The sequence below is a fragment of the Pongo abelii genome, chromosome 6 (assembly GCF_028885655.2).
Source record: "Pongo abelii isolate AG06213 chromosome 6, NHGRI_mPonAbe1-v2.0_pri, whole genome shotgun sequence".
Classification (NCBI taxonomy): domain Eukaryota; kingdom Metazoa; phylum Chordata; class Mammalia; order Primates; family Hominidae; genus Pongo; species Pongo abelii.
In genome coordinates, this window is record NC_071991.2 from 131,859,886 (window position 1) to 131,916,171 (window position 56,286).

The window sequence follows — 56,286 nt, forward strand, 5'->3', positions numbered from 1 at the left end:
GACTAAATGTGACACACCCAATTTATGCAGCTACAACCAAGCATTCAATAACACCTCAAACCAATAGACAGCACACATAATGGATAGGGAAATGCTAACAGAAACAGACATATCAATCAAAATAGTTCATTGCATAAGAAGCAATAAATCAGACCAAACAGCAATCATAATACCACAGATAGAACCATATATTGCAGGATCTAACATGACATGCTTGAATATAATACACTTCTACAAGTATGTCATTTGTTAATACTTGATATGAATTCTGAAGGAAATGAAGAAACCCAGGCTTGAAGGAAATGAAGATTATGATTATGAAGTAGGTCCAAGGGATGATACTACACCAGATACTGCCACCACATGAACCACTCCATATTACATATACCCACATTTCAAACCTCCACAGGAAAAAGTATGTTACTGGGATACACATGAGACTATGATAGAATAACGAGGATATGATAAACAGCTAATTTTACCAAATTTATCTCCACTAGATAAATATCATCTAAGAAAACCGCTACAGATATTTGCAGCAATTGGAATTATTTCAATTATTACTTCAATTATGTCCACAGAGATAAAAGACATAATAGGAGGATAAGACATATTGTAACTATTATCTAAGGAACTTTTGTTCACTTTCCATTTTTAGAGAGTTTTGCTTTCATCCACCCTGTTCATCTTATGATTACTATGCCAAAAGGCAAGATTATTTGACAGGACCACAATTCTTTAATAAGGCAAAAAAATTATTGCCAGCAGAATTAGATTGTAAACAAAGATTATACCCAATAATCTTAACTGATCCTATCACTTTACACACACTACCTGTGAAACACACTAAAACAACACAAGATTATGTAGATAAAGGTTGTCCTGAATGCCAGTATATTGCTTTCAAGGGTACCAGTTAAACATCACAACTGATGAACTTACAATGTATAGAATCAACGCTACCCAACAAGATATATATTTTGAGGTACAACCAGCATTAATATACTTTAAACTTAACTTGACATACACTAAAGCTACGTTTCATTATCCCACAGGTGAAAAATCTTAGCCTCATCCATTCTTCAATATAAATTACTAATCAACATGGCTACAGATGCCAAGACCAACAGGCTTTACAAATCAACATGGCTACAGATGCCAAGACCAACAGACACAGCCCAATTCAGGCAGCTTTGGCATAACACAACACATACTAAATTTACACTAGATAGAAAACTTCTCTATGATTATCAAAACTACCTTTAGGCAAAGAGCTTATAGAAAATGTAGACAGATATGTTATCATAACTGGAGAGTCTACTTTGTCATGGGATGCAACAGAAGCCAAAATAGGCTCATTTTGGACACAATTGTGAAAAGTATACTGGCTCCCCATCATCACAGTAGATATAGCAACATACAAAATACCTGCTAAATTTACTGACTGTTGGAAGTTAACATCTTCTAGAAATGCTGGATGGTCCTGGACATCATTGGAAACAAGTGTTTTTGATAAATTATGACAAACAAAGTGGGAACAATTAATATTCACATGTACTCACAGACCAGATAACTACAATTTGCTATTATCTAAGTCACCTTTAGTACTTGGACCATTTATATCCACATACAAAACAACAGAGATTATTAGCACATTCTCTACAGGAAATGAACCAAGAAATATGATTATATTAAACAAATTTACCAGCAAAACCAAATATGTAAAAAACAAGTTATTTTTCCAATGTGTCCATTGGAAATTCAGGATGATTTAAACAACAATATATAATTTAAATCAATTGGTGGGAAACGCTAGGAACCAAAATAAATATGAACAAAGTCATAAAAATAAACCCAGATATGTCAAATTACTTTTTCTCCACGATCTAGCCATCTAATGGATCATGGAATAAAGTTACATGGTCAGTCCAACATCCTATTTACCAAACCATAACCAGACTAGACTCCCACTTACCTATATTTGTAGCTAAAGACACTTCTTTTGCAAAATGCTCTGTTAAACCCTGTAACTCTGGACTATGCATAATTGACAGAGGATCCTGGAATGACACACATTGCTTATGAACACACCATTGGAAACCACAGTGGACCAAAGGCATAACAAACTCTCCACCTAAATTATCAAAACCAAATTTATTGAAACACATTCTAATTAACTTATTAAAATTAATTTACAAACCAACACCTAGCAGAGTAAAATATTTTTCAAAATAGAACAATTTAAAATCACATACGTCCAACCACAATGTATACAATTTGAGGGACAAGAATATGACAAAAAGGGACAAGGATATGACAAAAACTCATTTTACCAAATTTATCTCCACTAGATAAATATCACCTAAGAAAAGCGCTAAGAATATTTGTAGCAATGGGAATTATTTCAATTATTGATTGAGATTATTATGTCTATTATTTCCACAGAGATAAAAGACATAATCTACAAGTAACTGCCTTAGAAAATCTACAAATAATTGCCCTAGTCATTTCAGGAATACAAGAAGCAGAAATTCAGAAAGTTAAAACAGACCTATCTGATCTTTAACATAAACTTAATTTCTACATAGAATAGCAATACCAAGCACAAATAACTTAGCATTTAAACAAGATTTAGATGGCTAACACCGAAGATGCACCTTTTCCCAAATGATTAAAAAGATCTGTAGACATACCTGTTGTGAAGCTCATGGTCAAATTGAAATTCAATGGATATATTAAAAACTGGATTCTGGAACTGGCCTAAATATATTTGGGAGCATTCACAGAACTGTGTCATCTTCATTGTAACCATCGCCTTTGCTTACTATTTACTTAAAACTGCCTTTGTAAAACAAAATTTGTAAACAAGTTGCCAAGAGGAAATTAATTCCCATGGCAACTTGTCATTTTTGATTTTTGTAACCCTCCCTCAAACATTGTTTGCATTGTGTTTACTAAAATCACGGGGTGGATTGTGTAGAGCCTCCTTGACACAACTAACCCCATCTTAGAAGAATAGTCCATTTTATATTTCATAGGGCACTTTGCCAACAAGGATAAGATGTGGGGGTTATTTCTTCGTTCAATTCTCTCAATGTTTTCTTAGTAGCTAGCAATAATTTCTAAAATTCTTGCCTAATTGAGCTATGCTAAGGGAATCCAAAGAAAGGGTGTTTTTGTTCCAACTTGAGCTGGAATTGTAAACTCTACTCAGGAAAATCTGGCCATGGTGATGATAGAGACACTAAAAGTTGGCCTTCATGAGATCAACATTTTTAGCTCCCCACATGAGTGAGAACATGCAATAGAAATATAAAGCCTTGAGTAGAAAACATTTGTGGGAAAAAATTTGAAGTAATTGAAATGAAGTGCAGGGTTACTTAGAAATCAGATATTGATAGTAGGAAATATCAGATGACTAGGTATGAAAAGAACGTGAGAGATATGTAGAAACTGGCAAAGTAGGAAATTGTTGGCAACAAATGAGGAAAAGCAAAATGAGTTTAGTAATTAAATTGTTTTGGAAAATGATTAGATGGCTTCCACTTTTGCTAAACCAATATTGTAATTGTTATCTAATTACAGGCTGTGGACTATGCTATAAACTGGGTTTGTTTTGAGGATAATCTAAGTAATCTAAAAATAAAAGTACTAAAAAGTAGAGAAAAGGATTTGTTTAGTTACCTGGTCTTTGTAAAGGTCTAAACACTAAACAACTAGACAGATCTAAACTAAATTTGAACTTACACAGTTGTGAAACAATGTCAACCACGTAAGTTCAAATTTAGTTAAAATAATTGAGTTTAGGTTGCAGTGCTCTTCTTTTTCAATTGTAATTAACTTTGCACTTATTCCAACATGTCAGTAACATAATTATGATAAAACTTATGTAGAACCGAGAAAAAAGTAAAAATTACTTGGAGATTGAAAATCTCCCCTTTGCTTCTAGATTTATGAATCAATAAATTACTTTTTGGGCAACCTCAAATGTAAACTTCCTCATAGATATATCAACTTTGACATGACCCATTATAATCTTTTCAAGATAGTTTATTTGCAGATAAATAATATGATGCTGTCAAGAGTATCAAACTTCTAGCTGGGTGTGGTGGCTCACACCTGTAATCCCAGCACTTTGAGAGTGTTAGAAGCCAGGAATTTGAGACCAGCCTTAGCAATAGAGCAAGACTCTATCTCTATTGAAAAAACAAACAAAAAAGAGTATTGAACTTCTAGTTGAAGATTAATGAATCTTGATTATGGCAAAAAAAGAGAAAGTAGAATGATACTTTTAGATTCTGATGAATTCACATGTCTATGCTTTGTACCCAAGTAGAGTCCTCTTAGCCGTGCCCTGAAAGGAGAGAGCGTGGCTTATTCATGCAATATTATTAGGTTGATAAATTGGGTTGATGCTATCAGACTACAAAGGGTTGAAGTGTACCTGGGATCTAGAGATGCTCTCAGAGGGATTCAGGAGACTAAAACCATTTTTGTAATGTTACTAAAAGTGTTTTTCTTTTTTATTCTCATTCTCTCACAAGTGTATAGTGGAGTTTCCAGAGGCCACATGGTGTGTGATATTCCAATAGAGTGAATAAAGAAGGTATGAAAATCCAGCTGTCTTCTATTAAGTCACACATTAATGAGTTTTATAAAAATGAAAAGTAATGCCGTTCTTCTCACTAAATTTTTGTTTTAGAAAATATAGTTGTATTTTCATAAAATGTTATTTGTATAACATGTAGCTTGTTATTTTAAAAAATTATTAACACATAAATATTGTTTAAATTTCTGAGTTTTAGTTTTTCATATGGTAAATATTGATATATAACCCATATTAAAGAAAAGCTCTTTGGGGTCTTCAATAATTTTTTTTTTGAGGTAGAGTCTCGCTCTGTCACCCAGGCTGGAGTGAAGTGGTGCAATCTTGGTTCACTGCAACCTCTGCCTCCCAGGTTCAAGCGATTCTCCTGCCTCAGCCTCCCCAGTAGCTGGGACTACAGGAATGTGCCACCAAGCCCAAGTAATTTTTGTATTTTTAGTAGAGACAGGTTTCACCATGTTAGCCAGGATGGTCTTGATCTCTTAACCTTGTGAGATCCACCCACCTTGGCCTCCCAAAGTGCTGAGATTACAGGCATGAGCCACCGCACCCGGCCTCAATAATTTTTAAGAGTATAAAGCAGTCATGAGACCCAGAAGTTTGACCACTGCCGTAAAGTTCCACTGATATTCCTCATTCAATGAGGAATCATCCACAGCATCTCTAATAGTTGGTCACTCAACCTAGGAACAAATAATTCCATTCTGTTTTTTGCTACTTTCAGATCTACAGTAATAATTAACCTTGTATTCTTTGATGCTAACTTTTGTGTTTTTACATGTAAATAGATGAATATGATTATTTATATACAATATGTGAATATAATAGGACTCTTCAGGTAGTAGTTAATCTCAATATTCTTAAACCAATATTATTAGTACTACTTTAAACATTTTTTTAAAAACTTTTATTTTAGCTTTGGGGGTACATGTGAAGGTTTGTTACATAGGTAAACACGTGCCATGGGGGTTTGTTGTACATATTATTGCATCACCCAGGTTTAAGCCCAGTACCCAGTAGTTATCTTTTCTGCTCCTCTCCCTCCTCCTACCCTCTCTGCTCAAGTAGATCCCAGTGTTTGTTGTTTCCTTCTTTGTGTTCATAAGTTCTTATCACTTAGCTCCTGATATGGTTTGGCTGTGTCCCCACCCAAATCTCACCTTGAATTCCCATGTGCTGTGGGAGGGCCCCAGTGGGAGGTAATTGAATCATGGAGTCAGGTCTTTCCTGTGCTATTTTCGTGATAGTAAATACGTCTCATGAAATCTGATGGTTTTAAAAAGGGGAGTCCCTGCACAAGCTCTTTTCTCTTGTCTGCTGCCTTGTAAGACGTGCCTTTCACCTTCTGCCATGATTGTGAAGCCTCCCCAGCCATGTGGAACTGTAAGTCCATTAAAACTCTTTCTTTTGTAAATTGCGCAGTCTTGGATACGTCTTTGTCAGTAGTGTGAAAATTGACTAATACAGTTCCCAGATACTTTCATTCTTAATGAGTGCATGGATTTGGGAGGCAGCTTGTCAATTTGTCAGTCAATCTTAATCATCATGTCTTTATTCCATTCCACATAGAACTCCTGGAACCACCCTCTTTCTGGTCTTAATGCTGTCATAAAAGTTTCATGACAGTCCTTCAAATTCTGAAGACAATATCATATCTCACCCAGTTGTTTATTCTGCAAACAAATAATTTCCTGTTGTTTTGACTGTTCTCCATCTGACATGATTTTTAATCTTCTCATTTGTCTGGATTTTCATGGTCCCGGCACACACAGCAAGAAAATAATTTCTTTGGGAAGGATCTTACTGGAGCCAAGGGCAGTAAGAGTATCAGCTTTCTCAGTTTGTCATTCTATTTTTCATACTATTGTTTCTTACTTAATTACTGGTAGCAAAAACCTTATTTCTTTTTATAGAGTTTCTCCAAGAATCAAGTCTCTGCCATTCTGTTTGTACAGTATTCGTCAAAACCCAACTGTCATTCAGACCTTGGGTTTATCCCCAAATTTCAGCCTATCACATTTTAAGTCTTCCCTCAAATCAAAAGTGGTAAAACTTTCTTCTATCTTCTCCCGTTCTTGGAATAAAGAATGTGAATATGACATTTTAAAGCAAGTAAGTCAGTAAAAATTTAATGTTATATTAAAAAGAGAAAGATGAAATAGTAATAATAATAATGGCCTACTTACTCAGTGCTTATAGAAAGGATAAAAGATAGACTGAAGAGCAATCTCACTTCTTTTAAGGAAAAACCAAAACAATTTTTATTGTTTTTTAGGTGAACCGCCTGAAATGATTGCACGTGAAAAACAATCTCTTACTGGATTTTATCTCCAAAGAAAATGTTATGCAAATCACTGTCCCCAATTCCCCCATTCCTATCTAATTTTAAGCACTGAGTATACCAAGTATTTACAGTTACTTTGGCCCCCAGATTAATTTATCTCATAGAAATTGTTAAATTAACCTTTGAGTCTCATCAACTTTGTTGTGGGTCAAGTGGAAGTTATTTATTGCGCTCACTCACCAAAGGCAAACGGCAAACTCTTCAAAGTGTCTCAAAGTGAAGACAGGAGGATACAGCCATGCCCATTCCATTCAGGTGATTTAACAACTTCATTTTTGAAAGTGAAAATCCAAAACCTATGTACACACACACACACACACACACACACACAGGTTCCTATATATAGGTTAACAAATATAGGTGAGTATATATATGTGTGTGTATATATATATATAGAGAGAGAGAGAGAGAGAGAGAGAAACATTGAATACAACTATGTTTAAAACACAGCTAGTGTTCTATACTATTCACTTTTGAGTGAATTACTCTGAAGAATAGTCACTTAAAGATTTAAAGAGCCGGGCACGGTGGCTCACACCTACAATCCCAGCACTCTGGAAGGCCGAGGCGGGTGGATCACCTGAAATCAGCAGTTTAAGACCAGCCTGGCCAACATAGTGAAACCCCATCTCTACTTAAAATATAAAAATTAGCCGGGCATAGTGGCACGTGCCTGTAATCCCAGCTACTCGGGAGACTGAGGCAGGAGAATCGCTTGAATCAAGGAGGTGGAGGCTACAGTGAGCCGAGATGGCGCCATTGCACTCCACCCTGGGTAACAAGAGCGAAACTCCTTCTCAAAAAAAAAAAAAAAAGATTTAAAGATGTTGTCAAATTTGAGTAAGCTAAAACCACATTAAAGTCCATAATGTTATTAATTGTTATTAATAACATGTTATAAAATGTCATTAATGAAAGTATTGAGAATTGCTGTTCTTAATTTCAGTGGGGTCCTTTTTTTGAGATTGATACTGTCCCTGTATTCCCTGAACGTCCTAACACATGTGTATATGTGTTATATACACATACATATATATGCATTATAGATGCATACTTATACATCCATAAGAGCATGTGTCTTAGTCAATTTCCTTTGCTTTAAAGGAATACCTGAGGCTGGATAATTTTTTTTTAAAGAGGTTTATTTGGTTCTTGGTCTGCAGGCTGTACCAGAAACATGGTGTCAGCATCTGCTTTGAGGATTTCTACTCATGGTGGAAGGGGAGAGGGAGCAGGCATCACATGGCAAGAAAGGAGGGAAAAGAGAGGGGAGGGAGGTGCCAGACCCTTCTTAGGGATCAGACCTCAAGGGAACTAATAGAGTGAGATTTCACTCACCACCACAAGGGTCCACCCCCATGACGCAAACACCTTCCACCAGGTCCCACCTCCAACATTGGGGATCAAATTTCAACATGAGATTTGGAGGGGAAAATGTCCAAACTATATTAGGATTTTTTAAAACTTCATTTTAGGTTCAGGGGTACCTGTGCAGGTTTGTTAAATAAATAAACTTGTGTCATATGGGTTTGTTGTAGAGATTATTTCATCACCCAGGTATTACCTGGGGAGAGGATGAGAGCTTTTGTCATATTTTCTGAGAGGTGATGGCAAGGGAAGGATATATGAAAGGCTGAAAGCTTGATAAGGGAAGCAGTGGACTGAGAAAAACGGCAAGTGATACTGCTTCAAAATTGAGACTTTGCTCTTAGTGCCCTTTTCAAATCTATTTTGCAGCATCTAAAGATCTTTTGTTTTAGAATTGGGAAATGTTAAGTCATTCAGCTCAGCCTTTCACAAGAAACCATCATGATCTCAGTCATTCAGCCTCTGAATATCTCTGGTGATAAGGATGTTACTACCTCATGTAGCTAGAATATTCTTTATTATGTGAAACCCAAATCTACCTTAACTAAGACTCATTGTCTTAAAGGGAGAGCATCAGGATAAATAGGGGCTTAATACCTAGGTGATGGGTTGAGAGGTGTAGCAAACCACCATGGCACACGTTTACCTGTGTAACAAACCTGCACGTCTTGCACATGTATCCCAGAACTTAAAAGAAAATAAAATTAAATATAGAAAGAAGAAAAAAAAAGAAAAAGCCTATCAGTTTTTTTGGGGGGGGGAGAAATTGACAAACAGATTCTAATATTTATATGGAAGGACCTAGAATGGCCAAAAAACTTTGAGAAAGAACATTATTGGAGGACTAACACTAAAAATTTTAAGACTTACTATAAAGCTACAGTAGTTAAGGCAGTGTTGTATAGTTTTTAGAAGATAAAAAAAGAGAATGCCTTCCCGATCTCATGTTAAAGAAAGCATCTTAGAGAAGATATAAAGAGCACTAAAGGAAAAGATTGATAAATCTGAACCCATCAAAATCCAACATATTTTTCATATGAACATACTATAAAGAGCTTACAAATTTGAGCCCCAGAATGTTTTAGATATTTGCAATACATATATAATTAACAAAGGACTGTTACCAGAATATATAAAAGACTCCTACAATCATTAAGGAAACAATAAGCAAATAAAAAAATCAGGAAACACTTGAGCAGATATTTAATAAAACTGGAGATCCCAATGGCCAATAAACATATGAAAAAGTATTAAACTTTATTAGTCATCAGTGAAAGGCAAATTAAAATCACAACCAGATACCATTACAAACCGTCTAGATTGGGAAGAGTTACAGATGGTATTTATTGTTTGTGAGCAACATAACTTTTCATATGTACCTGGGGAAAGCACATTGGTAATCACTTTGAAAAATAATTTGTTATCTAGAAAAGTTGAAGATATGAATGTTTGTAGTTCAGCAATTTCTGTCCTAGGGAAACTTACACATGTGTATCCTAGTGCCTATGTGTACAAAGATATACACAGTAGCATGGGTAGTAACAGCGAAAGCCTAGAAACCACTCAGATGCCTATCAGCAAGAGATTGGATAAGTACATTGCAGTATATTTATACAATGGACTATCAAGATGAAAATAAAATTACAATTAAAAGAATGAATGAAATTACAATTAAATGAATGAAAGAAACCTCACCTTCCATGATGAAATGAGGCAAATTATTTATGCTATAAATAATATAATGTAAATGTTAATATTAATATATAAATAATACATAAGTAAATAATATATTCTAAATATATAATAATATATTTAATATATTTATATCTATCCTTTATATATTATATTAGGGTTCTCTAGAGGGACAGGATTAATAGGATAGGTGCAGATATGAAAGGAAGTTTATTAAGGAATATTGACTCAACATGATCCCATGATGAAGTTTCACAATAGGCCTCCTGCAAGCTGAGGAGCAAGGAAGCCAGTCCAAGTCCCAAAACCTCTGAAGTAGAGAAGCTGACAGTGCAGCCTCCAGTCTGTGGTGAAAGGTCTGAGTCCAAAAGCTGAAGAGCTTGAGTCTGATGTTTGAGGGCAGGAAGCATCCAGCACAGTAGAAAGATGTAGGACAGAAGACTAAGCCAGTCTAGTCTTTCCACATTCTTCTGTCTGCTTTATATTCTGGCTGTGCTGGATGCTGATTAGATGGTGTCCACCCAGATTGAGGGTGGGTTGTGCTTCTCCTAGTCCAGCTGACTCAAATGTTAGTCTCCTTTGGCAACACCCTCACAGACACACCCGGGAACAATATTTTGCATCCTTCAATCCAATCAAGTTGACACTCAGTATTAACCATCACATATATTTGTATCTTTTATATATCTTCTTTTTATATATATTTATATATATTTATATCTTCTTATATATATCTTTTTATATATTTTTTCTATAAATATTCTCTATATATTTCTATATATATTTTTTCTATATATATTTCTATATATATTTCTCTATATACCTTCTATATATATATATAAGATATAAATATATATTTAATTTTACTTTTTGTAGAACCCCCTGAGGGTACCTCACAGCCCTTGCTGACTGTGTCAATGTCCACGGGCAACTTACTCCCAAAGCCATTAGTCCTCAGGGAGCACAGTGAAGCTGAGTTCCATACTAAAGTGGAGTGAAAGTTCTCTACCCACTTTATTTTGTACTTTGTTACATAGATACCAAAGCACCACTATTTGAGCCCCAAGTCTTACAAAATCTCTCACCAAAACAACTCCAATTTTTACTTCTAACCCCTTCCTCCAAAAGGGCTCAAAACAGTCCAACATGACTGAGGGTGAAGAGGGAGGCAGGTGGTGTGGTGAGGACAAGAGACAATGCCATCTTCTATGAACCTCATCTCCAACTGCCAATGAAAAACAACTGTCCTGACCCCAAACAAAACCAGCAAACCTTGCTCTCCTCTTTCTTTGTTCAACAACAACAACAACAACAACAGCAATGAAAAATATTCATTCTTAGAACAGTTAGAATTTGCTTAATAATTTTAGAATTTGAGTTCCATATTTGCCTTGGTAAATTAGCATACACATTTTCTCCCTGGCTGGACTTCCAGATGCAGGCTCCTTGAACAAAATATATCTTTCTTGCTTCCTTTATTTTTATCCAAATATTCTCTGAGACTTATAGATTTCTTGTTCAGGTGTACTTTTTTCTTTCTTTAGCATCTAGTGTTTCCATGAAATGTGTTTCTTTATAAGAACTCAAACCCTTAATTAATCAAATTCCAATTGACTTGTATGAAACTGTCCTCATTTTCTCCATGCAATACTATTTGGGTACCTGAGGTCCATAAGTAGGGTGACCAACTCATCCTGGTTTTTCTGGGACTTTCCTGATTTTAAAAGCAAAAGTCCTGTGATTTGGGAACCCCTCAGGCTCAGGCTAGCAGGGATGGTTGGTCACTCTAGTCAGGGTTTTTCCTAATAGGTAATCCTATCCTGTTTACCCAAGAATTTTAAGTTCACCCCTTCTTTGCTGCTTCTGTCATTTTTGTTTTATTCATTGTATCGAATTTTTACTGGTTTTTCCATAAAGTTCCCTGTGTTTTTTTTTTTTTTAATTATAAGGTTCACAGTCCATAATGTTTGGAGGAAACTTACATAATATCTGGTCAAACTCATTGATCTACAGATGATCAAACTGAGACTCAGAGAGAAATAATCTGCTAAATTCACACATCTTAAATCCAGAAGTGGTTATACATCACAATAATAGTATCTATAATAATAATAGTGACAAGGCCGGGCACGGTGGCTCATGCCTGTAATCCCAGCACTTTGGGAGGCCAAGGTGGGTGGATCACGAGGTCAGGAGTTCAAGACAAGCCTGGCAAACATGGTAAAACCCTGTCTCTACTAAAAACACAAAAATTAGCTAGGCGTGGTGGTGCGGGCCTGTAATCCCAGCTACTCGGGAGGCTGAGGCAGGAGAATTGCTTGAACCTGGGAGGCAGAGTTTGCAGTGAGCTGAGATTGTGCCATTGCACTCCAGCCTGGGCAATAGAGTGAGACTCCATCTTAAATAAACAAATAAAATAATAGTGACTAATACTTCTGTGTCCCGAAGTCTTCCTGTTTCCTGGGTACAACTTGGTCTTTAAGGCCAAGTAAAAATTTCCTCAAACTCAGATCTCATCTATGCCAAGTAACTTGGCTTCTTTCCCATCTTTAGGATCCTTGGGGTTCTCACAGTTCTGCTGGGTCCCTCTGGCACCGGGCCCCAGGCTCTGCTGATTTGGGATACCTGACCTGCTTTAACCTTCTGCATGTGCTCTTTTCTACACAATGTTGTTGGAGCCCCACTGCATGGGACCTTGGCAGCTGAGGCCCTAATTTCGCTTCCAGTATCCCTCCTTCCAAAGTTGTCATCACCATGGTGATGATAACTGGACTAAGGTCCTCTTCCTACCATTGTTAACATTAAAAAAAAAAAAAGGATCATACGCTATCTGGACTTGCACTCCTAGTTTCTTAAAACTATTTTTCTGGCTAGGCGCAGTGGCTCGCACCTTTAATCCCAGCACTTTGGGAGGCTGAGGTGGGTGGATCACTTGAGGTCAGGAGTTTGAGAGCAGCCTGGCTAACTTGGTGAGACCTCATCTCTACTAAAAATACAAAAATTAGCTGGGTGGGGTGCCACATGTCTGTAATCCCAGCTACTAGGGAGTCTGAGGCAGGAGAATCACTTGAAACCAGGAGGCAGAGATTGCAGTGAGCCGAGATTGTGCCACTGCACTACAGCCTAGGCGAAAGAGCCAGACTCCGTCTCAAAAAAAAAAGAAGCCCAACAAACCAACAAACAAACAAAAACACTATTTTTCTTTAACTCATCCTTCAGTGACATACAGGCACAAATCTTCCATACCTTGGAACTAGTTTCACTGGTCTAGGGTGGAGAACCCTGTGAGAGGCCCCACAGAGCACCTTCCCTGGCAAGGCTCTGTGGCTCACACTTGCAATCCCAGCACTTTGGGAGGCTGAGGGGGGCGGATCACCTGAGGTCAGGATTTTGAGATCAGCCTGGTCAACATGGCAAGACCCTGTCCCTACTAAAAATACAAAAATTAGCCGGGCATGGTGGCACACACCTGTAATTCCAGCTACTCTGGAGGCTGAGGCAGGAGAACCACTTGAACCTGGGAGGCTGAGGTTGCAGTGAGCCCAGATCATGCCATCGCACTCCAGCCTGGGCAACAGAGCAAGACTGTCCAAAAAAAAAAAAAAAAAAAAAAAAAAAGCACCTTCCCTGAATCATACTTCAGGTACATATGCAAGCACACAACTCGTTGCTACCTTTAAGAGAATTCTCTGCCCATCCCACGTACTGCACAAGAAATGAGCAGTCATCTTTCCTTCTCTTTCTATACCTGGGTCAGAAGTCTTTGTTACGGAACTATTGCTTCCAAAATGTCCCATCATGGCTTTGTCCAGGAAATGGATCAAATCCTGTCCGGGAAATGGATCAAATCCATGCGAAGAGGTTCCCAAGGCCCCTAGAATTTACCTGGGTCTCCAGATGTGCACATCACACCTTCTCAGGATCCTCACTATGTTTAATTATCTATAATAATAATATCTAAAAATATCAGTAATAATCCTTAAGACCCTACCTTAGTTGCACTGATACAATTTTCATGATATTAGTATAAAGATAGAGCAATTTCTACCCCAAGCTGTGCTCATATGATTTATGTGGTATTAACATAAAGATGCGGGCTAGGCGCAGTAGCTCATGCCTGTAATCCCAGCACATTGGGAGGCTGAGGTGGGTGGATCACTTGAGGTCAGGAGTTTGAGACCAGCCTGGCCAACATGGGGAAGCCCCGTCTCTACTAAAAATAAAAAAATTAGCCAGGCGTGGTGGCGCACGTCTGTAGTCCCAGCTACACGGGAGGCTGAGGCACGAGAATAGCTTGAATCCAGGAGATGGAGGTTGCAGTGAGCTGAGATTGTGCCATTGCACTCCAGCCTGGGCAACATAGCAAGCCTCTGTTGCAAGAGAAAAAGAAAAAAGAAAAAAGATGGAGGCTATAATCATGGAAATATGCTACAGTGATGATTTTCTTACTCCCCTGAGAGAGAGGGAATGAGCTCCTTCTTTATTCTGCAATAAACACATGATTGTTATGATCTCTGTACTGTTGCTTTTCTGTTAATTTTTAGATAATAAGAAAGTCTATGTTTAGCTCTCTCAAAGTGGGCCTAACCTGACTGCACAGCAGCCTCCTGGGGAGCTGCAATGACCACCCTGGTAGACTGCAGAGGGAAGCTGGAGAGGATGGAGGGATAATGCTATGGTCTCACTGTTGGTGACCCCAAAAATTCATATGTTAGAACCTAATCCCCAATGTGATAGTATTAAGAGGTGGAGCCTTTTGAGAAGTGATTAAGTTATGAGGACTCCACCTTCATGAATGGGATTAGTGCCCTTTTAAAAGAGATTCAAGTGAGCTCCCTTGCCCCTGTCTGCCATCTGAAGACACAGCAAGAAGGCACCATCTTTGACATGGAAAGCAAGCCCTCACTAGATGCTGAATCTGCTGGTGTCTTGATCTTGGACTTTCCAGCCTCCAGAATTGTAAGAATACATTTCTGTTCTTTATAAATTACCTAGTCTGAAGTATTTTATTATAGCAGCCCTCATAGACGAAAACAGATTCATGTTTCTTATCACCCCTGGCTTTGTCCCAAGCTTTTAACCTTTATTCTATACCTAAACAATTCTCAGTGAATAAATCACAACAACTTTTGGGACAGTGTCTCCCTGGGCCAGCCTGAGCCTGGCCAATCCATCTTCCCTCTGGAAGTTACAGCCGAGCATTTCTAGGGGCATTCTGAGACTTCTCTCATAGTCTTGCTCAGCGTCTGGTGTTCTAGCAATGGGAAGCATTGGGCCTGGCTGCATGTAAATGTTCCTCCTAGGAGGGCATTTATTTTCAGTAACAAAGACATCCCCAATGACAAGGTTCTACTTCAGTAAGTCTTGGGGCCATCCAAGGAGGTCTGGCTCCAAGTCAGCTCCTGCCCAAAGGACCACACTGTCTTCATTTTGAAGAACTGATGAACCACTCTGGTGCATCACTTGGAGACAGGCACTGGCAGAGGAAGAGGAAGATGTTCTTAAATATCATGTGCTATGCTCACCTGTGAACAAGTCTTTGAACATGCTTTGCTAGGTCTGACCCATAAGATGAATGCTATAGAAGTCAGAAGTGATTAGGAGAGCCATCAAGATGCCATACTGAAATTTAGACACAGGCTGTGTCCATAAAGAAGCACAGGTTTTATTAAAAAGGACAAGTTGTATCTACCTCAAGTATTTTTGCTTTTGAAGAATGACCACTTATATGGCTTGCCAACATCTTCCTGGTTTCCTTCTGTAAGGCCTTTAAAGGTCATCTGGAAAAGTACCTGTGGTCTCTCTCATTTTCACCCATTCTTGCCATAGGAACTGTATCTGTTCATTTACTAATTAATTCTTTACTCATCAAATAATACTATCTTCACCGAAACTGGTGAGAGAATGTAACTGCGCTTGGTTCCTGCTCTTAGGAAGCTTCCAGACTCAAGGAAGAGGATAAACACTTATATAATGTATAATGGTACAGGTGGTCTGAGTAAAATGCCAAGAAAGCAGAAAGGATTTAGTGATTAACTCCTGGATTCTACCTGCAGAGTTTGAGAAGAACTGTGTTAGTCTGTTCTCACACTGCTATGAAGAAATACCTGAGACTGGGTAATTTATAAAGGAAAGAGATTTAATGACTCACAGTTCTGCATTGCTGGGGAGGCCTCAGGAAACTTACAATCATGATGGAAGATTGAAGGCAAAGGAGAAGCAAGCACCTTCTTCACAGGGCAGCAAGAAGGAGTGAGTGAAAGCAGGGAAAGTGCCAGATGCTTATAAAACCATTAGTTCTCCAGAGAACTCACTCATGATCAAGAGAGCAGCATGGGGGAAACCACCCCCCATGATCCGATTACCTCCACCTGGTCCCGCCTTTGACATGTGGGGATTATGGGTATTACAATTCAAGATGAGATTTTGAGTGGGGACACAGCCCATCCATATCAAGAACTTCACAGGGGAAGGTAGACCTGGATAGATGAGAGGACCTTGTCAGGCAGGGAAGGCAAAAACAGTTACAGAGAACTCACCAATGGCAGGACCAACCCTGTTCATGGTCCAGGCAGTCTCTAACCTCAAACCAACAGCAATGGTGTGAGCACACATGTGACATGTGGTGGACAATAACAATGGCTGCCTCCTCTTCCTCACACCTCTTGCTGTTAGGCATTTTCTATCCTTAGCAGGCCAAAGTGACCCTTCCTGGGGAACATAGGAAGCAGACGATTTTGGGCTCATTCATTCCACAGGGAACTGCACTTATTATATAATTACATGTCCCTGGCCCTCTGGGGGAAACAAGGAAGCATTAGGGACTGTCCTCATGCAAGAAGAACTTATAGTCTTATCAGGAACAGCACAATACCAAGGCAAAGTTGAAAGTGTGAGTCACAGAAACAAAGGCCACAGCTTCCGTTCACTATGGGTATGTGAGGCCTTCCATATTTTATGAGATACAATACTGAACCTCATAAGCCCAAAAAATAGCTCTCTAAACTTTTCTCTAATTTTCTCTAGGAAATTAAGCTCAACTTATTTATAAAAATGTGCTCACACTGACTAAAGCTTGTTAGACTCTGAAATTCAATGATCATAGTTATGATGCTGATGGCAATGTGTACTAGTGATGAGCAACCAACCATCCCTGATGCCATATCAATAATTCAATGTCAATACCATCAGTTGTTTTCTATTTCTATATATACCCAAGAACATACCATCACCATCACAGCTATAGTTTTGATGACACTATACATTTCAACTTATTTTTTATGTGAAATATTGATTAAGTGTCTATCCTAGGTCCAGCACTTTTTCAGGTGAGAAAATTCAAAAGAAAATGACAGGAAGAGGAAAATACCCTTGGGATGGGACATACTTAGTATCATCTCCCCATATACTCTACCTCAGAATGCAGACGTCTCTGTAATTGGAATAACAGAACCTCTTCCCCCTCTCTACCAATTAATTCACCTTCTCTACCAATTCACTCTCAAGATTTCAGTTCAAGTTCCAAGCTTTGAAATGCAAATGTCCTAGGGAGGTAGCTGTTGGGTCTGGCTCATCAGGGACTCATGGATCATTTAGTTCCAAATGAATAAGTTTTCAATGGGCTTAATTAAAGAAGGGAGCAGAGAACCCCCCTCATGGGGACTGGGTCTGGGCTTGGGAGACCTGAAACAGCAAGGTGGGTATTAGAGCGAGGAAGGATTGGGGGAAGCTGTAGGTTGAGGCAGGCCCTGTGAATATAATGAGTATATATATATATTGGAGATTGAGCCTCGCTCTGTCACCCAGGCTGGAGTGCAGTGGTGCAATCTCAGCTCCCTGCAACCTCCGCCTCCGGGGTTCAAGTGATTCTCCTGCCACAGCCTCCCGAGTAGCTGGGATTACAGGCATGTGCCACCATGCCCAGCTAATTTTTTAGTAGAGACGGGGTTTCCCCATATTGGCCAGGCTGGTCTCTACCTCCTGACCTCAGGTGATCTACCCGCCTCGGCCTCCCAAAGTGCCGGGATTGTAGGCGTGAGCCACCTCACCTGGCCATGAGTTTATATTATAATTGCTTCTTAGCACAGAGGAAACAAGAGAGTGCCAGTATGCGTGAACAAGGATGCAGAAAGAAAGGGAGAGGGCTAGAGTGAGAGCAACAGAGAGACAGAGGAGCTAGAGAATGTACTTATTTTAGAGATACCTCCAGGGCTAGATCTAGGGCAGGCCCTGGTATCAGTTCCTCCCCTTCTCCTCCTGCTTGTGGGTCCCTAAGGAAATTCACAAGAAATTCACCCAGTGAATTTCTTCCTGTCCTATGCTGTTTTCTTTCACCTGTAGAAAAGGGAGCAGGAAAGTAAGGTAGAGAATAAAGGCAGGGCCAGGGGGAATGAGGGAAAAAAAAGCCCGGGGAGGTGTCAGCAGGCCTTGGCCTCTGTTATCTGTTTCCTGAGAGCACAGAATGTCTCATTCCTATGGGTGCTCATTCCGTTCTCTGTGGCCTTTATAAAGGCTGTGCAGTTTTTCAGGTCAGTGCCGTAGATTCCTACATCATTATCACAAGCTCCCACAGTGATGGCTGTTCTTCCCCAAGGGCGTCTCACATGGCCCTGGGCCCAGAGCTACCTCCAAAGACCCATCTGCGGGGCCTGGGAAACCTTCTCTTCTCTTACCAAAGCAACTCTGAGACTACTACTTAAAATGTCTTATTCTGCAGAAAGACAAATATCCCTCAAATATTCTGCAGAAAGACAACTATCCCTCAGAGGCTTTGAGCACCAAGGAAGAGCCTGGCTTCTCAGCCTTGGAACACGAGTGCACAGATTCTCAGCTGACCTTGGTGTGTATTTGTCACAGGTGACACATAAGGCTTTCTTTCAGACCCAGGACATAGGCACACAGCTTCTCGGTCAGCCTCTCAAGTTTCTCAAGCCCTGATTGTGGGTGTGGGGACTTTGTGCCAGCCAGGGTTATGTTCATGGAGAGGTAGTGTTGAAGCCCTGTTTTTCAGACCCTGGACATCTGCATGTAGCTGCTCCACTGGCCTAGGGGCATGTCAGGTGCTTGGTTGGGTTGAGGACCTGTTCTCCTTGGGGGAGAACACATAGTCATTTGGCTGGCACAAGAGCAGGTTCATCCTAGGTGAGACTGCTAGGTTATTCTTCCAGCTGTATTGCAGATAGCATGGGTTTGTTTCACTGTTGTGCAGTACAAGAGTCATAGCCAATCCTGGGACCAGCCTCTGTGCAGTTGGGTGCCATGTGGGTTTGGTGGAATGAAGATAGAGCCCCAGTGCCAGAGAGGCACAATGACTATGGCCCCAGAGCAGGGCACACTCCAGCAGTAGGTCTGTTCTCAGGATGGCCCCATGGCTCAGTGGCGTAAGGGGGAGTGCACACCTTATGCTCCTCACCTGGAGTGACACAGCTGAGTGAATTCTCAGCAGCTTTCCAAACTGGACTCAGGGCTTATGAGGATGTGGGATTCTCCTGTAGTAAGGACTGGAGGTGTTTGCAGTGGCAAGGGGTGACAGGGGGTTCTTCTGTTTACCTTTTTCCCCTAAGAAGTAGTCCTCTTATCTCTGGGCCAGTCTGATCCAGGTGGGTGAGATGGGGCTGTGGAGGCCAGGTGCCTCCATCCTGTCCTCCTGTGCCTCCGACCACCTCAGAAGCATTTCCACTCCCCCGCTTCACTCCGTCTCTCTCCTTTTGGCACTCCAGTCAAATTTTAGCTGTCTATTTATTGCCTTGGTCCTTTCTTGTAGGGAAGATAAGGGTCAGGCGTCTCTAGTCAGCCATCTTGCTAATGTCACTCTTCTATTTAATCAAAGTTGTATGTGAAACAGGAGCCTTCAGAAATAAAACCTCCAAAACCTAGGGAAAACTGTTTTTATGCCTAGGTTTGATGAAGAATGAAGAGCTGTGTAGAAATGTGATTGCACAAAAGGATGGGCTCTAATGGCAGTATACTAAGAGCGGGTGGGAAGCCCAGCAAAGCCAGTCTGTTCAGATTCTTCTTGGCCACTCTGTTGAGCATTCCTTCCTCCTGGCCATATGGCAGGACCCCTATGGATTGAGAGTCTTATGGCCTACTATCAGATAAGGCAGGTAAGCTCCTACACAGAAAGGTGGGAGAAAGGTTAGAGTAATATTTTTAGGTTTTATGACTCACCTTGGGGAGAGGAAATTCTGGTTTCCATGATTCACTTCAGGGGAGAATGAGGGGCAAGAGGCAGGAGGGTAGGAGAAGATTTTGCTTCTGAGCCTGCTTTCAGGGCCTTCCAATTTCCTTTTTTTCAAAGTGTTAAACTTGAGATACAGTTTTCTGAGCCCCAACAATATTTTTGCGGCGTATCACTCCCAATGTTCCCTTGCTCAGCTGTCATGTGAAGGCAAATATAGCCAGGTGGTTAAAAACACACTATGAGGTCCCTAATCACCTGAAGAAGAAATCTCAGGTCTGCCCACCTAAGGGCACACGAAGTGCTTCACTCTTCTGAAGGCTGAAATCAGCAGGAATCTTCCCCTGTGGGGAGTGAGGTTGGCACAGGGAACAGGGCAGGTTTCTAGGCAGCATGTGTAGGTAGAGAAGGGGTGCTGACATCGCGGCTTCTCAAACATCAACATGAACAGGTATCACATGGGAATCTTGTGAAAATGTAGAGTCTGACTCAGAGGGTCTGGGGTGGGATCTGAAATTCTGCTTTTCTGTCAAGCTCCTAGGTGATGCCAATGCTGCCAGTCCTCTAAACATACTTTGAGAAGCCAAAGAGGGACATGGAATGGGAAATGGTGAGGATTCAAAGACAAAGTTTTCCTGCATTGGGAAATGGCCTTGGTCCACCTCTGGACCTGGGCTTGAGTTCCAGATTGTGTTCTAGATGGACTTTAATTTTTTATGCCTATGTAGACTTTGTTAAACCTTGTTCCCTTTCTCCAGAAAGCATTTTCTCAGGGCAAGTTTTGTGACTTTCCTGGAAAGCCCAGGACATAGGTATGTGCTACCCTCTGCTGGTTATAGTCTGACATGCACACAATCTGCAGCGACCCTGGGCTTGATATTGGATGGGGTTTCCCGATCACACCTGAAATTGTCAAGGCAGTTCCAGGCCAGGAAAGGGATTAGACTGACTCCTTCAATCTTGTAGGTTTGCTCTGTAACAAACCTTTATTTTGGTTTTTGTTCTTGTTGTTTTGTTTTGTTTTTTTGTTTTGAGATGGAGTATCACTCTGTTGCCCAGGCTGGAGGGCAGTGGCGAGATCTTGGCTCACTGCAACCTCTGCCTCCCCAGTTCAAGCAATTTTCCCTGCCTCAGCTTCCTGAGTAGCTGGAATTACAGGCACCCGCCATGACACCTGGCTAATTTTTGTATTTTTAGTAGAGACGGGGTTTCACCATGTTGGCCAGGCTGGTCTCGAACTCCTGACCTCCAGTGATCCGCCTGCCTTGGCTTCCCAGAAGTGCTGGCATTACAGGAGTGAGCCACCTACCCGGCCTTGTAACAAATCTTTAGATACACACATTTTCTGAGCTTTACCACAGTGGCGAGAACTTGCTTCTATTGCAAGCAATGGGTCTAGGGTGGATGGATCTAACGCAAAGATCTAACACATCTTCAAACGATGTGTTAGAACTGTTAGGGCACTTGCAATCATCTAGTATTGGGTGTTTTGAAATACTTCGAAGGTTTTTTTTGCCAAAGAGAAAAGAAATAATATGTAGGCTGAAAAAGCATTTCACATTATTCTAGTATGCCACCCCTTTTCTCTGCTGAGAACCACCACAGTATCATTTTTACATATGAAGAAACTGAGGCTCAAAGTGGCTAATGAATAGGTCACATTGATAGCAGAAAAGCTGGCACTAGGACCTAAGTCCTGGCACATGCTGCCTCCCTGGGATTCCCAGGTCATGTCCAGTGCTGCCTCACTCTGTGTGAGATGGTGATGACATTCCTTCAAGACCAGGATGGGTGACTCTCCAGAGCTTTACCACCCTCTCTTGCCCAGTAAGTCAGCTTGGCAAAAGTAGCTTCTTTGGTCAGAAGGAGAAGAAAGAGGTGACAGCAGGGAAGACTACAGCAATTATGTTTGATAGAAGTTCTGTAGGAGTAGACCCAACCGTGGCTCTTTCCAGCCCTAGTTTGACAAGGATGATGTTGGTAGTGACCCCCGAGAGACCCTAGAACTGTGAATTTAAGCCCCAGGAGTCTTCTTTTAGAGATCACTATGGAAGATAGGGATAAATGAGATGGTGGGTAGTGCCACCTCCATCCCCTTTGTAAATAATAAAACAATATCCTTCCAGTTTCCGTCTTAAAACAGAGATGGACTCCAGCTGTGATCTGAATACAGCAGGTTTCTTTACATAACCCAGTTAGTAGAGATTCATCAACAGACCACTAGGGGGAGTGTGGACTGATTATGGGGAAAAGCGCCAAGAAGAAAGCAAAAAACAACGTGGCTACAAGTAGCCACCAGGAAAAGAGGGTGGAGAGTGATAGATAGATAGATTAGATAGATAGACAGACAGATGACAGATAGATAGATAGATAGATAGATAGATAGATAGATAGACAGACAGACAGATAGATAGACAGATGACAGATAGATAGATAGATAGATAGACAGACAGACAGACAGATAGATAGATAGATTTGTGGGGAAAAATCTAAGTGGACAATTCTGCTGTCTGTTCTTTACTGCCTGCCCTCCTCTGAAACAATTTTAAATCTTCAAAACCTTCCCTTCAAGTTCAGCTGAGGATCACTTTGCATATTTAAAGACATCAGACACATCGTGAAAATAGACAAGTGCCACCTAGTTGTCCTACTGTCAATTCCACCACCTCCCTCTGTCCTCTGCTGTTCTATACTCAAATGAAGGTTTCTTCCTGTTACAGAAGGAGGCATGACCATGGTCCTACCCAGGACTTTCTAAGGGATGGGAGAGCAAGAAGAGTTTCGGTGCATCTATTCTCAGATGCTCACGGAGTCTGAGCTGGTGCCTCTTATACCCTGCTGGTCATATAGACATATTCTTGCCATATAATCAGCCCCAGTGCCAGACTTCACTGTGTGTGTGTGTGTGTGTGTGTGTGTGTCAGGGGCGGGGGGGGAGGGGGGGATGTGTCTTGTCCATGCCAGGTGCAAGTCATGCATCTCATCTGGGAGTTACATTTCTGATTTCAGTTAGACAGTTCAGGTGATTTCCAGGCCTGCCAGAATGAACCCCCACCACAATCCACCCTAGACCCATGGTCAGCCTTTTTACGACAAAACAATTACTCTTAGTTTGACAGCAATGTCAAACTCTGCCTCTCTCCTCCACTTTATAAGGACCCATGTGATTACATCGGGCCCACCAGAATAATCCAGGATAATCCCCTCGTCTCAAAGTCAGCAGAGTGGCAGGCTTAATTCCATCTGCAACCTTAATTCTCCTTTGCCATGTAACCTAATATATTCACAGGTACCAGGGATTAGGGCATGAACATCTTTATGGGGGGCATTATTTTGCCTACCACACCCTGTGCTATTTCTCATAAGAGTATAAACTTGAGGCTATATCTCTGTTACGTCTGGAGTGCACAGGATTCAAAATGTTTGGAGTACACAGTCAAACTCCTTTCCTCTGGGTATATGGCTTTAACAAATATTTCTTCCCAAGGAAAGAGGCTCTACAACGGGGCCCATCTATTCCCCATGGGAAACACTGTAATCCTTTTCCAAATTTGTCCAATCACCATGAGTCACACTATAAAAAGAATGGTTGGCACTGAGTCATGGTGCTTAAGCCGTGGAAGAACATGTTGGTAGGCTGCTTTCTCTAATTAAACATTTTCATTGACTGGGTGGCTTATAAGTCTTCCGTGAGTATGTAACTTGAAATTCTGTTGTGAGATGCCCTGGTCATTGTGTCGGGGATATCTCAGACTCCATTTGAATTAAGACATCTAATAACCCAGCTGTGCTGGCATGCAGGCTCATTCCCATTTCCGGGTTTGGGCATGACATCTTAGTAGCTGCTATAATTGTCAGTCCTGTACTGTCATGCCAGGTAACTTGTCATCTTTGTCCCTCATCCCGAAATAGGATGCTTCTAGTTTTTCTATTTATGTTAGAAGGTCTTTTTCTTCAACATGTCTTTCCTTATTAAAAATGAATTCTGCCTAGTCAATGATTTCTAGCCCAGTTTCCAATCCTCCTAAAGCTCTCTTACTTTGGGTGGGCTGATGCTGTTTGAGCCACCAGACACATTGTTGCCATTGAGTACTCATTGCTTTAGAGCAATTTGAAAATAAAGTGGAGATCCAAAAATGTTGAATTCTTCAGGGTAAGGATGTATAAGTAGTAGTGATCCCTAGGTAAATTTTGGTTTGTGTATATTGTAATGCTTCTCAGCAGACAGAGTTAAAATGGAGCTTCTTTGAGCCTTGCACTCCTATTGGAGTGCTTTTCTTTTCTTTTCTCTTCTTTTCTTCCCCCAAGTTGGAGTCTTGCACTGTTGCCTCGGCTGGAGTGCAGTGGTGTGATCTCGGCTCACTGCAACCTTTCCACCTCCCAGCTTCAAGCGATTCTCCCGCCTCAGCCTCCCGTGTAGCTGGGATTACAGGCACCCATCACCATGCCTGGCTAATTTTTTGTATTTTTAGTAGAGACGGGGTTTCACTATGTTGGTCAGGCTGGTCTCAGAACCATACATGTCTAATTGCTGGCTTTTCATTCTCAGGAATGCAGGATCACCAAGTTGTATATCATTAATTTCTCTGTCGGTGATCCAATTATTTTAATTGTGCCTTCACCTCTTCATGGATTTTCTTTTTCTACTCACAATGGCTTTTTTAAAGACATAATTTTATAACAGATGGAGCATTCAGTGGATAATTTATATCCCAATACCTTTCTTAAACCTTCACTAATCACAATTAATGGTCATGCAGTGTTCATTCCAAAGATTATTGATCAGTGTTCTCTGGATTTGACAGGGGAAATATTTGGCTGCTTTCTCACTTAAGTCCTAAGTCTCATTAGTTTGACCTTGATACAGCTCACGTCTTGGTTTTTTAAAAGAGGAGGATTTCTCAGCAGACAGAGTTCTCCCTCCCAAGGGGAATCTGGATCAAAACTTATGAGGTAATATTATTCTCTTGCTCCAGCTTCTGCAGGGCACCGAATTGCAGGTAGATATCACAATCATTTGTTGACTTTTTTCTCCCAACGACAATCTTACCTTTCTTTCATTTATCATTATTTTCATCTAAACCTTTTCCTACAAATGAGGTCCCTCTCTTCAGCCACTGGACAATTCCTATTGTTGGTAGCAGTCTGCGACATGCCAGGGCTTCCCTTTACGGTCATTTGCAATCATTGAGGGTCAGACTAAATAAGTACAGAGACAGAGGACCATCTTGTCCACTAGGCAACAAAATAATTGCAATAGCCCCACTTTAGTGAGGTGTAGAAAAAGAATAATCCTTTTTGGTAATTGACCCAAGAATAATTGTATCAATCCCTATGGAATTCTTGCAATTAGGTTCTATTTTATAGGTATAGTATCTTGTTTTGGAATGTTACCAGCCTATGGGACCCTTTGTTGTATGAATAGCTCTGGTTCAGGGACTAGCAGGTTTGCCATTCAACAAGGAAATTGTGGTGAAGAAAGGAAGAGTTGGCTTCAAGTTTCTGTATTGTCTCCTATTTCCTAATCTGCTACAAAAGTGTAGCAATTTATCTAATGGAAACTTACCTTTAAATATTCTCATGTCAACTTGCAAAACATATCGCTGAAGATAGTAGACCAGCTTTTCAATCCTTTTGAAAGCAGATGCTTTAGTTGTTCATTTGAACTTTCTATAAACCTATTAACTTGATAGTGATAAGAAATATAATAAATTCATTGAATGTGATGCTTCTTGGGCCCTTGTTGTGCTGTGTGGGTAGTGAAACGTTTGCTTTAATTTGATGAAATATAACTAGGTGAGCAAAACTGGTGTAGAATGCTTTTTGTTGTTGTTGTTAGTGTTCTTTTTTTAAATTGTAGCTCCTAAGGGAAAAGAGGCTACTTGCTGGTGAATAACATGTACCCCTCCTGTGGTTTGCCTGATAGCATGTTCCTGTATGCATCATTTCCATTTTACGATGGAACTTCTTTGAGCCTTGTACTCCTGTTGGAGTGCTTTACTTTTCTTTTCTTCTTTTTTTTCCCCCAAGTTGGAGTCTTGCACTGTTGCCTCGGCTGGAGTGCAATGGCGTGATCTTGGCTCACTGCAACCTTTCCACCTCCCAGCTTCAAGCGATTCTTCTGCCTCAGCCTCCCATGTAGCTGGGATTACAGGCGTCCACCACCACGCCTGGCTAATTTTTTGTATTTTTAGTAGAGATAGGGTTTCACTATGTTGGTCAGGCTGGTCTCAAACTCCTGATCTCGTGATCGGCCCGCCTCAGCCTCCCAAAGTGCTGGGATTACAGGCGTGAGCCACCACACACAGCTGGCCGGAGTGCTTTTCTGACATCACCCATGGCATGATGGGTATTTCCAGTCTTTATGTTCTTCAGTTATTTGGGTTATCTCAATACCCAATAACAAACAAGTAACTGTTTTCCAGAAGGAGTACAGCAGAGAGCAGCATTTGGTAATGCTCTAGTCCCCCAATCCAAAGTCGGTGAGCAGCAGTCATGGACTTCTGCTGGAGAGTTCACACAGCTTGAATATGGGGAGCCAATAGTCATATCATTTTAACATGATGATTGTGTGTTCCCAGTGGAACCACTGCCTCCTGCAGTCATAAGAAGGCTGTTGTTTGGGTTTCCAATCAAATGCATCCTTTTCTGCAGTGATTTTATGTATTGGGACCAGCAGTATTCATAACTCAGGGGTATGATTTCTCCAAAAGCCAAATAGGCCCACTGGGATTGAGCCTCTTAGTCTGAGGGTTAGGAGTAATTTTTTTTGTGGTCTGTGGTATGTTATGGGTCATTCCAGCACATATTACCTCACCAAGACTTCCACAGTCTGTGTGTGGCCCCTCAATTTTAGCAATCATCTCCAATTACAGATATGCTTTGTAAGATTAATTACTTTATTCCTAGCTTGATCTTCAGTCTCAGAAATAATCATATCATCAATATTATCTATTATTAGTACATTGTCCAGTTGTATTAGGTTTGGAACCCACCTTAACAGTTAGTGAAAATACATGGGAGAGGCTGGGTGTGGTAGCTCACACCTGTAATCTCAGCACTCTGGGAGGCTGAGGTGGGTTGATCACCTGAGGTCAGGAGTTCGAGACCAGCCTGACCAATGTAGTGAAACCCCATCTCTACTAAAAATACAAAAACTTAGCCAGGCATGGTGATGTGTGCCTGTAGTCCCAGCCACTAGGGAGGCTGAGACATGAGAATCGCTTGAACCCAGGAGGCAGAGGTTGCAGTGAGTTGAGATCGTGCCACTGCACTCCAGCTTGGGCGACAGGGCAAGACTCTGTCTCAAAAAAAAAAAAAAAAAAAAAAGAAAGAAAGAAAATACATGGCAGAGTTGAAATATTTTTGAGTTAGTACAGCAAATGCATGAGGGCGATCATTCTACATCAGAGAAAATTGTTGGCTCACCTTGGTGACTGATATGGAGAGAGGTGAATTAGCCAGATTAATTAGAGATCAATTACCAGTTGCCTTTACTTTGTTGTATCAGTAGAAGAGTCTGGACCAGGTCGGGCACCGGTAAGGCTGTTGGGGACACAGTTTTGCTTTTCCTCTATTCTATTGTGAAGTGAACTGCCATGCCATGAACTGTCAGCCTTCCTTACTGACCACGCCAGGCTATTGTACATGGTGTTTGTGTACACTAACACATGTGCATCTAATATTTCCCTAGTTAGGGCTGTCACTTCTTGTTGATTGTTGATATTGTTTCAAATTTACTATTTGAGTTGGCTTAGGCAACTCTCAAGGCTCCCAGTTTCCATGTCCAATTAATACTGAACATAAACAAATCTACAAATTATTTTTTTAATCTTACCCAGTAAGGGGAGGAATTTCCTTTCAGAGATTATATCCATACCAGTTATATTTTCAGATAACAGAAATACCACTATTCCATGGATTTTATCATATATTCTGATATTAATCAGAGTTTAATTTGCATTCTTTCCACAGTCACATTCCCATGTCTCCCTAAATGAATTCTATCACCCCAAACAGCTCGTTACCAGGGCTAGACAGTAATATACAGTGTGCCCTTACATCCAATAGAAGTAAAAGAAGTTGAACAATAAGAACACATAGACACAGGGAGGGGAACATCACACACCGGGGCCTGTTGGGGGCTGGGGGACTAGGGGAGGGATAGCATTAGGAGAAATACCTAATGTAGATGACAGGTTGATGGGTGCAGCAAACCACCATGGCACTTATATACCTATGTAACAAACCTGCACGTTTTGCACATGTATCCCAGAACTTAAAGTATATATATATATATGAATATATATAATATGAATATATATAATATGAATATATATGAATATATATAATATGAATATATATATGAATATATATAATATGAATGTATATATGAATATATATAATATGAATATATATGAATATATATAATATGAATATATATGAATATATATAATATGAATATATATGAATATATATAATATGAATATATATGAATATATAATATGAATATATATGAATATATATAATATGAATATATATGAATATATATAATATGAATATATATGAATATATATAATATGAATATATATGAATATATATAATATGAATATATATGAATATATATAATATGAATATATATGAATATATATAATATGAATATATATATGAATATATATAATATGAATACATATGAATATATATAATATGAATACATATGAATATATATAATATGAATATATATATGAATATATATAATATGAATATATAATATGAATATATATATGAATATATATATGAATATATAATATGAATATATATGAATATATATATGAATATATATCATATGAATATATATATGAATATATATAATATGAATATATATGAATATATATAATATATATGAATATATATAATATGAATATATATGAATATATATAATATGAATATATATGAATATATATAATATGAATATATATAATATGAATATATATATGAATATATATAATATGAATATATAATATGAATATATATGAATATATATAATATGAATATATATGAATATATATAATATGAATATATATGAATATATAATATGAATATATATATGAATATATAATATGAATATATATATGAATATATAATATGAATATATATATGAATATATATAATATGAATATATATATGAATATATATAATATGAATATATATGAATATATATAATATGAATATATATGAATATATAATATGAATATATATATGAATATATATAACATGAATATATATATGAATATATATAACATGAATATATATATGAATATATATAACATGAATATATATGAATATATATAACATGAATATATATATGAATATATATAACATGAATATATATGAATATATATAACATGAATATATATATGAATATATATAACATGAATATATATATGAATATATATAACATGAATATATATATGAATATATATAACATGAATATATATGAATATATATAATATGAATATATATATGAATATATATAATATGAATATATATGAATATATATTCATAAATTATTCATAATATATTCCTAATTATATTCATAAATATATATGAATATATATATGAATTTATATATTATATATATATAAAGGAAGAATTTCTTCTCCACCCCAGGCTGCTTTCACATTTGTAAAAGGCCTTGGGTTCCACAGCTAGATGGGATTCAAATGCTAAGCAAGGCTTGCGTGATCCAAAATGGCAAGGCTTACAAATCTACAGGTGACTATAGGAAAAGAAAACAATAGAGAAATAGCCTAGAAGTGAGACTATTTGTAATAGTCAAAGGCTGTCTCCAGCAAAGGGTCTGGAGGAGCTGGTCTGGGATCCAAATTTTCTTCCTTTCTCCAAGTGTTGCACCAGGACATTCTTGAATCAGAACCACTAATATATGTACAGAATCCATTGGAACTAAAGGGTCAAAAGTGGAATCTAATCTTTCTGGCTACATCAGAATTTTCTTGCTACACAACCAGAAAGAAGGAGAGAGCCCTGTAAGAGTTTACACTGAGGTGCACATCACCAATTTTAATGTTATCAACAGCAATACTGATACAAACTGCCAGGCAACTCCTCAGACCCAAAGTCACAAAGAAACACTGTTAATCATTATGGTTCACATCTTATGCCAGGGAGATGCCTTTATTATTTTAATAAAATGTGTCAGGCTAATCCAGGCCTGCTGAAGTTAACTCTTACAGCACAGGTCGATATAAATTAATTTTTAAAAAAATCTCCATTTATGTTACATAGAGATACAGTTCCAGTGGAATTTTATATTAGATGTTTAATGGTTTATCAAAAATTTAAGTATTAATGCTTAAAAATTATTTTTGTATAAATACTAATTTTAACGATAACTTGATTCAGAAGAAAATGTTTCTAATCCCTAGAACCTTATGATCGCAGGAAATAAAGCATAAACATTTTAATGAATGTAAGGCATGGCAAGATACATTTTCTGAGGCTTTTATGTGTATGAATATTATTATATTCTCCTATTTAAATGGCAGTTTGGCTAGACAGAAAATACTGAGTTTAAAGTTCTTTTTCTTCAATACTTAAGAAAAATATTTCTCCATTGCCTTTTTGCATTCAGTATTCTGACAGGGGTAAAAAGCAGACTACTCTGAAAATAACCTGATTTGTATATTTGAATTTGAAACTATGCATATTTGGCTTTGGAACATAATTCTAAAACAAAACATTTGAAAAAGAACCCCTGGAATTTAAAACCAAAATAGAATTGTGAAAAAAAATTTATCTTAGGCCCCCGAAATCACTAGGCTAAAGGGAAATGTCAAGCTGGGAACTGCTAAGACAAACCTGCCTCCCATTCTATTCAAAGTCACCCCTCTGGGCCCAGCGCAGTGGCTCACATCTGTGATCCCAGCACTTTGGGAGGCTGAGGTGGGTGGATTACCTGAGTTCAGGAGTTCAAGACCAGCCTGAGCAACAGGGTGAAACCCCGTCTCTCTTAAATACAAAAACTTAGCCAGGCATGGTGGCACATGCCTGTAATCCCAGCTACTTGGGATGCTGAGGCAGGAGAATCGCTTGAACCCAGGAGGCGGAGGTTGCAGTAAGCTGAGATTGCACCATTGCACTCCAGCTTGAGGAACAAGAGCGAAACTTCATCTCAAACAAACAAACAAAGTCACCCCTCTGCTCACTGAGATAAATGCATATGTGATTGCCTCTTTTGGAGAGGCTAATCAGAAACTCAAAAGAATGCAGCCACTTGTCTCTTTATCTATGATCTGGAAGCCCCCTCCCCGCTTCGAGTTGTCCCGCCTTTCTGGATGGAACCAATGTTCATCTTACACATGGTCATTGATGTCTCATGTCTCCCTAAAATGTATAAAACCAGGCTGTGCTCTGACTATCTTGGGCACACGTCATCATGACCTCCTGAGGCTGTGTCACGGGTGCATGTCCTCAACCTTGGCAAAATAAACTTTCTAAATTAACTGAGACCTGTCTCAAATTTTCGGGGATCACAGAATAAATAAGCCTAATGGCTCTTAAACTGTTTTCAATACTTTAAAATTGTTTTTAGTAATTATAATGTGTAGGCTGTGTCATAGTTTTAGTACTATTGCATGTACATTGTGAAATCAAGCAAATTAGCAATTATGTTTGTATCTTTGGGAAGTGAGATATTCGGTGTGAAAGAATGAAGAAACATAAAACAGGTGAGACTAAGCCTTGACATTCTTAACTTGAATCAGAAATGTCCATTTGAAGTCTTGTTTTTTTTTGTTTTTGTTTTTGTTTTTGTTTTGAGATGGAGTTTCACTCTTGTTGCCCAGGCGGGAGTGCAATGGTGCGATCTCTGCTCACCACAACTTCCGCCTCCCGGGTTCAAGTGATTCTCCTGCCTCAGCCTCCTAAGTAGCCGGGATTACAGGCATGCACCACCGCGCCTGGCTGTTTCTTGTATTACTAAAAATACATGGTAGGTTTTTTAAAAGGTATTTCTTACCTCTTTCTACTGAAAAAGCCTGAAAGCAAGATTCAATTCAATTGCAAAGAATGATTCTATTTCCCAAATTGTGGTTTCTAAATATCAATTTCCACTAAAAGGAAATCTCCTTGGATAAATGTAGGTCTGGAACAGGAAAGCAATGAAGTTACCAAAGACTATAAAGATTACATGAAAAGAATGCAGAAGCCAATTTGAAGTGCTCTTAGTGGCAAAGAGGATAATTTGGGCATCAATAAGAATAGCAATAGATTATAACATTTATTTAAATTATAACATATATTTAAATTCATGAATTCAAATAACACTAAATGACAACTAATCAGTCACCTTGGAGGGTGCTTGGAAACCTCATTTTAAAAACTAAAATAAAAGAATGAATCAATCATTATTCAGTGTTCTTATTCAAACTATACCTCAGGGTAGCTAAATAATTGATTAGGAGAAATTTCTCCTTAAAGAAGTATGCCAGCTAATACATGAAGAAAGAATGATGTAATTAGTATTGCACTGTTTTGTAAAGTAATGAAATAATGGATTTAAGTAATGATCATCAGTGACTACTATAAATAATACAAATAAATAAATACAAATAAAGAGGCAGCCAGTCATTCCACCAGAATAGGATACAACGTATAGGAAGTAGCCAAAAAACAAAACAAAACAAAAGTTGGATCTGAATTTTATCAAGCCTCTAGGTCTTATTAAGTGTTGCCAAGATACTTGGGGGATAGAGTGATACGATAAATACATTTCTGGGAATGCAATAATCAGCAGAATCCAGAGGGCGGGAAACTATAGAGAAAAAGTGATGTTTTTTTTTTGTTTGTTTGTTTTTTGGCTTTTTTTTTTGAGACAATGTCTTACTCTGTCATCCAGGCTCCCGGGCTCAAGCAATCATCTGGCCTCAGCCTCCTGAGTGGCTGAGACTATGGGCATGTGTCACCATGCCCGGCTAATTGTTTCTTGTATTTTTCATAGAGAGGGTCTCATTATGTTGCTTCTGGCCTCAAGTGGTCCTCCTGCCTCAGCCTCCCAAAGAGCTGGGATTACAGGTGGTGTGAGCCACCACACCCAGATAACAAATAGAGCACAAGGAGAGAAGGTGGGGACGTGTAGTTTTGCATATTTTCAAAATATTTCATAATAAAAAGATTTTTGAAAAATTAAAAAACAAAACTTTGGTGCTCTCAAATAAAGATAAAAAATGTTAACATGCACAGTGGATTCAGATTTTGTGATCAAAATTAAGAATTCAATGTTAGGTACAAAGCCTAAGATGGTGCTCATGCAAGTGAGGGCAACTGAAGGTCAAGTTTTGTTACCTTCATGGTAAAGCCAACTCCGTGATCACAGCTTTGCAGCTCCTGACCCTCTGGTACATGCATATCACTCTAGCTTTAACTCTGCTGGGCACCCTGTAAGTCTACTCTCTGAGCGTCCCCACACTGGCTTCCTCCCGTTCTTCCAGTGTATCTTAGTCGCTTCCTCCCCTTGGCTCACACTGTTCTGCCCAGAAACTTCTCTGCACTCCCACAATTCTTGGAGTTGTTCTTTTCCTCCCTGTTTCAGATATATTAGTTGCTGCTTCCTCTGTTTCTTAGAGAAATAGATGAGAATGAAAAGCGGCACTACTCGTTCATTTTCCTTCTAAAAATAATTTTCTCTCAATTTTGTATGTATTTAATTTTAACAAAGTAAAACTTCTTATGCACATATATTCATCAGATTTAAAAAATGAGAGTTTCTTAAAGGTACAAAACCAGGAATAGATTGGTAAATTCATGAAGCTAGAAAGTAGCTAATCAAAACTCTTATGAAAACTTCTGGGATTGATTAAGAATAGCCATAATTCTGTGTAACAAATCCCCTCAAGAGGTGGAATCTATTTCCCTACACCTTGGCCCTGTCCTGGCCTTGAGACTTGCTTTGATCAATAGAAGGCGACAGAAGTCACACTGTACACATTCCAAGAGTAGGCCTCCTACAATGCTGCTACCTATTAACAAGTCCATATTAGCCTCATGGAAAACGAAAAACATGTGAAGAGGGGTCCCTGCCTTCCCTGACATCCCAGTCCACCCCAGTGAAGCCCACAGAGGTGAGAAAACCCAGCTGAACACCACGTGGTTCTGAGATCAGCTTATCAGCTGATTCCTGCCCAAATTGCCAACCCACAAAATCATGAGCAAATAAATGGTTGCTGTTATAACCAGTTGGTTTGTTACACGAAAACAGCTAATCGATATACCTTCTTAATCTCAATTATCTAAAAAAGATATCCCTCACCGATTCATAGTTAAGTGTTTCTAGAAGGAATATTATTATGAATAATACACATTTCTTTATTCCGTGCATCACATGAAAATGGTCAGAGTCAAAATGGTGTCACTAATGTTAAAAAACAAACAAAAGACTCGGACAAATACAGGTGGGAAGACCATGAAAAGAGGGTTCTAATGGTTGTACACCTGAAAACCAAAAGTACCACGAAAGACAGCAAAAACCACAACCTTGAGCAAAGGCCACTGCAACTGAACACAAAACATACGCTGCAAGGACCTCTGAACAGCTGCATGTCCAACTCACACTAACACCACTTTCATGACTGATCTTTGGAGCCAAGGCTAATTATTTCAAAGCCATTAGATACTCCTCATTTTTTCCTTGAAAAATTTTGTCTTCCTTTATTTCCCCAAATATACACATAGTTTACTGTGGCATGCATATTCCCATTGCAGTGGTCTATTCCCAGAGAAATATTTTTCTTGTAGGGACCTCTCTCTGTTATTTATGTTGACAGTCACTAACGATTTACTATTTTAACTATACTAGCACTGCATGTCATCCAGTATACACTGGGAAAATAAGGTGCCGCAAGTGCATATCCAGGAGACTTTGTGGCCACCAGATTATGAGGCATGCATGTATTTATTTATTTATTTTTGGGACAGAGTCTGTCTCTGTCGCCCAGGCTGGAGTGCAGTGGCACGATCTTGGCTCACTGCACTCTCCACCTCCCAGGTTCAAGTGATTCTCAGGCCTCCCAAGCAGCTGGGACTATAGGTACGTGCCAGCATGCCTGGCTAATTTTTGGATTTTTAGCAGACACAGGGTTTCACCATGTTGGCCAGGCTGGTCTCAAACCCCTGAGCTCAAGTGATCTACCTGCCTCGGCCTCCCAAAGTGCTGGCATTACAGGCGTGAGCCACCATGCCTGGACCATGCATGTATTATTAAAGTTGAAGTAGATAATTTAACAAACATCAATGAAGTAAAAGATTTTTCACTCATAGGTGCAAAATATCATGCCAATCGCCTTCCATGAGCTGTCATAAGCCACAGCCTAGAGATTCAATTCCATTTCAAGATTCAACCAAAGCCAACTCATAAACAATAACATGTAAAAGACAGAAAAACCCACTACCTGCAGGCTGAAACAGATGCTGTGACGTGGCCCTGGCCTGTCATGGCGTGTCACAGCATGGCACAGGCCTGTATCATGTTCCCTAGATTGCTGACTACCAACTAGCTACAGCTGACTCCAATCAGGTCAGGATTTGATCATCTCCGCACTGAACCTGCAATTGCAACTTTTAACATTGAAACACTGCTTCTCACCTCTCCTCCCTAGACTCCCATTTCACTGAAGAAACCATCACAGGGAAAGAAAGCCCTTGTTTTTTCTTCCTTCTTTGCTTTGCTTTTTCTTCCTTCTTTGCTTTGCTTTCTTTCTCTCCTTCCTTCCTTCCTCCCTCCCTCTCTCCCTCCTTCCTTCCTTCCTTCCTGCCTTCCTTCCTGCCTTCCCTTTTTCTTTCTTTCTTTCTTTTTTTTTGAGACAGGGTCTCACCGTCTGTCGCCCAGGCTGGAGTGCAGTGGCACAATCTCGGCTCACTGCAACCTCCGCCTCCCAGGTTCAAGTGATTCTCCTGTCTCAGCCTCCCAAGTAGCTGGGATTGCAGACATGTGCCCCCACGCCCGGCTAATTTTTGTATTTTTAGTAGAGACAGGGTTTCACTATGTTGGCCAGGCTTCTTTCCCTCCTTCCCCCAACTCTTCTTTCTTTCCTTTCTCTCTCCCTCCCTACTTTCCAACTTTTGGCTGTGTTGAATTTGTTGACTCATCCTGAACAAGCAGAAACTCCAATGATCCTGTCACCTAAGAAAGAACTTTGCACAAGATTGCCATGTTTAATAATTCATTCACAGAATCCCCAATCTCACAAAAGCCTGGAATGGATTTCCTGTTTGGTTAAGGCGGGGAAGCTACTGTGGCCAGGCTCCAACTCCTCCCACTGTAGATAGCACCAGCCTTCTTAAGCAGCATGTGGCCAGGCACAGTAGCTCACGCCTGTAATCCCAGCACTTTGGAAGGCCGAGGTGGGCGGATCACCTGAGGTCAGGAGTTTGAGACCAGCCTGTCTCTACTAACAATATAAAAATTAGCCGGGAGTCACGGTGGGTGCCTGTAATCCCAGCTACTCGGGAGGCTGAGGCAGGAGAATTGCTTGAACCCAGGAGACAGAGGTTGCAGTGAGCTGAGATCGCACCACTGCATTCTAGCCTCGGCGACAGAGCAAGACTGTCTCAAAAACAGCAACAGAAAGCAGGACGTGAGACTTCTACCTGCTCACTCAGAATCATTTCTGCACCAACCATGGTCACCTTTGTGGAGCTCAGTACCAAAGCCAAGATGCCCATTGTGGGCCTGGGCACTTGGAAGGTAAATATGCAAATCTTTGCACACCCTCTCTGGAGGGGCGTTTGGGTGTTTTCTCTTTCTGCATTCAGCCAGGAAAGCCTGGAGGTCGGGCAGGGGTTTGGAGAGGTGAGATTCAGCCCTGGAGCTGGGACTCAGGTTGCTTTCTTTTTTCAGAGCTGATTCAGGCTGCAAAGCTCCAAGGCTGGCTTTCCCAGCAGTGATGAGAGCTTCTCTAGCAAGTATCAAATTTCAAGCAGCTGTGGGACTTAAAATTGTTTTCCAGGGCAGTTTCTCTCTCTGGCTCTAGGACACTTAATTGGGCTCAACGTTTCCACAGAGTCTTGGCTGTGGATTTGTTGTGGGCTGGGTGGTTGAGGAGAGGATGCAGAGCCTGAAGTCCTTGGCACCCCTTTGCAGATCACGGTGTGGGACTTGGGCTAGCAACATCCCTATGACCTGGAAACTCGTTAGAAATGCAAACTGGCCGGATGTGGTGGCTCATGCCTGTAATCCCAGCACTTTGGGAAATCCAGACAGGAGGATTGCTTGAGCCCAGGAGTTGGAGACCAGCCTGGGCAACATGGCAAGAACCCAGTTCTACAAAACTAAATAAATTTTCTGGGCATGGTGGCACGCACCTGTAGTCCCAGCCACTTGGGAGGCTGAGGTGGAGATTGAGTGTTGAGCCTGAGAGGTCAAGGCTGCAGTGAGCAGTGATTGTGCCACTGCACTCCAGTCTGGGCAACAGAGTGAGATCCAAGAAAGAAAGAAAGAAAGAGAGAAAGAGACACAGAGAAAGAGAGAGAGACAGAGAGAAACAAAATGCAGAGTCTCAGGCTCCACCCCAGGCTACCTAATGGGCATCTGCACTTTCACAAGATCCCTACGTGGTTCCTGTACACACTGAAATCTGAAACATGCTGGGGCTGCAGAGAGCCTGGGCTGAGAGTCGTGATCGCCACCCGGCTGTGTTAATGACAGCTGGCAAAAGGTGGTAAGGCACATCCAGGACTCAGTGAGGCAGGTTCCCGAGCCTCTCTTAGGCTAAGTTTCAGGTTGTTCCATCACCATCTCCCTCTGCCTTCTTTGCCATTTTCATCCATGATAGCACTACCCTAACTAGTGACGAGAAGCAATCTTTGGAGTTCTTCTCTCCTGTCCCTCATGGCTAATATCCCTGCTGAGACTTCTGCCTCTGGCTCTCTTTCCTTCTGTGCACCCTAATTTTTCTCCTCTTCCGTCCTGAGCTAGAGGTTAGGACCCTCTGCTGCAGCACTGGGTCATTCTCAGGATACATTCTGGGTGTATCTGGATGAACAAAGGACTTCCAGCTTGATTCATGCACAGCGTCTCTTGCTTGAATAGCAAGATTTGCCGAAAATCAGACCCTCAATCCTATATAAATGGAATAAATAATCACTTCCAGATCGCCAGGGAATCTACTCACCCTGGGTAAGTTTACCAGACAGTTTCAGAATTTTGGAATTGAATGAAAGAATTATGAAGGGAGCTGTCTTCAACACGTGGGGATGATAGGCTAAAGGATTATGACCTTAGCAGTGGAGGTGAAGAAGGGTGTAGCTTAGCAGTTGGGGGCACAGGGCTGCTTCTGGGTGCCTCGCAGCAGCCTGTTTCTTGTCCAGATGGTAGGGTAGCTGTGCATCTCTGTTTTGTGTACTTTTCAATGTTTGCTATCTCACAATTGAAGAGGTTTAAAAGACTATTTTGTGAGAGATCAAGTTTTAAGTGCTTTTTGCCCCCATCATTGGCGTGGCTAGGTTAGAACAAAATGTGATAACTCTGTTTCCCTTCTTTTCTTCTTTGTCTTTCTTTTCTTTTCTTTCCTTCCCTTCTTTCTCTCCCTCTCTCTCGTTCTCCTTCCCTCTCTCTTTCTTTTTACAGGAATGGAAAACAAACTCTATTCCTATAAGGTTTTCTATTTCTCCTTTTTTTCTGAAACGATCATTGCATAATGACGGCCTCTACTGAACTTTACTGTGTGTCAGGTAATGTGCAAAAAACTTAATATTCATCACAGCATCTCATCACCACAAAGGCCTCATGAGGCTGGTGCTATTTTTTTTTTTTTTCCATTTTGCAGACAAGGTTTAGAGAGATTGAATCACCTGCTTAGACCCACACACCCAGTAAGTGATCAAATCTGGATTGATGCTGTAATGACCGTTATCCGGATCCTTATCACCATTTGGGGAAATTGTCTGAAAATCCCTCTGGGTTATTTAGAGTCAAGCTTTCATCTGGGTCATCAGAAAGTTGTAGTGGAGCCATCTGCACCCCCGCACACCTGAAGACATTTCAGGACTAACCTGGATGAGAAGGGAACTGACTTTTAGCTAGGATAGGACATAAGGACATAATCATAAAATAATTCACTTTCCTTCTTTTCTTTTGAAAAGTTTTGTAAAGTGTGTATCCTCCCAGATATCTCCTGGCAAAGGAGACCCCAGTGAAGCCTTGGTTTGGAGAAACTGGGCCGTGTGGGACAGCCTGTTGAAGGTGGTCTGGGGATAAGAGAATATGATGGTTGCTGAGTGTGGTGTAATTCTAGCTAATCGGGAGGTGGGAGGGTTGCTTGAACCTGGGAGTGTGAGGCCAGCCTGGGCAACACGGCAGGGCCCCATCTCTTAAAGAAAAATACATATGTGATGGGCTTTTCTTTTGCCTTTCAGTCTCCTCTCGGCAAAGTGAAAGAAGCAGTGAAGGTGGCCATTGATGCAGGATATCGCCACATTGACTGTGCCTATGTCTATCAGAATGAACATGAGGTGGGGGAAGCCATCCAAGAGAAGATCCAAGAGAAGGCTGTGAAGCGGGAGGACCTGTTCATTGTCAGCAAGGTGCAATGGTGCATTTGGTGGGAGGCCTTCACTTCAAGGCAGGCAGAAGTATCTGGTTCGGGTTGGCAGCAAGAACTCTGTCAGCCTTTTCTACATGTACCCCTTTTCATCTCTGCCTTGATAACATCCGTGAATACAATACTATCCATACTCCAAGCCGTTATTGATATTTGAACATGTCATGGCTGCCCCACCTGCCTGTAGGCTGGTTTTCCCACAGTGGGCTTGGTTCCATGGAGCCCTGCACTGCCCTGGGCCTTCCTGTTCCCCATCAGAGGGATCTACCATCTGCCCAGAGGCAGTCAGAGGCCAAAGGTGCAGGCAGGTCTTGATCTGCAGCCTCCCTTTCAGCACTGTGAGCTCATTGACTGTGCCCCTGAGGCTCTCAGCCAGGGGGCATTTTGGAAAATGGTAGGGGCACTTTTCTATTGTCACATATGAATTTCTTTTTTCAGTCTAGTAAAAGGTGAGGTATAAAGTGTTATAAAAAAGAAGAGGATGTTGGGTGTGAGAGGACTGAGAATCACTGGATCTATATTATACACAACTTGCTGAAAAAAAAAAAACACTAGTTCTAGGTACTTGGAAAATGCACACATCTTGTAGGACAAATAGACCTCACTGTGTAGCAGCCAAGTCTGGATAAAGCCTTTGTAAAATTATCACTTGGGGCCTTATAGGTTTGATAAGTGACCTATCAGATAGGTCAGATAAAGGACCATCTGCTCCCAAAGGCCTAAGAACGCTTGACATTTAAAAGCTACACACAATTCCTGCTCTCAGAGAGCCCACATCTGAGGAAGAGACTGAGACAGGTAAACAAATTTAAAATCTGTGGCCACATTTACTTCAATGATCTGAGACACATATAGAGTACTAGGAGAGTTGAAAAAGTCAATTGCTTTTAACACTTAAGACATGTCATCGGTGTGCTGAGCCCTGGTGATGTTCCACACTGTGTCGTGGATCTTAATCAGCTTTGTTGCAAATGGCTTGTGCCGGTTTAGATCAGGATGCAAATCAAAAAGCAGGGACGATGAGTATAATGTGGCCCTTCCTTTTCCCGGTATCAATAGCTCATTGCTACACTCTTTGCAGGTGTGGCCTACTTTCTTTGAGAGACCCCTTGTGAGGAAAGCCTTTGAGAAGACCCTCAAGGACCTGAAGCTGAGCTATCTGGACGTCTATCTTATTCACTGGCCACAGGGATTCAAGGTTTAAGACACTCTCTTTCTCAGCCTCTAGTTTCTAAGCAGGTGCCAGAAAATAGTAGCTGCACCAGGGCTGCGGGGTGGTGTGGACTGGAGCAGGAGGACTTGCACTTCGTAATTGGGAATGGCAGGTGGTCAGGAAGAGACCTTGGAGTAGAAACACACTGCCTGGAAGGGAAGCTGAGGCCATGTGTGCTGCTGAGGTGGCTACATGCCTGGGTTTTCTTGCAGTTATGTCTGAGAGAAGACATGATTTCTGGCAGCCCAGACAAGTTGCAACTGCCATATCACCTTTGTCTTGATTCCACGCCCCAGGGTTGCCCTCCCAGGAAATCTCTTGGGTTACTCTTGCATAACTATATTCCAGGGCTTAATTATCTTATTAAGCAAAGTACACCTGGGAGTGGCATCTTGGAGAAAAGCACAAGTACGGTGATGCTGGAAGGAAGCCAGTAGTGATCCCAGCACCCACTGCCTGGGGCTCTGCTCTTACCTACTCCTGCGGGGTGGGAGAGACAAATTTCCAGCTCTCTCCCCTCTTGACCAGCTGGAGTGATGATGACCTGCCACCCCTAATTCCACGCCTCTTCTAGAGGCTGCAAGGATAGAAGTTGGCCAATATCTTCTCCAGAGAACCACAGCTTGGATATCTAATCCTTTTCCAGTGATACTGAAATGAAAGTTTGCCCTTGGGTGTATATGGGATCTAGGTGTATGAGGTTAATGTCCATCGTGATAATGGACATCTGGAATGTACTAGCAGCAAATCTTAAAGTCAATCCAGTCATTTCTAAAATATTAATATGCTACAGTAGATACATTTTATTTAAACTCACATTCTTCTAGTATGTACTCCAGAGCTTGAAAAAGTGGTATGCAGATGTGGTATTTAGCAAGAGTCAGGATCCTGCAACTTTGTTGAACAGAACCAAGTGTCCTGATGCAGATTCCAGTAAACTTTTCATTCTGTGTTTACAGTCTGGGGATGACTTTTTCCCCAAAGATGATAAAGGTAATGCCATCGGTGGAAAAGCAACATTCTTGGATGCCTGGGAGGTAGGTTCCAGCTTCCTCTAAGTGTGCTGGGAGAGAAATCTTCAGTTATCCATGAGATTCCCATTGATATGAACGTGGCCATGTGCCTGATGCTTTCTAATTTCATCATTGTGATTCTCTAGCTCTTCTAGTATCTTCCTCATCACCTTTGGCTTTTGGGTGCATCTGATACTATTTATATTTCAAGGCTAATACTGAGTCTTCACATAAGACTGGAAATACAATGTACCCCACTTTGGGGATTACACATGCTGTTCTCTAACCAGGGCAAGGCATTTGGAACAGAGGGTTTGGGCCTGGGTTTGCTCATGGCAGCTGAGTGACCTAGGGTCAGTTTTGTAACTCATGTAGGGCTCAGTTTTCTCTTCTTAAAAAAGAAGTCTTATAATACATAATACCAATATATATCTTTCAGTGTGTGATAAAGATGAAGATGGTTTACATGCCAGGAACATTAGTCATGAAGCCCATTTAATCATCTAACCCTAAGAGACAGTGTTAACATCACCATTTATAAATAATGATATTTGAAACCTAGATTGTTTGATGACTTGCCCAGGTCATGTCACAATGTGTGTGGCAGAGCTGGGATCGGACCCAGACTCATCTGAATCACAAGTCCAACCATCAAAGCCATCAGCATGGTGCTTGGCAGGCAGTGAAGACACATCCAGAAATCAGGAAGCCTGAGTGCCCTGCTTCTCAGATCTAACCATGACCTGTTTCACATCATTCACATTCAAAATGAATGAAGGGGTGAACATTTTCTCTGGTCATTTTTTATTATTTATACCCTTTTGCAAATGGTAGTAGAGAATGAAGTGGAGGAATAAGTTATAAATGAACAGTGGCATATGACTCCAAGAGTTAATCGTGTTATTTTGGTAGCTGTCTGTGTAGGGGTGCATGTAGTTGCGAGTTTGTATTGTGTTTTACAAGCAAAAATATATATGTTTCAACTTTCTGAAATGCTTACAATTGACATGATTCAATTAAATGTAGCTTTTTCTGTGTATTGTTTGTTCAAAAGCATTAATCCACAAAAGCTTGTTCAAAAGCATTGTGGATTAATGCTTTTTGTTGTTGTTGTTGTTGTTTTAGACAGTCTCACTCTGTCACCCAGGCTGGAGTGCAGTGGCACGATCTTGGCTCACTGCAACCTCCCTCTACCAAGTAAAAGCCATTCTCCTGCCTCAGCCTCCTGAGTAGCTGGGACTAGAGGTGCGTGCCACCACGCCTGCCTAATTTTTGTATTTTTAGTTGAGATGGGGTTTCACCATGTTGGCCAGTCTGGTCTCGAACTCCTGACCTCAAGGGATCCACCTGTCTTGGCCTCCCAAAGTGCTCAGATTACAGATGTGAGCCACTGCACCTGGCTATTTGCATTACATATGATAAGATTTTTTTTGCCTTAACTCCTATGATGACATGAAGTATGGCAAGTATGTCAACGTAGCCTGCTTCTCGCAGTGCTATGTTTTTTGAATGAATACAAGAACGACTGCTAAATAAAACATTTGAAAGGCATGAAAACATATCAGTGATCAAGGTCAGAGGCTCTGATTTGAAATGAGCAGGCTTGAATATGAAAGCGTTGGATGTTTATGTAGACCCACAACCAGTTCAGTAGAAACCTCACTGACCACCTTGAAGCAGAGAGGAGGAAAAAAGTATAAAGAAGTCAAATTCTAATACAGGAAAACTAACCTGACCTATGATGCACAAAAACTTTTAAATTATCTAATTGCCCCATCTGAAATTTTGGGAAACCTAATGATTTCATAGCTTCTAAACTCTACTGCCCAATTTGGATAACTTCATATATGCTAGTGGTTCTCAACGTGGCTATACATTAGAATCACCTGAGGAGTTTAAAAATCCCAGTGTCTAGAATACAACTCAGACAAAATCTTAAGAAACTCTAGGGGGTGAAATCCAGGCACTGGTAATTTTTTTTTTTTTTAATTTAGAGAGAGTCTCGCTCTGTTGCCCAGGCTGGAGTACAATGGCATGATCATAGTTTAGTGCAGCCTCGGTCTCCTGGGCTCAAGCAATCCTCCCAAGTAGCTGGGATCAGAGGCACATGCCACCACATCCAGCTAATTAAAAAAATTTCTTTTTGTAGAGACAGGGTCTCGCTATGTTGCCCAGGATGGTCTCCAACACCTGGCCTCAAGCAATCCTCCTGTCTGAGCCTCTGATAATATATATCAGAAACATATATATTATTAGTAGGTATTATAAAACCTTTTTTAAGAAGAGAAAACTAAGGCCTACAAGAGTTAAAAAACTTACCCTAGGTTACTCAAACCTAGGCCCAAAACCCCTGTTCCAATCCTCCTGTCACCTCCCAAAGTGCTGAGATTACAGTCATGAGCCACTGCATCCAGCTAGTATTTTTTAAAGCTCCCTGGTGATTCCAAATTGCAGCCAAAGTTGAGAAGGGCTGGATAAAGTGTTCCCTGAACATGTCATGCTTATCCCTGCCTCTGAGCTTTGCTCCTGCCTTCCTGTGTCATATGCTCATGTTTTTCCCTCTTTTCTTTCTCTCTCTTTCCTTTTTTTTTTTTTTTTTTTGAGGCCCAGCTTATACTCTACCTGAAGGACTCCCCTGACAACTGCAGGCTGTGTGAATCTCTTCCTTCTCTGCCCTTTCTGACTCTGTCTATGCCACTGTCATGTTATCTGAGGCAGCCTCAGTGTCACGATTGATGGCTCCATAGAAGGGAACTCTAGCCCTTTAATTGGACTATAAGAATCCCAGAAAAAGGAAGCACATTGTATACCTTTACATCCTGACAACTTCTGGGCAGGATCTGGAACATGTAATAGATGGCTACTAAATACATGTTGCATTAGAGGCTGCTACTAACATATATGGTGTCTTTGGGCAAGTTTGGAAAATGCCCAATATAGGCTAAAAATTATACAAAGATTCCCTTCCTTGCGTGTCCATGCAGTTTCTGTGCCAGGAAGCATGGCTGGATATGCAAACAGTGGGTCAGGTTTCAGCCCCACACAGCTCCATGGCCGGGTGCCCCTGCCAGGGTGTAATCTGAATGCATGACCTTCCTGCAAACCAAAGCATGCTTAGTGTGGGAGACAGTGACTCAGGACCCACAAGTGAGGCTTCTTCATATGCTGCAGCCTCTTCCTGACTAACACAGCTTGCCCAGGTTTGGGTGTGCAATGCACACACACAACAGTACCTCCCTGCTATCATTTGGATTCATTAAAAATTAAATCATCTCATAAGCTTGAAAATGTTGATTTTTATTCACTTTTTATTTTTTTGCATTACAAAACTTTCATATTTCCCCTGTGTACAGAAGTTTAATTTTTTATGTGTTTCTTCATGTGTAAGGTGAGAGTGGCAAGAACATAAAATCTTTACCTGTTACTCCTAGTTTTTCTTGGGCTGGGGAGGGGCAGTAGGGCTGGAACCAATCACTGATGGGCACCCAGGCCCCAGACTGAAATTTCCTGTGAATGCTTCGGCTAACCCTGTTGCGGTGGATCCTTTAGCAATTTCTGCCTCAGGGAGGACTAAGCCAAGCCAGGATGCCTGTAGTCCCTCTGGAGCTGCCCATAAGATATTCCTTTCTATGGCAGGCCATGGAGGAGCTGGTGGACGAGGGGCTGGTGAAAGCCCTTGGGGTCTCCAATTTCAGCCACTTCCAGATCGAGAAGCTCTTGAACAAACCTGGACTGAAATATAAACCAGTGACTAACCAGGTAAATTCTGTTCAGCATTAGGGTAAGGATCTTGCCCTATTACTTCTTAAACATTGGGAGGAATGTTCAATGCTCTGCCCTGAGTGTCATCTCAGGGGTCAGTGATCAGGACACTTTGGGGCGGTGTGAGGCTGATCTCATGGGTGATTTAGCAAGTATCGCAGTGGGCAGGTGTTTGGCCTTTGCTTGGTGGTCTTTTTTTGTGTGTAGAACTCCCTGTGAACAACTCACAACAGAGCCAGCTTTCCCTGTGATGAGGCTTGTTTGCTGTTGCAGGTTGAGTGTCACCCATACCTCACACAGGAGAAACTGATCCAGTACTGCCACTCCAAGGGCATCACCGTTACAGCCTACAGCCCCCTGGGCTCTCCGGATAGACCTTGGTGAGGCTTCCAAGTGGTGGGTCTTTCCCTTGATAATCTTAAAAACATTATTTTATAATTGGTAAATATTTGTATGGGTCCACAAGTTACTGGAAAGAAAAATGTGTGTAAGGTAACGTGTTTGGTACACCCAAATGGGATGACAGTGGGAAAAAATGGGAATTAAACAACAACAACAACAAGGGTGACATGCTTGACCCTCTGGGAATATTTCCAGTTCAGCCACCCAAGGGTGAACCAGGCTTTGCAAAATGCTGAGGCTTCAGAGCCCAGGGGTAGGACCCAAGTTTCCAGGTCCTCCTGCCGATCTCCCAGATGGAGAGGCTCTGATGATCAGTCTTGAGACCCTCATTGGAGTGGTGTCCTTCTTTCTGTACATGGTAGCCATGGTGATTATTCACATCAGCATCTTTCTGCCCCTAGGGCCAAGCCAGAGGACCCTTCCCTGCTGGAGGATCCCAAGATTAAGGAGATTGCGGCAAAGCACAAAAAAACCACAGCCCAGGTACCATATTTTTATTTTTCTTGTTATCCAACAACTCATTCTTCCAGTCTCATGTTTCATATCTTGTGTTGTCCTCAACAGACTCCTTAAAGGGGAAGAACACAGGAGCTGAAGTCCTCTAAAGTGTTTCCTTTGAAGTCTGTTGGAACCTCTAGGAAACACAAGAGCTGTCACTGAAGCAAAGATAGCTTCTGTCTCACAGCTTCCTGTTAAGCCCTACAACCCAGTGGCAACGTACAGCTTTGGAGTCTAGGGATATGGATGCAGATGCCAACTCTACCTCTGATCAGCCTTATGATCCCCAAGCTACTTTCTTTATTCCTAAAAAATGAAGATCACAGGGTTGTCCCTAAGATGAAGGGAGAGAATGAGGCAGAGGACTGGCACAAGTCTAATAGCTGTGAAGGGCTCAGTCAGTATTAGCGATTGTACCTGAAGCCACAGTGAGCTGCAGAGATGTTTTATTCTTCCTTTCCATAAAAGGAGGGGTCTTTGGAGCTGAGTGGAAGCCTGATGTTCCCTTTCCGCATAGGTTCTGATCCGTTTCCATATCCAGAGGAATGTGATTGTGATCCCCAAGTCTGTGACACCAGCACGCATTGTTGAGAACATTCAGGTAAGATTCCGGCTGGTCAGCCCTGGTATTCCTCAGTGGAGTGGGGGACAGGCAGGCCTTCTCACTAGGCTTCTCACCTCATCGCTGCATTGTCTTTGGCCCCCTCCCTTCCCACCACCCTATCATTTTCCAGCCCAGGGAGCTAGGCTCGGTAGAGCTGAGATTAATGACCCATGGGCTAAGGACATCCTGGGGGCAGTGCCTGGTGAAGCCCTATCAGGTCTGAGCACAGCTGTGCCTCACACCACTGAGAAGACCCTCAGTTGCCCCTGAGCAGCTAGGCCCTGGGCCACACACAAGAGCAGACTGTCCTGGCCTCCCTGCTCACTTCCCGCAGCAGAGGAGGTGTGAACTGTCCTTGGAGCAGCGTCCTCTGGAAGGGCCCGTCATGGAGCACAGGGCCTGTGCACACCTGGGGTTTAGTGCCTTTGAGCCTGGTCACCCTCCCCCCAGATCACTGAACACTACAAATACTGCAGTCTTTGTGTAAGACCTAATTTAGAGAAAAATTTGTATCCTGTGGACAGAATGGGAAAAACTCCTGTGGCCAGTTTGTGCTGTGAATGTGAGCTCCCTCCCTGCTAGAATGGCTGGCAGTCTCCAGCCACAGCTAGAATGGCCTTACTGATGATGTATTGGAACTCCTTCCTTTCCAGGTCTTTGACTTCAAATTGAGTGACGAGGAGATGGCAACCATACTCAGCTTCAACAGAAACTGGAGGGCCTGTAACGTGTTGCAGTAAGTGGCATGGAGTTAACTAGAAGCATTGCCAGGAGTTTTTCTAAACTGGTAGAGGGTCAGTTGGAAGGATTAGAAGGATGCTGGGACTACTTGTGTCTTCAAATACTATTTTGGGGCAGTTTTGAAAGTTAAAATTGGAGTACCTGGGAATCACTGTGAGGGACACATCTCTAATTGCTGCTCATTGTCTGAACTTCTGGATGTAGAGCTAGAATTGCAACAGAAGGTGTGTTATCAATAGGCAGGAGGCAGAACATTCATTTATTCATTCATTCAATCAATATCTAGTGGTCATCTATGTGCCAGGCATTTTCTAGGTGCTTAGATTATCATACTGTACAAAGTTGCTGCCTCCACAGGCTTAGGGAGGGAGGGAAGAAGAGGCAACAGAAATAAATCAACTCAAAATATAGATGTCAGACAGCAACAAATGCTAGACAGAAAAATAAAGTAGGGCAAAGTGGATAGGAAGTGGTGGGTGGTAGTGGGACTGATCCTTTATACAGGGTGTGTTAAGGGAGACTTTGCTGTGAGGGACATGCCATATGGATTTTTTGGGGAACAGCATTCTTGGCAGTGATAACAGCAGGTGCAAAGTCCCTGAGGTGGGATTGTGTTTAGAGCATTCAAGCAAGAAGGCCAGGGAGGCTGGATTAAATCATCTCCAAATGCCTCTTAAAGGAGGTGGTGCTAACTTTACTTAAAATCTTAGATAAGTGATGAAAAAAAGCTTTCACTCTGGCTGGGCAGGCATTCTAAATCATCTCTTTACAAGCAATACTTTCTGAATAATGTATCTAATTAAATGTATCAAAGAGAGTTGTCTGGCATTTATTACTGCCAGGTATGTAATTCAATGACAATTTGAATCTCTCTCAATGTTTCTATAGCCAAAAACGATTTTTCACCTTTTCAAAATGATTTTGGCTGGGCGTGGTGGCTCACGGCTGTAATCCCAGCACTTTGGGAGGCCAAGGTGGGCAGATCAAGAGGTCAGGAGATCAAGACCATCCTGGCTAACATGGTGAAACCCCGTCTCTACCAAAAATTAGCTGGGTGTGGTGGTGGGCACCTGTAGTCCCAGCTAATTGGGAGGCTGAGGCAGGAGAATGGCGTGAACCCGGGAGGTAGAGCTTGCAGTGGGCTGAGATTGCGCCACTGCACTCCAGCCTGGACGACAGAGCAAGACTCCATCTCAGAAGAAAAAAAAAAGGTTTCGGTATCTCAAGTGCTGCTTGCATGTCATGATATTCCATATCTATCCTGCCCACCCTAAGTATCATAGGAGCCTTTCCTCATCTTACAATGGCTTACTTTTATTGGCGCTTAACAAAGTAGTAGCTACTTAGAGTAAAAAGGAAGGGTGAACATAAAATGGGACTCTCCCCCAAACTAAACTGCTTACCTTCCTATGAGCATCATTTCTGGTGGAGGCAGTGGGTTGGTGGGCTCAGCAGTAAATACACCTGGCCTCAAATCCAACTTTAACACTGGTTTATTAGCTATATGACATTGGGCAAATTTCCTAGTTTTTCCAAGTTGGTTTCTGTACTTATAAAGTAAGATGATAATACTAATCGCAGCTAACATCCATTGAACCTTAGCTTAGAATGTGCCAGGGTCCTGAGCCCTTTTCCGGTGGTATTATCTCATTTAATACTCATAACAATTCCCAAGCTGTCAATTCTGCTGTTGTTTCCTACCTCATGATGTGAGAATGGATTGGGACAAGACTTGTCTGTCGCCTCACTTGACACCAGGCTTACCATGAGTTGTCATTCCGAGTTTATTCCAGTGCCCTGGTCACTGTCTGCCCTCCTTCCTAGCAAAGCCCTCGTATCGATTTGAGGGAAGGTCAAAGTGTGGGCACCCTCCTTATGTTCTTGCAGGGAGGAGGCTAAGAGAGCACAAATATGATGGAGTCCACCAGGGAAGAATACCTTCTCAACCAGAGTTGTTGCTTTGATGGAACAGTTTCTCTGTTTTCTTTCTTTTTTTTTTTTTTTTCTGCAGATCCTCTCATTTGGAAGACTATCCCTTTGATGCAGAATATTGAGGTTGAATCTCATGGTGAGATTACACAGGGGATTCTCTTTCTTCGCTGAAGTGTGACTACCTCCACTTATGTCCCATTTTAGCCAAGCTTATTTAAGATCACAGTGAACTTGGTCCTGTTGTAGACCAGAATCGAGGTGCTGTATTAGACATTTATTTCTGTATGTTCAACTAGGATCAGAATATCACAGAAAAGTATGGCTTGAATAAGCAAATGACAACTTTTTCCATTTATCTGATCAGAACAAATGTTTATTAAGCACCAGAAACTCTGCCAACACCGAGGATGTAAAGATCAATAATAAAAAATAATAATCATAACCAACATGTATTGAGAGTGTACTATGCGCGAACACAATTTGAAGTGTTTTCCTGTGGGTGAAGTAATTGAATCTTCAGAATAATCCCTTTGGGGTAGGTACTCTTAACATCTTATTATTCACATTTGCTGGAAGAGGAAATGGAGGTAGAGGGGAGGGAGGAGGAACTTGCTCAAGGCTACCCAGGTATTAAGTGACTGAACCAAGTTTCAAAGGGAGGCAGGCTCTGGGAGAGCTCATAGCAATTGATGTTCATCCTCTTTCTCCTGAGCCTTTTCCTGCCACCTTTCCTTCTTGCCTGTCTCCACTCATTCCCTGTCTTGTTCTCACACCTTGCCTTCAACACCATTGTGCCAAAGAGTCAATGACAGAGCCTGCAAACTCCACAAAGATGCTAGTGTTCATTGAGAGAGGTGTGGCATTTCCTTGGGAAGTAGGGTGGAAAAACAATAAAGATACTTACTATTGCCATTTCCTTGGGAAGTAGGGTGGAATAAAGATACTTACTATTGCCATTAATCTGGAACATTTCTGTTTGTCCTATAATAATTCATAATCTTATGAAATATTCCAACTATATAGGAATGTACAGAAAATAAACTAATGAGCATCTGGCCACCCACCTTATAATGTTAACAAGTGCTAGCCGGGTGTAGTGGTGCGCACCTGTAGTCCCAGCTACTCCGAAGGCTGAGGTAGGAGGGTCACTTGAACCTGGGAGGTGGAGGTTGCAGTGAGCCAAGACTGAACCACTGCACACCAGCCTGGGTGACTCTGTCTCAAAACAAAAAACAAAGAGAAAATGCTAACCTTTTGCCATATTGGCTCCAAACCTTTAAAAAAAATTAAAGAAATTAGGGGTTACCAATATAGTCGTGGACCACTTTGTGCTTCTCCCCATCCCCATTCCATCGACCCCCTCTCCAGAGGCAAATGCTTATCCTAAATTGGTGAGTCCCCTCATCCTCTGTTTGGGGCTGGGGGGTACACCTACATTCCCAAGCTTCCTTGCTATGTTAGGAATTCCCCTGGGTTTGCTCAGTGAGCGGTACTGTTAGGAGCTTGACAGGCTGGAGAAGGGAAGACCAGGCATTTCTCTCTCCCTCTCTCCCTGTCTCTTGACCTTGAGCGGCATCTCCAGTAAAAGGCACATTCCTCTGTGGGCTCAACTTTTTCCAGGCAGCCTCCACCTTGATTCTATCTCCTACGAGACAAAGCTTCTGGGATGAGGAAGCAGCACTCTTTCTTTGTCCTTCTTCCTTAGGAGCAAGGATCTCTTCCTGCTGCTGCTAAACTAGTTGCTTCATGTTCTCCTTTCGATAGCCCAGCTCTTCCATCACGTGTATCTGATCACCTATCATAACCAAGTATTTGAATCAAACATCCAATATTCAAAAATCTTAGCATAGTTTCTTTTCTCCTGGCTGGACCTTTGACTGGTATACTTCCCATCCACATTTTTGTAGTTTTAGTATATATGTACACATCCATACACAATCTCATAGACTGGGTGCTTTTAAAATGTATATAAAATGTATACAATTGATACACAGGAAGCAATTTCAACCCAGAACCCAGTGATATCTCCTTAGTGAGCATTTTGTGCAAGTTTTCTTCTTCATGTGACTGTGATTATGATTTGCTTGATAAAAAGCTTAGGTTATTGGATAAAATGATTGGGTTTCTATTATGTGGTTTTTTGTTTGTTTGTTTCACTTGAACTTAACCAAACAGAGGTAAATTTAAAAAACTAATGTGGATAAATGCTGTGTTTTAAAAAGCAACTTCTTAGTTATTCTGTTTTCTGTCTTTGTGGAGAAGGAGTCTTGCTCTGTTGCCCAGGTGGAGTGGAGTGCAGTGGCATGAGTATAGTTCACTGCAACCTTTAACTACTGGTGCTCAAGTGATCCTCCTGCCACAGCCTCCTGGGTAGCTGGGACTACAGGCACAGGCATGACGTCCTGCTAATTATTTTTTGTAGAGACAGGATCTTGTGATGTTGCTATGTTTCCCAGGCTGGTCTGAAACTCCTGGCCTCAAGTGATCCTCCCGCCTCTGCCTTCCAAAGTGATGGGATCACAGGCATGCGCCACCTCACCAGCCAGTTATCTGATTATATTCTCAGCATTTATATCTCGAGTAATGAGAACCTTGCAGGTCTCAGGGTCCTCAATGTCACAACTGTAACAAATACAATGCATCCATCCTAAAATTTGTTCGCTATTTTGTCCCAATTGTTCAGAAACAAGGCCACCATCATCATCAACTAAACCAAACCTGCCATTATGGAGAGAGAATCTAAAGTATACACTATAGGTGGGTGTTAAATAACTCTTATGATAATGTAGGGAACTTGCCTTATGCAGAGAAACGAACGGGAGTAACCACAGAGAGAAAGATGGTAAGTAAGGTCAGTGTGGGAAAGGAAGGGAGCTAGTCATGGGAAGGGAGGCAAGGAGTGAGGCATTCTCTCCACTCATTGTCTAAGAGACGGCTGGAAAAATGGGTAGGAACTACCGTGGAAATTCTGGAATCAATGTGACTGTCCTGCCAGGCCCAGGTAGTCCACAGGGCTAGACTTACCCTGTTGTATTTAAGTGAGATCTGGCAAATGCTGGCCAGATGATGCCAAACTATAACTGGGACCTAAAGGGACTTGGATCTCCCAGCCAGACCCCCTAATGCCTGACTGTCCAGGGTTGCTCCAGTCATTTCAACAGCCTTGCAAGAACTCTGCATTTTTACGTGATTAAAAATGTGGACCCAGCCGGGCCTGGTGGTTCACACCTGTAAACACAGCACCTTGGGAGGCCGAGGCAGGAGGATTGCTTGAGGCCAGGAATTCCAGACAAGCCTGGCAACATAGCGAGACTGTTGCTATATGAAATATTAAATTTAAAAAAATTTCGACCCTACTTATTGCATTATTGTGAGATTTAACTGTACATTATATTTAACAATGTACAGATGAGAGAGGCTTCTGTAGAAAATAGTCTTCAGTAAAATTTGAAAGAACCCTGAAGAGTGAAGGTTGTTGGAAATAAGGTTTTTTTTTTTTGCTTTAATGAGCTTGCATGACAATAGAAATGTGAACTCTGAACATACAATTATGTAAAAATAGGCCAGTGGCAGTGGCTCACGCCTGTAATCCCAGCACTTTGGAAGGGTGAGGAGGGCGGATCATTTGAGGTCAGGAGTTTGAGACCACCCTGGCCAACATGGTGGAACCCGGTCTCCAAGAAAACTACAAAACTTATCTAGGCATGGTGGCACACGCCTCTAATGCCATTCAGGAGGCAGAGGCACGAGAATTGCTTGAACCTGGGAGGCGGAGGTTGCAGTGAGCCAAGATTGCGCCAATGCACTCCTGCCTGGGTGAGAGAGTGAAACTCCATCTCAAAACAAAAACAAACAAACCAAAAAAAAAAAATAGAAAATAAACATACTTGGAGAAAAATATTAGCAATTTTCTTATGATCAAAAGAGCTTATTCATATCAACAAGAAAAATTTAAGATGCCAAAAAGAAAGTTGGTACATAAAAATTGACCATTAAATGACATGAAAAATTGTACAGACTAGTAATAAAAATGCAAATTAAAATCAGCTTTCTTCACTATCAAACCAATAAAACTTAGAAATACAGGGAAAATCTAGGCTGGGCACAGTGGCTCACACCTGTAATCCCAGCACTTTGGGAGGCCGAGGCGGGCGGATCACGAGGTTAGGAGATCGAGACCATCCTGGCTAACACGGTGAAACCCTGTCTCTACTAAAAATACAAAAAAAAAAAAAAATAGCCGGGCGTGGTGGTGGGTGCCTGTAGTCCCAGCTACTCGGGAGGCTGAGGCAGGAGAATGGCGTGAGCCCGGGAGGCAGAGCTTGCAGTGAGCCGAGATGGCGCCACTGCACTCCAGCCTGGGCGACAGAGCGAGACTCCGTCTCAAAAAAAAAAAAAAAAAATCTATCTAGAAAGATTTGAATATTAACAGGGTTTTTTCTATGTTGTTTGGCGACAAGTTTATTTTTGTTATTCTTTTACATAATTTTCAAAATTTCCACAATGGGAAATGAACTTTTACATTCCAAAGAGGCATTAAGGATTTAAAAAATAACAGATTTAACTCAATTAGTTATTTTATACATCCACTGGGAAAACCAAATGAAAGAGATACTTTTACTTGAAATTATTCTCATTTAACAAGTCTTTCAATTTCAGAAAACACATATTCTGAATGTACAATGCAGTAGAATTTGATTACATTTAATTTTAAATTCTACCTAATTCATTTGTTTTTCCTGATTTGTTGTCAGTGTTTTCCCAGAAATTTCATGAAAGCTTTGCACCCTTAAAATCTTATAGTGTTGCCTTCCAGCACTTTTGTTGGTTCAAAAATATCAGCCCCCAGATAAGTTAGGGAGAGTTGGTGGGGACCAAGAGGACCTTGACCATTACTAAAAAATTACACAAGAGAGGTACTTGTGCCTCAGGGTTTTGCCCTTGCTGTTCTCATTGCCTGGGATGCTCTGCCCTCAGATATTAGAATAATTCTCTGACTTGTATTTTTAATTTCCTTGCTGATTTATCATCTTCTCAGAGAGGCCCTTCTTCATCATCCTATTTAAAATTAACCCATCTCTTCTGATATTTCCTCTTGCCCTTCTGTGTTTTCTTCTTCTCCATAGCATTTGTTTATCAATATGTTATATATTTTATATATTTGCTGTTTGCTTGCTTACCCTGTTTCTACCCACTAGAATGTAAGCTCTGTGAGAGAAGGGATTTTTGTGTTTTGTTAATTATTGTATTCCCCTGCCTCAATAATATCTGGTGAATAAATGGATAGATGGAATGGATGGAACAATGGATGGACAAACAGATGGATGGAAGGAGGGAGGCATGGATGGATGGATGGATGGAAGGATGTATGGAAGGAAGAATGGATGGAGGGATGGAAGGATGTATGGAAGGAAGAATGGATGGATGGAAGGATGAATAGAAGGAAGGATGGGTGGAAGGCTACATGGATTGGGGATGGATGAAGCATGGATGGATGGATAGATGTGTGGGATATGATGAGGTTTCTCTTCAAATAACCTGATCAATCTTTTATTCTCTAATCACCGTAACCCCTCCACCTTTTTTCCTTTTTCTCCTTTTTTCCCTTTTTGCCTTTGTTAGATGCCCAGGCATGCCACAGTACCAGGCGTTATGAGTACCAGCTCACATTCTATTCTTTATTCGGAAAGAGGACTAACTTTTTAGCACATTGCAGACACCCCTTCTCCTTTATCCTCTGCTTTTTTTACATGCCCACCTTATCTAAAAAAATCAAATGTTTAGCCAACCAGCATTAGTTTAGATTGTACGACCCGACCCTGGCCAACGGAGAAAGGGCACAGGGGCAGTACTTGCATCAGGAGTAAAGGCTCTCGTGCCCCTTTTTCAGGTGTGCTCTCATGGCGACCAGCCAAGGAGGCACCCCTCTGAGCAGAAGTAAAATTGCTTTGCTAAGAATCCTTTGTTCAAGTGTTCAATTTCCTTAAGATTTTGAGCGTTATTCCTAACAGCTCTGGCGCCCAACTTTGGGGCTCGAATATTCTCCTTTGGGAAGGGGGCCTTCGGTCACCCCACCCAGAAGGGATGCATGCTACTGTGTAGATACCGTGCCCCTAGGGTGAGGGAGATCAGGGCCCCCCTCTTTGTGCCAAATAAGTCTGGATTCTCAGCAAAGCGGAGAGACCGCAGCAATAAGAGGTCCAGGAAATTCTTGTGCATGGAATAAGGTAGGAGACTTCGCGAAGGTGACAAAGTATTTCCTAGGTGGTCGGGATCAGTTGGAGGCTGAGAGTGTATGAATGGGACTAAGTATGGTGG

The 56,286-nt window shown here is 41.2% G+C and overlaps 1 protein-coding gene across 1 annotated transcript; it reads left to right on the top strand.

Annotated features, from left to right (window-relative positions):
• Positions 1-36,520: 36,520 nt before the first annotated feature.
• On the top strand, positions 36,521-50,410 carry AKR1B10 (aldo-keto reductase family 1 member B10). The gene is made up of 10 exons (XM_002818478.3): positions 36,521-36,949; positions 39,619-39,786; positions 40,885-41,001; positions 41,976-42,053; positions 45,666-45,788; positions 46,065-46,171; positions 46,595-46,676; positions 47,209-47,292; positions 47,949-48,031; positions 50,048-50,410. Exons 1-10 carry the CDS (start codon positions 36,884-36,886, stop codon positions 50,088-50,090), a joined length of 951 nt encoding a protein of 316 aa, XP_002818524.2. The 5' UTR covers positions 36,521-36,883; the 3' UTR covers positions 50,091-50,410.
• The last annotated feature ends 5,876 nt before the right edge of the window (positions 50,411-56,286 follow it).

Coding starts and splice junctions, on each gene's coding strand:
- AKR1B10 (XM_002818478.3), top strand. CDS start 36,884: ATGGTCACCTTTGTGGAGCTCAGTACCAAAGCCAAGATGCCCATTGTG. Junction 42,054..45,665: donor CATTCTTGGATGCCTGGGAG/GTAGGTTCCAGC, acceptor TTTCTATGGCAG/GCCATGGAGGAGCTGGTGGA. Junction 46,172..46,594: donor GGCTCTCCGGATAGACCTTG/GTGAGGCTTCCA, acceptor TTCTGCCCCTAG/GGCCAAGCCAGAGGACCCTT.